Here is a 72,089-nt window from a genome sequence, read left to right as displayed (position 1 = left end):
TCCGCCCGTTAGGCAGATAGCTCTCGAGCGCTTTGGCATAATTAATCCCACCAACCTTTTCTGCTCCAGAGTTCGAGAGATATTTTTAACTAAAATTATTGAAATGGAAATATAAACTAGCGAATTAATAAAAATTATTCTATTGTCTTCTATTGTGCTTTATTTGTGACTGAGCATCGCTCATGTGAGATTCCCTGGGTGTTCCTTTTTACTCAAAATTTGTGTAATGTGATATGTTACTGATAATTAAGTCTAAAACAAAAAAGTGATAAAACATATGAAGCCTTAATTTACTTTAATTTTACCGTACCTATATAAAAAAGAGATGATAGTATAAGGGGAAAATGAAGAAGACTAAACTACTGTTTGGATGAGAAATTCACTGCCATAAAACTTCAGATAATTTTTTAAATATTTTTTTAGCTTCTCATGGTGTTAGTCGGTAATGTCAAAATTTTGTCATCCATTTTTAAGCTACTTCCCGATAAGCTATGGAGTTCACATTTTATACACAAAGTGAACACAAATGACAATTCAGTTTAGTGAATAACTTTTGCAAAATTTATTTTAGAATGTTTTTTTCTTTTTTTTTATTTAATGATGAAATGGTGTTTTTGCACTAAATTTCATTTATCAAACAAACCAAATGTCTCAGACTTAATAGTTTGAACTATCAGCTAGAACAAAAACAAATGCTTTAATGGAAATTTTTATGTAATTTTTCTTGGACGATTTTCGAAACTCTCTCGGTATTTTAGACTATTTAATGTTAATTATGTTAATATTTTAACATATGAAAATGATTTTTTAATTTTTACAAATTATACAGCCAAATCTTTGCCCTCTTTTAAAATAAGAATGAAAAATGTGAATTAAGCTATTTTTTACATTGCTTTTTAAAACATACTACACTATATAAAGCAGTAAAAGAAGTGTCAGTACTTAATCAGCATCTCTTGTAAACAAAATAAGGCTTATTAAGTCATATTATTTTTCTTCCTCTCCTATAGATTTCTTTGGAAACTGATTTTTTTTTGTTTGTTTATTAATCCCATCCTTCTTGCTGCAACGAATGACTTAAAAAAACATTTAAGCATACAATCTTATTCTACTATTTCATAAATGCTATTTCTTCCCCCCTTTTTATGGATCTGTTTTGCATTTACAATTCATTTCATTTTATTAACCTCAAAAGCAGCAGTATAGATAAGACTTCTTATTTCAACCAAATCTGCGCGTATTTTCCACAATCTGAATTCATATTCTTCTAAGATACTTACCGAAAGGCCTATTAACGAACGTTAAACAGTTTAAAATATTAAAACAAGGTTTTTAGTATATTATCCAGAATATTTATTATGTGGCATAGATTACCCCAAAACACGTATAAAATTTATATATTACCACATTGAGTATTGTAGCTCAAGATACTGTTCGTCATCCGAGACGTCTTTTGTTCATGTAATTTGTACTTGAACGGAGGTTTACATCATCCGAGGTTCTACCATAATTTATATGTTCTAGAATTTAATAAACTTGAGCTAGCAAAACTGCCGGATATTTTGCAAGGAATATCTTCTTCTTAAACAATATTTAACTTCAAAGTATACCAGTATAGCAAAGCGCCAGTTAAAGATTCTCTAGAATAAATTCGGAGTGACTAAACAAATCCCTACGACAACTGCCAACGATTCCGGACAATTCTGGCCTTCTGCGGTAACGATGGCCTTACAGACCTGGTGTTTAATAATAGTGCATATTTCTAGTATAAGAAATTTGGCCATTTTCAGATAGGCTTTCCTACGGGACTGCACATGAAAGGTTTAAAGCAATGTTTAATGCCGTACATCCTTAGCCAAGTTAAGTAATTAAAAGAAATTATATATATAAATTATAGAATAATTAAATGGCTTTCTAGTGAACCCATTTGATTATTCTATAAGATGTTAGTCTTATGAGGTGGTTGTTTTTGAAATTTTATGTTCAACACCAATATTTATTTCTGTTCTCAGAAGCAATAACTTACGATAATATTTTCTTGAAACTAGTGACTATGAGTTAGTGCATTATGGTGCTTTCTCATGACGCCAAATTTCCTAGTTTCCGCCTGAAGTATTTGACTGAAGGAAGTATTTGACTTAGAAGAATATGAATCCTGAAGTAGGAGAAGCAAATATGGAATCCTCTGTATATACGTAGAGTTCAACTTTCCATGAACACTTTACTTCTCCTTTAGGATAAGTAAAATAAGAATTTTTTCATAATCAAAGCTATATTGGAAAAACTTCATATATTAATTTCGTTGACATAATCAAATGAGTTTCGTCAAAATGAATCTAAACTTAATCCAGTTACAATTTGCAATTGTCAAAATGTTATTGGAATCCGACAAACCATAATCAAATTTCCTCACTGCACGAAAGTAATTAAATCAGTTCAGATTACGTTATACGCAGCTTCAAAAAGCAACACAATAACATCTTTCCTCCATTAATTCGTTTTATTTTTTTATTTCTAGAATTATTTTAATTATTTACATAACATTTACATGTTATTACTTACATAAAAATTGAAAGAAATGTGCATGCACATACTAGCTACGTTGATAGAATTGTAATTAAATTATAATTTAAACAACAGAAATAAACATAGTCTAAAAAAAGGGAGACAGAAGAAAAAAGAAGAAGGAAAAAAATAAAGGTTTGTCTTACTCCGTAAAAAATTAATCTAATTGAATTAATAAAAATAGGAATCATTTCTGTTTGTTATCTGGAAAATATATTGAACGGAAAAATTTATGGAAAACAGGAGTTAAACATTTCTGAACAATTTTAAAATTTCTGAAATTAAGCAATACGAACTACTGTTCCTTTAACGATGTTTAATTTTCATGTAGCGTTGATTCGGTTATTGGTTATTTATATATGCCTCCGCATTCATTGAGAACTAAATATTTTTCATTTTCTATCCGATAATTCAGGACCAAATAATTCGGGACCAAAATTTTATCAATTAGGTTATTTTCATCCTCCCATCTAATCTGACCTAAACCGGTCCACTTCCTTCGAAACCAAAATTTGGTCACTCAGAACCTGCTCCGTGTGGACTGGACCGCATAGGAGCGGATGAGGTAAAATAGGGAAGATGAGCTAAGTGTCAAAATTTTGACCCCGAAAGATGTGGACAGAAATGGGCTGAGATGGGACAGAAATGGGTGGACAGATCGGGCTGAGCAAATATGGTAAGTGACAGCATTTTGGTTCCGAGGAATGTCAACCGCAGCATCGTCGGCCCGACCAGAAGAGAATATATCCTAAATAACAAGAATTGCGTCTTAAAGAGTTCGGTCCATAGCAGCGTTAAGCAACGTCCGAATAAGCAATGTTGGGTTCTTCCCGCAGCTGAAGGTCCATTAACGTTAAGTGGCGTAGAAAAGTTACATATGGCGAAGAAACAGAGCAAAGAGGAAGTAGGGGTACTTGCTTCTGAGCACATTGTAAATTAGTGATGTCATGGAAGAGTAAATTTTATAGTGTATCAACCACAGTGTAGTTCACATCCTTTGCAATCAAAATTTTATAACTTAGCATATTTTCTCCGTCTGAATTATTAGGTTTCGGTGCACATTTCTAAGGACAAAATGTTGTGATTGAACATATTTTCTCCGTCTGGCCGGGCCTTGTTCGCATACTTGGGTACGACACGAATAAATTTCTCTCTTATTTTATTTTGCCAGTTTGGCCCATTGCTGTTCGGACTATGTTCTTTGGAACCAATATTTGTTACTTTTAATATTTTTCCCGTCCGTTCTCGTCCAGGCCTGTTACCAGAGCTCGAGATGAAAATTTTGTCTCTTAGTAAATGTTTCCTGTTCGATTCTGCTCAGTTCAGACGGAGAAAATATTCTAAGTGACAAAAATTTGATTCTGAGATATTTGAAAGGATGCACCGGACCAGAACAGTCTAAGAAAATATACTGAAATGCAACATTTTTGTCTTCAGGAATGGGAACCGGAATCGCCCAACCCTAACCGACGAAGAAAATAAGCTAAATCATAAATGTTATTCCGGTCCGGTCCGGTTCGGTCCGCTCCACATCCTTTGGGACTAAAAGTTGGAAAATTTACATATTTTCTTAGTCTGTTTCAGTCCGGTCAATTTCTTTCGAATCAAAATTTTGCCACTTAATTTATTTTCGCGGTCTTGACTAGACTAGATGAAGGAAACGTACTAAATGACAGGACTCTAGTCTAAAAAAATGTGGACTAACAAGTACCAAAATTTGGGTTCTCAAGTGCGTGAACTACTGAAAACAGCATTGAGCCTGATCAGGGAAAGATATGTTTAGTAAGAAAAGTTTGGTCTGGAAGGTTGTGCACAGCACCAGACGAAGAAAATTTAGTCGGAGAGAGAGAATTTTGAACTCAAGGAGTTGAATAGGATCGGGCAAGATACAATCCGATCCCATGAAACGGAGAATGTAGGCTATGTGACAAAATGTAGATCTCGAAGTAATATATGCTAAGTGTCAAAATTTATGCCCCAAGGGGGTGGATCAGGCTAGAAGGAGAAAATGTACTAAGTAGCAGTTAACACTTGAGTTGTCTTCCCGCCTAGCTGTTTAACAATGTCCTTTTGAAATACGAATGCAATACAGTAGGGATCACGTACTAACTGCCAGAACACAACACACGGGCAAGCGCTCAGGCAGAGTTTATCATATCTACAGGGTGTCTGAAAAGTGAAGAAGTATTTTTAAGGAAGAAATATATAATACTGAAATGTACTTTTAAAGGATACAGAACATAACATAAGCTTATTCTTTATTATTTATTTTTCAGATAACTGAAGATGTCTCCACTTCTTAACAAGGAAGTGTGCTAAATTCTCAGCAATGTACGAAGTTTGGAATTCCGAAGTGAATGTCAAGCGCTGGTATAGGGCTGAGAAAGGGAGAAATGCTACAGAGAGCCCTACAACAATTAAAAGCTACCACCTTAAATTAATAACAGCAGGTTCAGTATCGAATTTTCCATGTTCCAGTCGATAATCAACTTCACACTTTCAAGAAAATATTACCCTAGGATAGGTTATGTTTGAAAAAGGTCGATTCGTCAGGCATCCAGAGAAAACGGTTCACGTCATACGGTTCACTATACATTAAAGAAAGATATAAAATTTCTTCCTTGGAAGCTCTATTACGTCCAACAGACAGCACATAAGTGTGCAAGACTCATCTCAGAGTTTTGGATGAGCTTGAAAGAATTAGCTCTGTTCTAAACGCAGTACTCCTTGATTTGTTCAGAAAAACCGCTGATTACACAGAAGTTTACAGTTTTACATGTTAGTGCTGGTGTATACCTTGGATTATAAAGAATTATCTTTTAATGGTAATAATGTAGTAAGGCATACAAGACAAACTTCATACTATTTTTACAGTCACACTGCCTACTACGGTTTTTAAAATGGGTAGTGACTTTTCAGGCACCTTGTAAATAAAAGTTAGAGAGTCAGTCTAATTTTGCTGCTTCGAGATTTACATTAGAAAATTTTATTAGAACTCAGCACGAATAAGATTTCACATAGAATGGAATTAAAGGCATCAATTTCCCATCTAAGAATACAGAAGTGCTATTTATATCTTACGTTCAAGATTTCTTACAGGATATACACAAATTGCATTTACATTAAGCAAATTCAATAGACTCACACATATACATCTATGTGAGGTACATTTTGTTACATTTGTTGGAAATATAACAATAAATAGTTGCACTATTACCTTCAAAATGTATCTAACGTATTGTGCATTATATATACATGTACTTACAAAAGCTACATGTGACAATAAGTAGTGATATACACATTGTTTGTTACATTACTGTATAGTGCAATAACAAAAACCTCTGTAACATTTGATGGTACTTCAGTTCTTACGTGTGTATATGTATATGCAATGACATATGAAAGTGCGATTAGCATATTCAAACGAATGCATACAAGAGGTATTATGCACTCAGGTGGTATGTGCTAATTTACGGTAAACATTGCACTTCAATAAGCGCATATAATATACATTTACCTTATTACATTCAAAAACTGCATGTAGGCATATAATAAATGCACACATGTAATAATGGTATTCACACGTATTCAGAACACATTACATTATACACTGTTAATAACTTATACTATTGCTTTAATATTTATTCAAAAAAGACACAAATATTATTCTCACTATTACTCTCTAAAGGTATATTTAGTAAGAGCATGTAAGAATACTTACAACAAGTGCTATAGTGTTAAGTGGCAAATATTTGACTCGAAAGAATGAACCCCCCGATCGGACCTGCATTCGCAGACAAAATATGCTAAATGAGAAAAAAATATTTTTGTCATTCCTTCAGGAACAAAATTGTTTCACTTAGCATATTTACTCCTTTCGATCCGGTCCGCGTCCTACCAAATCACAATTTCTTCATTTAATGTATTTTCTATACATTCTAATGTATTATCTATGCCTTAATATTTAGCTGTATCAGATCTTCCGGATAAATACACTAAGCAAATTTTATTCGCGAAGGATGTGGGCGTTATCAGACTGAACGAAGAATATATGCTAAGTGACAAAATTCTGCCTGTGAAGAATATGGACTAGGATGACAGAACTAGGCCAAACCAGACCAGACAAGTTCAAACGGAGAAAACATACTAAGTGACAAAAGTTTGGTTCCAAAGGATGTGCATTGAATTAGGATGAATAATTATGTTTATATAGCAATATTAAAAATTTATGTGGAATTAGAAGTATTACAGGTGAGTATTTTATTTAGACGAATTCATCTTTCGTTCGATGAATAAATTCAATCTTTAATTTAAAATCTGTTTGCACTAAGCTATTTCGAATAAAATAATGTGGTGAGACGCAAAAATATATTTTTAAACGATCTGCAAACTTTGAACATTCTTGTAATTAGCAATTGCCCTTTCCGGTAAGCATGGAACAGGATTGGATGGATCATAGTTCTATATAGTTTAATTTTTCACTTGAAAAATGATTTGAGTAACATCCATGTATATAAACGAAGTTGCTGTATGATTTTACTGCCTTTATACACACATTTTTAAGTCATCACTCCTGGTGTAATTAATTATTATCCCAAGCTATAGACCTTTCTGACTAGTGGAATTCCAGGCATGTAATCAGTAGAATCAATCAATCACCTAAATTTTTAAGTTACCATATGATTATTATAAAATCCACTTTTCTTTGTAATAAATAAATTACGATAATCCTCTTAAATTAGTAGATAGCAAAAGTTTATATGAGAAATAAATTATGTTTATATTAGTATTTGATGATTAAATTTCTGTTTCTACGTCTCATATTTTATTTCTCACTAATTAAGAAATCAGATTTGTATTTCAGGTAAAATTTGTAAGTATGTTTTGCTCTATGGTCTGGGACATTTACAGCTTTTATAAAAGGAGCTTTAGACCTCAACAAAACTTCATTTTCTGAGGCCTCCTGAGGCCAGTGACAAATATGAAAATGACAATTTTAGATGAGTTTTCAAACTTGCATGGGTTTAAATCTTTAATCCTTTTCAAGATATTGGGTTTGCTCTCTTTCTTGTGCTGAATAACATTAAGGTTTCTTATATTATTGTATTTTTCCTGTAACATTGCTAATATCAAATTCAAAAATCTCAAGTTCTCTTTCGATTTAATATGAAAAGTACAATTGTATTTTTGTTAAAATTTCTTAAACCAAATATTAAAGAAACATTTACTAAAGCTGAGAGTTAGGAAGGAGAAATTTTGCATAAAGTAACTGTGGGCATTTTTTGCACATCATGAGGTTTTCGAATGCTAAAATTTAAATTATACCTTCGAATACATTATGTTTAATTTCGCTTATTAGCAAAAATGCTACGAGACACAGTTATCTTTATGGAATAATTTTTCCTGTATTTTTATTGCTACATAAATTCCGAGTCTCACCGGCAGTCGAGCGGTAAAGCCTTTGACGCAGCTACTTAGATTCAAATCTGAATAGTTGGTTGCATTGACATTTTCGTGGTTTTTCTCATGTGTAACAGCCATTAGGAAGGAAATGCTCCAAGAAATCATCTCTTATCTTAGGCAAATAACCCTCATGTAATTTGCTATGCTCAAACATACCATGAATTTCATTTAGCAGTTTAGATGAATTTATCGTCATTTGATGTTATCACGTTCTTTGAGGTATAATTGAGCATGTATATTATAATATATAAATTGATTTTATACGCATTTTCTGAATACCTATGAAACGTTTTCCTGCTTCAAAAGTCTGATAAATTTTATCTTTTTTTAATTTAAACGAGAACGCGATTTTTATTTTTATCACATATTATCACATTTTTTATGGGGCTGGGTACTCTTCCCCGCCCGAGTAACCTGACAGGCTACTCTAACAGTCAAAACGGTAACAACGATCTTCAACTATTCCTCTGTAATTCGAAGCAAAACCCGAGGAACAGTTCTTCGAGCCAAAATTGTAGTTATCTTACGAATAATGCCCGAATACTATGTGTCGGAGGCATAATGTGTTAGTTATCTTCGGAATTACACAACAAATGGGAAGTCATTCCAATCAAAATCATGTCTCTAATCCGGCAAATATTTCTTAATATAGCAGCATTTTGGACCTGCAATCCGATTGGGATCACCTTTCTCAGTGGTCGAGGACTTGAAAGCAAATTCACTGCTTGGCATTAAGTGATACTATACTAATACTATTGAAGCAAACGCCTGTCTCTGTTCTCCCAAATAAGGAACTAAACGCTCGTCTGCTGCTACAATCTGCTTCTCCCTTTCCTCTTGACATCAAGTGTAAGACGCTCATCTTCCTTACGATTCCGCATCAAAATATCTAACAAAACGCTGGACAAATTTGACGCTTTCGTCTTCTGCAACCTCCGGGTAAAACTCAGGAATCGATCCCCTGTTAATATTGGCTCATTTAGAATATTAAAAATTTACTTTTACCCAACCATTTATTCGTAGGCTCTTCCCCTTTAGCAAACGCACACAGAGTCAAGAATTCCGGCGAAAACGAAATTTGGGGGAAATACTTAAGTCTCTTACTTGCTTCCGAACTAATAATTTTTATTCAACTCCAGCAAAGCCTCTAGCATTCCACTTCTAGAAACCTAAAACTGAACTTTCCTTTATACAAAAGGAATAACCCATTTTAATTGAATGGAAATGAAAAATTTTATTTTGTTACACGTTCCAGCTAGCATCAATTTTCGTAAAAGTGACCCTGACAAAGCAGCCAACCGTAATTCTACAATATTAGCAATCCAAGCGTAATTCTACGCTCTTGCTTTCTACGATTTGGCCTAGCTGGACTGGAGTCTGTCTGTTCCTCCTTTCTTACTGCAAAATTATCTAAAATGTAAGCTTTTTGGAATTGGCACAATTAATGGGCCAACTTGTTTGTGGCCGCAACATGTTTGCTGAAATAAAAAAATGAATATTTAATCTGCCTTCGCCTCCAATTTCCGATTCATTGCAGATCAACACTTCTGTGCGATCAAAATTTCTGCTAGTCGTTATTTCTAAGTTTGTTTTTATTACATACATACATACATACATACATATATATATATATATATATATATTTAAAATTTTATAATATTTTAGATAATCCTTTCACATTTGGTATACCTGCAACCAAACGGCATTAATGACTCTGACTGCCGCAACGAAAGGGTCCGGGTTCGAATCCCGGAGAAGACGTGGAAGTAATTTGTCCGTTCCTCCATAGGAGGAAACGGTGCCACCTATTAGGTGCCTCTCTAATAAAGAAACCACCGCTTGCGATCTTAGTACCAACGCCTCTAAACTGCTAAAGCCCGCCATTCAACAAAAAAAAAAAAAAAAAAAAAAAAAAAAAAAAATGATACCTACTTAAAGACATTTAGCGAAAACGCATTGCCTCTAAGTTCATTTCTATTCTGAATTTTGAACTAAAGCAAATGTTGTCGGTATACTTCCAAGTACATTTGCCATGTTGATTTGAAGTTTTGCTTTTTATGTATAGTAGATCGTTCTACACCCATAGCAATCTTATTCACTTCCAACTGTTGTTCGTTTGTACTCATGAGTGGAGAATCTTGAAAGTTACTTCTTACAACCCTGAAAGCGGAAGCTTCGACAACCTTCAGATGAAGTAGATATTTACTGCCAGTTAGTTATGAATAACATTCCATGTATAATGTTTCAAAGGTAACATATCTCCATATCATATATTCATGGAAACAATTATTCATTGTTAAACAGTGTTCAATAATAGCTGTACATAAGGAGCAAATTAATATTCTTGAAATTAGCATTAAGTAATTTGAATATATATTTCGGATTATGGTTGGGCGTTCATGCGCTACTGGGGCGACTAGTTTGTAGTAACGGAAGTTTGTTGCGTTTAGCTCAGTTTGTATTTAAACCGTACACTAAACTAAAAACACCTTTTTTAAAAAATCTAGAATACTAACAATAAAATAACGATAATTGACACTTTGATTATGAATGGATAGAAGAGGATATTTAAAGTTAAGTTATTGTCCTCATTATTGAGAGGATTTTGCTTGCGGCAAGAGTTTGGTTTGGTTTGGTTTATTTGATTATGGCAAAGCACGGTAGGGCTATCTGCCTAAGGGGAGGGATGCGTTCATGGAGGACTTTCTAAGGAAAACTTACTCGTATACACGTTACACATGGGGAAAACCACGAAAACCGCTTGCGGCAAAAGTATCTTTAGTCGAAAGTCTTAGAGCGTTTTGAGTACCTGCGCTATTTGGAAAACTTTGCCAGACTGAATTAGCCGCCTTTTTTTTCTTTTCTGTTGTGTTTTCACGTCGTCGAACTCGTTATATTCGAAGACGGTATCTGGATTGGTCGTTCGGCCTCCTGAATTTGAGAGGCCTTAATGACAGACACATTGCAGATCGCAAAAATTCCCTGACACTGCCCTTGAAGTTATAGTTCTTGTAATATTACGTGGCGGCACTACTGAATACTTTGTCGCTTCTGCAATGTCAGAGCATGTCAGATCTCGTAACAGTTCGAAGATTGCGAATTTGTGAGGAAACCCGCACACATGAATTTCTTACCTTTGTGTGCTCCGCCGCCTAGGTAACACAGTTCACAAGAATGGTAATGTCATTAAATTTTGGTCTGTTTCTCCCAGTATTTCGCTCAAGAGACTTTCAGAATATTGAGTTGTGCATTACGAAGATGTACTATTACTAGTTAGAAACTTTCTTAAGAGAAAAAGGACTAACTGGTAAATTTAAATTTTTGTGCGAAATATTGTCTTATTTCTTAAATTTAATTTCAAATTCTTTTAATTAATTTCCTTCACACTAAAAGATAAGGAATTTAGGAAGCTAAATATTTAATTTTAAATTTTTCTATTGCTTCCAAGTTTTCCAATAAAAACAACCTTCCTTTTCTAAATTATGCAGGAAGTTTAAGGGATCAAAATAAAATTTAAAAAAAAAAAATCAGCTATGTGTCAAACAGAAGTTTTACGTTTCGAATCCAAAATATAGGATTCGCTATATTTTCATCATTAGTTCTTAGATTAAAGCTGGTCGAAGCAGAAAAGCAAATAAGAAAACTTCAATGTTGTTTTGACTTTCACGCAACTGCAGGAAATCGATCACTTTTTTTCGGCGCGGGCAAAGAGTTGTGTATCTTTGAGCGGGAATGCAATAATACAAATTATTGGATTTCAAGTTGGTGTGTTCTCTAAAAACATCGACCGGCTGGTAAACAGCGCCAACTGGCGTATTGATCTTTGGAGTTAAAAGCAATCATCTACGTTTTACATGAGGAGCAGAAAAATCATGCAGGGCTTGAGGTTACGATACATTGCCAAGCTTGTTACTGATCAACACACGGCCGGTTTTAAAGACATAAAAACAACTTATGATTGTTATGATAGGTAGTCTTCTGTATTAAAGATTAGCAAATAAAATGAAAGAAGAATGTAAAATCAAAACGATGTATCTCATATAATAAGTATATCTCATACAGACGATGTATCTCGTAAGTGCAATCACAATTCTGTAAAAGATTAAAATTAGCTAAAATCTCAGACATTTAAAATCAGTTTTATTTGTACAATACCGTTGTATAAATCAATGATTTTTTTTTAAATACCATTTATACAATACACAATAAATGTATTAGAAATAAACATATTTTTTGAAGACATTATAATTTGATTTTATTACAAGTATTAAATTTTTCACATTTATAAGCAGTTTTACAAAGTTAATCGTTAATTATAGGTCTTAAAAGGACTTTTTGCCCTTCCGAAAACGAAAAATACTTATGTGGCGCTCTGAGACATGTAGCCATAAAATGATCCGAAAATATGCCAGAGCAAGAATTTATCAAATTATTAAAAGTAAAGGAAGTTTAACAGTAAGTACGATAGAACGCGAAAAGATCGCCCCCCATACATATTCAATATTGAAAATGAACACATTATTCACGGATACCGCAGGTAAGGAGTTATTTATTATCCTATAATGCAGCAATAAATCCACCCTAATCGCTATAATCAGTGAATAAGTATAAAATCATCAGAGACCAATCCTGAAATAAGCCATATTGAATCACATCTTTACGCTGTCTGGGAATTGTCAGTACTTGATTGGAAAATTCACATTCTTCAATTTATTTAAGACTTGTTTTCTCCAAAGTTCTAGCCATTATACTGATGGATTTGCAGTTTGATGAATGTTTGGATATTTTTAAGACTCAAGAAGCAGCTAGACAGTTTTACAAGACTTGTCACCTAGACGGAAAAGTGGTTAGTGACGCTGACTGCTGATCCGAAGGCGCTAGTTTTAAATCCCCAAGAAGGTCTGGATGGTTGTCAATGTATAGTATGTGGGGAGCACTCAAAATATATGGCGAGCCGAATTTCCCTCGAATGGCTCGTGTGTTAGGAGAAGAGGGATGGGAGACTCTCAAAGCAGTCCTCCCGGGAGAGTTTCCTACAAAATTGGGACGGCGAGCTCTCACCTATGTGGTGCTCAAGACCCATGTCAACAACAGGCGGAGCTTTGTACTCCTCGTCACGATAAAATTCGTAGAATTGTTCTAGCGAGGTGAGACAAGTAAGCTTAGCAACAAAAATACAAAACAAAAGACTTTGCTACAATGTTTCCTCTCAGGTCCAATTTGCGCAGTCGTAAATGTTATGGTATCTTCGGTTCTTAAGAGTATGCTTCTTCTTAATAGGCTGGAAATCAATATAATTTTGTAACATTACAAATAAATTTGAATCGCTACTACGAAATTGAAACTTTGATTTGCTAAGAATGGTATAATTAAATACAGGCGGTAACTTAAATACTGAGAGTGTACGCTAAATCTACAAGAATGGGCATTATTGTTGCAAATAAAATGTCGTACGTGGCTCATTCTAGATTACTGGTATATACTGGAATAAAGTTTATGTATATATGTAATTTTTATATATGTGTTCATTAAGAAACACTCTGTGCACGATATTACCGCTACTACGTTTATTTAACTGCAAAGCTGAAATTCGTACATTACACGAAGAAAGGTTTTTTCATCGCTTTATTGATTGAATCAGACTGGTCATAGTTTTAGGCAGGAATTGAAAATAAACTAGAAGAAGGTATACCTTTGGTGCAGAAGGACGATGTGTATTACGCAGGCGTCTAGCGGAACGTTTAGGATGGAATATTGCCTCTAAAGTAACGAAGCATTAACTGTTCACGCTTTCTTCGGTATCGAATCATTCATGATTTTGGACTTGTTCCTCTCAATTTCCTTACAAGATTATTATGTACTTTCAAGGCAGATATTATAAATATTCTTGCTTTAACTCATGATAACAAATGAATACATACTAGTGGCCTCTTATAGATAATAGCATTATTATCGAGATTAAATATTCCTTGCTTCTAATGTTTAATATAAAAGTGTTACCATTGAGTCAAAATAGAAAATCTGCAACATTATTTCTCATACCAGTTCATTTCTAATGCTTCGATTTAGAAAGTTCTGGTTACCAGTGAGCTTTTCTCTACAAATGAAATACATTGATTTTCAAAGAAAATTAATGTTTGTGAAAAATGAAGTGTAGAATTTTATTATTTTTGCTTCCTTGTACGAGGTAAAGGAGGTATTGTAATCATGAAAAATTCCGGGTACCATATTTTAACGAAAATACCCATATTGATCGCTATCAAATGAAATTTAACGATGTTTTTGCGTGACATCTATACGTAAGGACAGAATTAAAGGACTCTTTTTATATATAAATCGTATTCCATACGACTTATAAAACAGATTTAAAAGGGATCCAGAAGAGATTTTTTCGTGGCGTTTGTACGTACGTATGTATGTATCTCGCGTAACTCAAAAACGAATAGCCTCAGAACATTGAAACATTTTATGAGGGACTGCAATAACATGCAGATGTGCACCTCCATTTTTGGTGTTGCATTCTGCAGCACCAAAATTATATATATATATATATTTGTATAATTTTATATTATTAATATATATATATATATATATATACACTCTGTTACTCGGGTAAAGTGAGCTCAGTTCTTTTTAGTCTTATTTGTTTGTAAATTATGTATTTTTTTTCTTTAAAATCATTTAATTACGCTGTTCTTATCTTCCGGTTAAGAATTTTTTGCCTTTAGTTAATCTGCATGTTATAGTTGTAGAATTATCAACAGTTTAAATGTTGTTTAAGTGTGGCAAGGCTAATTTTTTTTACCAAAGCAGCCATATCTGTTTACATTTGAACCTTGGCAGAATAGTGGATTGTCAATCTAGAGAGACTAAGCTTCGCAACAACAATGTAACGTCTTTTGCTTGTTTTTGCGTGGAAACTCTAATTTTAATTGTAAAAATAGTTTTTTTAAAAATTTTAACTGTATTTGGTGTTTTATGCTTTTCTACATCTTTCAAATTTTAATGAAAGTATTTTGAGCTTTTATTATTTTTGCCTTGCCGTGAAGTGAGAACTGAATTAATTGAATGAGAAATATCTCTGTAATACAATTAGAGGAAATAAGTATCTCATACACTCTTAGACAAAAAAAAAAAAAAAAAAAAAAAAAAAAAAAAAAAAAAAAAAAATTGATGCTTCAAGAAGGAGTTATCCGAATGGGACGAAAATCGGTAGAAGTGATGTACATGTACAGAAAAACAAATGATTACAGTTTCAGAAAAATTGAATGATTGATTGAAGTGATAGAGCTTCACAAAGTGAAAAAGTCAGTAACGCGTTTGTCCACCTCCGGCCCTTATGCAAGCAGTTATTCGGCTTGGCATCGATTGAGAGAGGTTGCGGATGTCCTCCTGAGGGATATCGTGCCAAGTTCTGTCCAACTGGCGCGTTAGATCGTCAGCATCCCGATCTGGTTGGAGGGCCCTGCCCCATAATGTTCCAAACGTGCTCAAAGGGAGAGAGATCCGGCGACCTTGCTGGCCAAGGTAATGTTCGCCAAGCACTAAGGCAAGAAGTAGAAACATGTGCAGTGTGGGGGCGGGCATTATCTTGCTGAAATGTAAGTCCAGGGTGGCGTGACATGAAGGGCAACGCAACGGGCCTTAGAACTTCATCGACGTATCGCTGTGCTGTAAAGTTGCGACGGATAACAACCAAAGGGGTCCTACTATGAAATGAAATGGCACCCCAGACCACTCCTGTTTGTCGGCCTGTCTGCCGGAAGCAGTCAGTTTGGTATCACACCGCTGTCCGGGGCGTCACCAGACTCGCCTTCGCTGGTCATCGGGGCTCAGTTCAAAGCGGGACTCATCCCTGAAGACTATTCTACTCCAGTCAGTGACATTCCAGTGCGAATGATCAGACACCACTTCAAACGGGCTTGAGGTTGTACAGAGGTCAATGATAGTCGGCGCAAGGGGCGCCACGACCTCAGCCCTCTTTCTGTGAGCCGTTTATGAATGGTCCTTGCGGTCACTGAAGCACTAGTTTCACGTACAATCGATGATAAAGATGCATCTGGGGCTCTGACTGCCGCTCTGACGATTGCTCGGTCTTCACGTTCTGTCGTTTCTCTAGGCCTACCACTTCCTTTTTGACGCTGTGTGCGGCCATGGTTCACCCACTCCTTCCAACATCGTCTAATAATGGCATCGCTTCTGCTCAAATATCGAGCTATTCGCCGATAAGACCTACCGGCTTCTTTGAGCCCAACTGCACGACCTCTCTCAAATTATGCCATCTGCGCATATCCTTTGCGCAGACCTGTATGCAAGGCATAGTTACTGTCTACCAGAGTACACGGAATGAAATTCGTGAAGCATTTATGACCTGTAGTCGTAATTTCTCTTAAATATCCTGCCAGTTGCACAGATCAGATGCGTTATAGCGACAACCGTTCATTCATTGGCAGCCAAAATGTAAAATTTTGCATTTACCGTCGAAACCTGTATGCATATCAATTTGTGTCCAATTTTCTTTATATCCTCTCGGTGTAACTTTTTTTTTTTTTTTTTTTTTTTTTTTTTTTTTTTGTCTCTGAGTGTACTTTTAGGTTTTGACACTTGCGGTCAATTTTTTCGTGAAGGCTAAATATTATTCGTAATTGACAAATTTCTTTTTAATAAAAATGATGCACTTAGTGGCAAAACTAATTAATTAAATGCACAATTAATCACATTTAAAAATCCCGGACATCTGCATCTTATTACTTTGTAGCAATGGGTTCATAACAGGTGTATTTATATTTGGTGACTCCGGACATGATTTTATTTATTTGAAATTGCGCTTCATCCTGGACAAACCTTGGAAAGAAATTATAAATCTCGAAATGTTCGGCTGAATTCTGTATATCTGGTAGCAGTAACGAAGTGTGTTTAAAAATTTTTAGACCGATTTCGATAAGGCAAATAATTTTAAATTAAATTTTCTGGCCAAAAACATTTTATCTGAAGTAAGAACTATTGTCAGCTACTGTTGAATTTATTTTCCTTTCCAAATATCGTATGTAAAAAAGCTGTCGATTCAAAGGTATGTTTTTCCTCTTTTCGAAGAGAAAGATTCCGTTTCCATAATTCAAAAACATTGTGAAATGCGTAGTAATAAAATCTTAAAGTGCAAAATAAGTAAAGAAAATTTTTTTCAGTAATAACGCTTACATAAAAAGAAAACTCCATACGAATACCCGAAAAAGTTGTACTGTTTCTGATTGTTCTGATGGTCTGATGTTCGTATGTTTGCTAGCTAAATCATTGCTACTAAGAGAAAATCTGCCGAAGCAGAAATCAGTTGCAAAGTCTTTAAATACATCTGTAGCAACGATAAATAAGATAAAGAAGCCAAGATTGCAACTCAAAAAACTAAAAAATATAATCTTGATCAGCTTTTGTCGTGATATATCGCTCAATGTGGGGCAATTGGTAGAACAATGTATGAAAACTATTTAACAGGAGATAAAAGGAAATACATTGTGACCTTTGATGGATATACCTAAATAACCTAAATAACTGGGTATACATAAATAACTGCAACAAAAAGGTCTATTTATCAACGAAAACGAAGAGAAAAAAATGTACAAACTTAGTTCTGTCAATGGCAAAGAAAATTTCGGCAATGGGTTTATGATTGTAGCAGAGTTCTCTTGCATTGGCAAATTAAAAACAAGACGAGTGGAACAAATAATTAAATATCAAACTCAGCGTACTATCAAAATAACGTTTAGGTTCGATATTTACGGAAGAAATTCCATTTCTGTATCCAGTGGCTTTCAAAGAGTACTTCTACGAAGACTCCTGACATTTCATCTATAGACTATAATTAGTTTGGATTTTTGAAAAGAGCTCTCTCTATGTGCAAACCTGCCACGCTTGATTGACTCTGAAAAGTAAGATATGAAACTCCATACCCCTGAAAATTTTACAAACATCCCTACTGTCATGAAAATTACGATGCAGACTTATACTCCAGAATAAAGGCTATCATATCAAATATTAAAAAAAAAATACGTTTTAGAGATTTATAAAGCTGCCTCGAAATCGGTTTAAAAATGAGTAATTGTGCGTCTTTGTAATAAATACTTATCTAGTTTGGTTTCTTACTGGCTGGATTAATTTATTATTTTGATTTATGTTTATTATTTTGATTTATGTTTTGATTTATGTTTATTATGTATGGAATAAATTTTACACCGAAGTATATGTGAATTCGAAAGCTTCAGCAGTTAAAGTTTTTGTTTCACGTCTCTGTTAGCGATCAGAAAGATTGACATTTGCAACTTCTATTTCGAGTTCGGAAAAATCAGTGATCGTCTGAGCAGCAAATGTTTTAATAAAAATGTCTTACTATGTCAAAGCGACAGTTTGGAGATGACATCTGCGAAACGTCACGAGGTTGTATTCATTTCATTCGAAGGCGACATCTGGTGGAAGATCACGAGTAGATAGTCCGTTGTTGGGTCGGCGAAAAAACAAAAATTTCTCTTGTCTTTATTCTTCTCATCCAATTGTTTTGTTACATAAGAAATAAAAGTTTATTTTGTTATGATATATTTCTATGAAGATTGTCTGCTAAGAAAAGAAAATATAACGCTACATACAATATATAAATATACAAATACTTCAATAAATATACAATACTTCAAATGAAAGAAAGAAAGAATACAAGAGCATGTGCATTTAACAGTGAAATAAAAGATCTCTGTAGCTGTCATTTAATTTAAATAAATGTATTTGACTACTATGTTAGCTGTAACTGTACTTCTACTCTATTTGCTTTCCAGAAATTGCTAGAATTGTCCCGAGCGGACGATTTAGCCAGACAGAGATCATCCCAGCTCAGTTGTTTAGTTAGCTGCTGCTATTTATTGTTGATCGGATTAGCTTTGCGCTGTGGATTGCGTTCAATTTAACCTTTTAGTAGTTTAAAATATAGCTACTAATTATATTGCATAATGCTGTGACATTGTATGAATACCTTTGAGGAAAAACCCAGCCTTCTGCTACATTTCTTCTGATAAGAATAAATTTTATTAAACTTTTATCGGACTTGTATTTTAATCAATCTATTACAAGCCCGTACGCACGCAACAATATTTTATCCATATTTAAATGTAGATGAAAAATAACATTTTCGTAGAAAAGAGAAAATGGAAGTTTAAACGGTCGCGCCGAAAGAATTTATTAAGGTTTTTCACGTTCTCGCTGTGCTCACAGTCTACCAGTCTGCTCTTGCATTCACACCTGCCAAAACTCCCTTTTTTCTATTTCTATTTCTTTTCTTTCTTATTTTTTTCTCTTTTTTTTTTTTTTTTTTCGTCTTTTGTCTTTTTAGCTTTATCATTAAATAACAATTTCTTGGCTTTTACGCTATATACAATTTTACAGCAAAATCGCAAGCATTTTAAAAGCTGCATAGTAGTATATGTTTGTTTTTTCTACATAAAATCTACATACATCTATACAAAATCTACATACATCTATACAAAATCTACATACATCTAAAACATACATCAATGTAGTGTCAAGTGTTGGCATAAATTTTTTTCTATATTTTTCTTCTGTTTTTTTCTCAGCTTAACATATCAGTGTTAAGCTTTTTTTAGTAAGATGGTACTTTTTTGTACGTTTTTATCATTAACGTTTAGTATTTTAAATTTATTTACTCAATATCGCGTTCTTGGCCCACCAGCGGCCGAGTGGTAAAAGTCGCTGAACACTGGTAGTTCGGTCCGGGGTTCGAGTCCCGGCGAACGGACTGGCTGCATGAGCGTTTTCGTGGTTTCTCCCATGTGTAACGTGTATACGAGCCAGTTTCCCTTAAAAGGGCCTCCACGGGGCATCCTTCCCTTTCCGTGTAGTGCCCAAGGGCGGAGCACGTAATAAGCAAAAAAATATCACTTTCTTCGCCCTTAGGTTGCATAAAATTCAATTAAACTGCAAATTCAAAAATATTTAAAAACAGAGAATCTTTAGAACTTCGGTAGACTGACTTCCTTGCGCTCTGGAGATAAAAAAGGTTTACCTTTGATTTTGTTAATCAGAAATTCATTAAAGTTTTACAAAATATGAAATAAATAAATAATTAAAACTATATGACGTCATTCTGTAAGAATACTGAATATTTTTAATTAGATAGGTCATGATCTAAATGCATTTTTATTATTTAAATCAATCCGATTCAAAACTATGAAAGAAATATTCTTAGGAAGTGCATCTATTGCTTTCAAATTGCTTAGTCTGTTCATCAAAGACAAACTGATTTAGTTTGAAAGATAAATATCCTACATTTTGCCGAACTGCAACAGACACGAATGAAAAGTGAAAAGATATATTTCTAATGATTCGATCGACAAAAATTGTATTTCAAGACTAATAGCCATTTTGAGTTAAGAAACACGAATTTTCATTAAAAAGTATTAATTCTTCTGCAAGCTTTTCTATCTTTTGGTACAGCGGAAAATATGGAAACATAGCGCAGAATATGCATGTAGACAAAAATTAGAAAAAAACTTACATTTTACAACTTAAATATGAAGTGAAATTTAACATATGAAATAGCATTATTGCCAGTTAAAAAAACTTCTGAATGTTAATTTTATATTTTAATATATTTTACTAACATAATATGACTCAGACTCTAATGATGTTTTTCTCTCTTTTCCTTTTTCCATAATAAAAAAAAACAAAAACAAAATGCCAATATTACGAAGTCCACCTCCTTAAGAAAACGGTTACTGATAGTAAGCAGCATTTCTAACAGCCTAAATAAGTATCGGCACTAAACGTCATTTCGTCGAGCCAATTACTTTCACAGACAAAAACAAACTTAAACTATTTGAATGTCTTAGAAATGTTATGTTATTGCAGGAAATTTTGATAATTTGTTTACCTTTGAATTATTAAGCCAAATCGTTGAACGTTTCTGTTGCTCATTCCACAACTTCTTACATTTTTGTTAATTGCTAGCATAAAAAGGTCTGTCTCCGCATATATCATCATCGGAATTGTTTCGGTATTTTCCTAAAAAGGTTGTTTAAATAACAGATGCGCTTTTCGTATGATAGGCAAAAGCACTTAAGTGAATACATGTCTCTAAATATACCAAAATTTTAGATTTTAGTAATATTTTTCCTTAATTGTACACAACAATTATGGAAAATGAAGCAGGCATTCTAAAATCATATATGTAAACCTTTAAGTATCAAAGGGTACATACATAAAGTGTCAGAATATTAAATGCGTTAAACAATAAGCAAAATTGTTAAAGCTTAAAAATTTACTAAGCACGGTTGTTATGAGCTTAAAAAATTTACTGACCAAGCAATGAGCACAGAATCAAAGGAAAACGTTTTAAATGCCACTAATAAATCGTATGAAGAAAATTAATTTGTTTTGAAGAAAAAGTGAAAATGCAGCAGATATTAATTACAAGCATGATAAAAATTTCATTTGGCTATATATTTAAAGCACACGATCAAACAAAGGAAAATAAATATCGATTGTATTTCATTTAGATTTATCTTTTTATCAGTATCGCGTTTCATCCCTGTGATAAATGAAGTGTTTATTCAGAAAAGCATGTTTAATTAAAACCCTGGAAGGTATAAGAACCACCAGAATAAATTAATTAGAACTGCCTTGGTGACAAATTGATTCTTTTCTCTTAAACCATAAAAACAATGACAAGTAGTCTTAACGTAATATATATTTTTAAAATAGAAAAATATGAATTAAATTTATGTTTTTTTCCGAATATTTCCTCACCTCTTTTAAACGGATATCTAAAATATATTTACTTATATACAAATTTAAAAATGATGATTTGGTAATTTATTTACCCATTATTTAAAAAAAACTATTAGATTTCTAAATATTTCTTTCTTGTTTTGAGCACCATTAAATTAAATTAAAATGTTAAATAATAGCTAATTAACGTAACTTATTCATTACTATTGTTCAGAAATAAAATAAGTTAGGACTCAATAGATATATGTTTCTTCTGAGTCACAAAATATAGAAAGGCAAGTCTCTCTCCCTCAAGTTCCCTCTTCTGTACCCTTCTATATGAGCTGCCTCTATCTGAGTTGCGATTTAATGAATATTAAAACAAAGGCAAATAATTATTATGAAGTGTTTGTGCATTATTCTCAAATCCCTCTGTTACTCTGATAAGCCATTTTTTATAATGTAAAGTTCTTTTGTACAAGATTAATAGCAGATTTCAGTATTAACTGTTTGAATGTCTATCAATCTGCATAGACGATGCTGTAATAGTATGATGTACTACAAAAAAAAAAAAAAAAAAAAAAAAAAAAGGAAGATAGGATGAGAAAAAACTTCTCATCCTATCTAAGCTATTTTATAGCTTAGATAGGATGAGAAGATCAGATGATCGTGTCTAACTCCAAAATAAGAAATTAAAATGCTGGTGCAATCCGAGAATTCAATCGGAAGATACGAATCTTAAAATGTAATTCATATGCAATAACTTTCAGTAACTATTTACCGTTAAAACGAGCCTCCTCTTCACTCACCTCTGTGTTAATTAAAGGTATTACATTTATTCACGTTTCATTGCTGTATGGCTCACTCAAATTTCTTAATACAAAGCATGATCAGTAACAGGAGACTGTCAACAGCAAACAGCATTATCAAATACGTAACAAAAAGAGCATTAGTTAATTACGTTTTCAAGTTCTACTTCTCTTTCTTGCAAACCTCTGTCTTTAGAAGAAAATCAGTATTTCTTAGAAATGCGAGAAGCGTAGAAAAAGCATTAAGGATTTTTAAAAAAATAAATAAAACCTCTCGTATGGACTTTAAAAATAGATCTTCTAGGATTGAATGAGGAAAGTTTGTTTAGGAGAGAAGTGTTTGTCTTATAGATCAATAATTCTCTATCATTAAATTAAAAAAAAAACATACAATTCTTAAGGTCTGACTATGTTCTCTAATCATCAATTTTGATGAATTTTTCAAAAGTGCTTTTACTTTATTTTAAAGCTTATACTACACTAAGATTTCAAAACTACTTTTTTTTGTCTCTCCAGTCATTAGAAGCAGTATAGTGACAGAAGGGAATCGTTTCTTTTTCTTGTCCTACGCTGTGAACCGAAAGTTTCTGTATACGAAACCAGACGTTGATGTCTAAAGGATTACTCTAAATAATTGTAAAATGAGAAATTTTCATTTGAATACTTTTGATGATGTTCGAAAGATGATTTTTAAAATTTTTATCTGCTTTTATGTGCTAAGAAGCAAGATAGGTTTTGCAATTTAAGTTTGATATCTGGCAGCATTTTCTTTTCCTTCTGTTTGTGCTTGCATTTCATCAAACCTATTTTTTGAAAAAACTTTATTTTTTCAACCTTTCTGTTTTGAAAAAATCTGTAACTTAAAATATTACTAAAGTAATTTTATGAAACTTCCTCAAATATTCTATGAGTTAAAGACCACGTGAATTAAATGAACTAAACGTTTAAGTTTATGTACGTATTTAAAAGTTTTCAGACAATTTTGTAAATGAAAAGACAGAAATTTCTCAAAAAATAGCTAGTATATGTACTCAAACAAAAATATTTAATAGATATTTTGTTACATCACTTAGATTTTAGTCCATTTATTCCTTACTCTGTAATAAATATAAAGGTCAAAAATCAAAGTAAAATATTGGTAAATATTTTTATGAGGATGTTCTAGTAGACCCACCCAAAATATAAGAAGCAAAACAGAAATTTGATAATACGTTTATTGCCTGTTTCTATCATTTTAAGTAGTATTCATCTAAATAACACCAATAATAGATTTATTTATACTATATTCCAAATTATGGGTGTTGAACGTAGTCCGATATTTTTTTCTCATGATACTGAATGTTCATAAAGATCAAGTCAAGGCTGCATTAAAATTTGTCATTAAAGAACACGAATCATCTTACGCTGAAAAATGCGATATATTCTTTTTTATAGCTTTACCTCTGCAATCTAAAATATTCGAATTTTAAATTATAAGAAACTTTAAAATTATACGAAATGTTTCTTGAATTGGTTTTAAAAAATACTTTAAATTATGTACTTTACATGAAATCTTTTATTATTTTATATATATACATAAAATTCCGAATATTATATTCAATACTTAGTTAAATTCAAATCATATTTATGTAAGTATTATATAAAAATTAACAGTTATGTTATAATTATTAATATTTTAATAACTATAATAATAATTTAAAATTACATACTTCATTTAAGTATTTAATTATGTTTACTAATTAAAATTTCCATACATTAAAATTACAAATGTTTCTTTAGTTTGCAAATAAATTCCTTTGAAGACTTCCACTTTCATCAGCAATAAAATATTCCAAACGATTTTCTAAGCCTCATTTCCTAATTTTTCAGACCTTCAATAGTGGAACTGAAATTGTTGTTTCTTTCTTTATGATCCACTTATTTTAATTTCCTCTGTCTACATTTACTATTTTTGTATTACTCAAACATTTTACATTTAGTTCTTACACGAAATGTGATTTTTATTTTAGAAATATCGCAAAGCTTTCCGAATAAAGTAGAGGATTCAAAGTCGCAAAGAAACGAAAGTGTTTTCACTGCGTTTATTTTAAATATACTGATGTTAGTTATGTTTAACTGTTAAAAATGCCAGAATTCATATAAGACAGATATTACAAAATTGCCTCATTACAAGTGGAATGAAACTTTAACTTAAGTAATGCCTTTGCACTGAAATGTATTCGATGAAACACCAAAAATATTTATACTTTATGTAAAAGAATGTATTTAAGTCAATTGTTTAATAAGCATGCACGTGTGTTTTATAAACGTGCTATTTAAATATATTTGCAAATATTCAGCTGCCTTTCTAGCTTTTAGGCTTCCTAGAGAGTTAAAAATAATGGATAAAAATGCATTACGTCAATGAATTGTTAAATAAAACAATGAACTGAAAATAAGAGTAAAACTACAATACAAAATATATCCATAATTCAAATATGATTGGCCGTACATATTTATATCTGAAACAATGCTGCTTTCTTTGCCTGTAAATTTATTTACTCAGTATGTTTCATGTCTGTTTTATAAAAGGCTATTTGAAAGCTTTCGAGATTTTTCAGTCCCATTTTCAGCTTTTAACATTTTTTATAGAATTAAATTTCTGATGGTACTTATGTATTATCGCAGCGACCTTAGTAGGATTCGTCAAATTTTTAAGAATGTGCCCAGCAAGCATTGAATATAAAAATTCTTCAGGCAACCATGTTCATAACAGATCTTCAGTCAATAAATATTGCCATTCCATTTTCTGTATTCCAAAATCTAACTGTTTTTATAGACTGTATCTAACTGTATCTATAGTTTATATGTACTTTTTGATATGATACTTTTTATCTCAATCTTTATATTAAATCTCTGCTACTTATTTATTGTCGCAACCACCTTAGTAGACTTCGCCAATTTTTTTCTGAATGTGCTAAGCAGGCAAGTATATTTATTTTACTGTATAGAATACATAAGAATTCTTCAGGCAACCATGTTCATGACAATTCTTTAGTCAATAAATATTGTCGTTTTCGTATGTGCTCTAATTACTTTATTCTAAAGTCCAAACATTTTTATAGACAAATATACTTTTCGATATGATACTTTTTGTATCACAATTAATTTTAAAATATGCGTTTATGGAATTTAACAGAATGAAAGAAACTCCTGTAAAATTTCTGCAGAGATAGAGTATTTTCTGTAGAATTGCTAAAGGGCGCAATTATACTGGATTCATTGTTAAAATGATGGCCATGAAATTGCCACAAGAATAATAGAAATAAAAACCAGCTTTTAAATAGAACCTATTTACAAGCTGGTTTTTATTTCTATTGTATTCTATACAGTTGATAGATTTTCGAGCTTAGGCAGTAAAATAAAGATGACCCAGTTATTCTGTAAAATATAAATATAATATTTATGAATACAATAAATAAATTTTTGAAATTGAATTGAAATGTCATCGTTCTTTTTCATCCGTAAAATATGGCCGGATTGCGTCCAGGTGGTTCCATTGATACTTTGGTATCCTACTAGTAAATAATTAAGTGTACGGTTTTGATGCAAACCCGTATATTCAAATGAGAGACCAGAACATTTATAAAACATTGTGTTATTACTAAAATATTTACTCCGTATTCGAATTAATTATATGTTGTTTTAGAGTACATTCGAGTAATATCTGAAACCTAACAGTAAATAACGATGTTATGAGAAAGAAGTATTCTAGAGAATTCACCTCAAACTGGTGGTCTGCTCATGCGGGCCCCGAAGCAATTTAATGTGTTCTCAAGCACATTTTCCGTAAATTAATTAGCATTATAAAGACAAGAATATGAATAAAATGGTTAAGATTTTAATGGCTTCGAATACAATTTTACACTTTACGTGAAAGCATACGTTGTATTTGTTTAATCATAAATAAACTTCAAAACGTATTGAACATGTCTATGAAACTAAACTTCGTTTAATGTTGAATTAGCTTTTAAATCATACAAAATGTTCTTTTCTCTATTTTGTAAATCTTAAATAAAGTAATGCTCCATTTTGCAGATTGTTTCACATTTGCGTGAATTTAAAAAGGCTGTTTTTTAAAAACATTTATGGACTTCCCACCCTCGAAATAAATATATTCTGAGGCTAAGGCATTTCTATATTTTCTTATTTATTTGCATTTCTTTCTTCACGCGTTTTCACATGCATTTTTACTGCAACGTCTCATGCAAAAAAATGAACAAGGAAAAGGAAATTCCGCAAACGCGATTCGAGGCAGATCCGGGCTACGAAACATTTCCTACCAGGGGAGTTTTTCTGAAAAGTTTATAGAAAAATTGAGTAAACAAGATCTTCGCAGCATCGTAAGGAGTCGATAACGTGAAAGGCATATGAGTTGGCGCTTTAGTTGCCCCGGAGTACTGCTTTGCATTTCATAAATATAACTTATTCCTGCACCATTCAGCTTTGAAGTCAGTCTGCTTGCTATGAAAATTTATGTTATTCTGAGTTCAATATAAATAAACTGACTGAATGCATTTTCAACACCTTTTCTTCAAAATTTCCGGATTTTTCTTTGATGTTGAAATTTTATATACATATCCGAAAATTATTCATAACCTTGTTAAAAACTAATCCTATTTTCTTTATTTTTATCTATTTAAGATTATTAGTTATTCAGTCTCACTACAAGCAGTATGAGTTGTTTTTCCTATATATTAGGAGTTTTTAATTCAAAGTAAGTTTTCATTTTAAGGTAAATCTTATAACTGTTTTCAGTAAATTTACGTACAGTTCAAAATAAAACTAATACAAGGACCTTCAAAACAATATTTTACGATAACGCAGGTTTGACTTATGATTTACGATAACGCAGGTTTGACTTATTCCACATGCAAAAAATGACGTCTGTCATTTTTTGCATGTGGAATATATTGAAAAACTTTCTGTAGATCTGAAACTGTTTAATAAATTAGCGAAAAAAAATTGGTCAGTATGTAAGTGTCAGAACAACGGAGCCAAAGAGCCATGCATCAATAAAACATAAATTACATGAAAATGTTATCATTTTTTAACATTTAATGCCTCCAAATTTACACAAATCTATTACAGAAAACATGTATTTTTTATTTTTATTTTTATTTATTTATTTATTTATTTATTTTTTTTTTTTGTGTATATATACCATTTACAGTTTTTGGTATTATCAGAAATAATATTCTTTTTATAGACAAACAGATAATGTAAATCTTCGAACAAAATTTTCAAACTTAAGAATATCCAACTATTACGCTTAGATGAACTCCAATTAATTACGCTTAGATAACTAAGAACTCCAATTAATTACGTTTAGATGGATTCAGAAGATTTTGGCTTCAAATATAAACATTATTTGGCAATAAATTTCTCTTTAAGATCTGTAAATAATTAATTAATATACTTAATGATTTTTTTTCTTTTGACCGCATGCTGAAATGGTTTAAAATTGAGTATGGTTCTGTGATTAAATTGTTCACTAAAGAAGGTCTTAATCCAGAAGCAATATGCTTCAAACATGTGCATGCGGACTATTCTCCTCATTATTCTTCAGGGCCCACCAGCGGCCGAGCGTTAAAGTCGCTGAACACTGGTAGTTCGGTCCGAGGTTCGAATCCCCCGAATGGCCTGGCTGCATGGGCGTTTTCGTGGTTTTCCCCATGTGTAACATGTATACGAGCCAGTTTCCCTTAGAAAGTCCTCCACGAAGGCATCCCTTCCCTTAGGCAGATAGCCCTCGTGTGCTTTGCCATAATTAAATACACCAACACCAACATTATTCTTCAATGATAAAGTGAATAAAACCATTACGCACGGTCGAGAATCCTCAAAAGATGATTCTCGTGAAGCTCGACCGTTAGAAGAACTGAAATCGGAAAATATTGTTCGTGTCCTAAAGAAAGCATTGTGTGACAGGAGACAAAAGACAAGGAGGTATCAGCAAGATTGGATCTACTTGAAACAACATTTTTATGTATTTCGGGAGAACGTATTCACATGAAACATGTCTCTGAATGATGGGTATGCCAACTGCATTCGGCAGTTCAAAGACATCTATGAGGACTTAATGTTGAGCTTGGCCCTATGGAAATTTACTCAGGCTGACAGACATTAAGTATAGCTGGCCTTGACTATACCTTTGTTATGAAGCTCATGTAATAACGAAAAATTATATTTTAGTTTAATTATCTCTGTTCGTCAGAGTATTACCAGGAGGGTATATCTTTACTTTAACTTCTTCCTTTCATATGTTTCATGTTCTTCGCTCGAATGCAAATTTAATTGGCTGTGTGTTTAAGCTGAAGTTCCTGGATCTTGAGAAGAGCTTTTTTCCGGCATGCGAGCTGCATAGTTAGATTCTGCCAGCTCTAGTTAAATATAACTATCTCAGCTTTTTGTTTTCTTTTGCCATCAATACCTTTGATGACATTTCAACACTGCTCATTAAACGATGTGTCAATGTATATAGCAATCGCATAAAAAATAAACTATTAAAATGTTTTATCTTTTTTTAGATATATATGAAGCCAGAAATATTTGGATCTGTCTCCGCGTATTCTCTTTCTCATGATTCTCTCAGCAGCATTTTATCTTCTTACTTTATCTTAAAAATGAGGCATATAATGTGCACAAAGCAACAAAATGTGCATTATCAATAATTATGCAACCAGTTAAGATTTTGGATTGGCAGTTGATTATTAGTAATTGCATTTTATGTTATGTTCTAAAGCTACGTTCAAAAGTAGTGCTACGTTTAAAAGTAGTATTACGTTCAAATGTAGTATTACGTTCAAATGTAGTATTACGTTCAAATGTAGTATTACGTTCAAATGTAGTATTACGTTCAAATGTAGTATTAAGTTCATTAGTACTACATTCAAAAGTAGTATTACGTTCAAATGTAGTATTAAGTTCATTAGTACTACGTTCAAAAGTATAAACACATGATAAATAGTTAATGTGAAATGGAAGAAAAGAACAGCGATTAATTGGCGTAAATTTTCAGCAATACCTTAAGGTGTTTTCTGTTTCCGTTCCCAGTGCTTTCGTGGTGTAATTGGAAGCACACTCGAAGCGTATCGAGAGATCCCGGGTTCCAGTCCCGTGGAGGGTACTGCATTTTTTTATGTCTCTGTCATCAAAATAACCTATTGACTCTATAACCATATCAATTTCAAGGTGAGCTTGATGAAAATCTGCAAATTTTTTTTACCCTCTGAACAGCTAGGGGTTTCGCTAAGTAAGCTCAAATTTCCCAAAACTACTATGAGAACAATTTTTTTTTTAAATTTTAATGTAAAAACTCTCCTGAATTTCATGCCTGAATTTGTGTACTTTTGATATATTACCTTAATTTCTTTGACATAATTTAATATGCACATATATATACTTTCTTACAGATATCACAAAAACTATTCTAGGCCGTATATACACGGCCTTGCCGCTTAGAGGGAATATTTTGATTTGAAGGAGAAAATTTATGTCAGTTTCCCCTTGAAAGCGATAATGCTTCATTAAAATCCGAAGTTAATGAAAATGCTTGCTTAGCTAGCTATATGGTTTGGTTTATGTGATTAGGAAAAAGCGTACAAGAGATGGGCCAGCTTAAGGCCTGCCTAAGGGAATGCAGACTTCATTCACTCTTCACATCATGTAAAAAACGAAAGTTCATGCCTGCCCGTTTGATAGAATTTGTACTCATTTTAATTATCAATTTCAAGCTGTTTTAACTGCAAAATTGCTAATGAGCATCTAATTTACTGAATTACTCCTCACTACTATTAAAAAGTAGCTTTATTGCAAGTAAGATTTGTTTATAAAGATGATGAAAGAAATAAAATAAAAAGTATTTTTTCTTACAATTCATCATATTTAGTAAAACTCTAAAATGAGATTTCTATTTGCTTATATTATGAGAATAAAGGAAAGCATTTTCCTTTTTTCTTGCCATCAAAATATATCGCTGATTTGCTGTATAGAACTGAAACATAAGGAACTATTATCATTATCGTATCTTCAGTACACCTAGTAGTTTTCGATTTGCTGACCGGTAGAAAAAATATCTCTTCATTAAGTTTGATCATAGTCTTAATGACCTTATCAAAGTTTCATATAATTGTTTCAGACAGTTAAGTATTAAGTCATACAATTATCTGGAACACATTTTGAGCAAATTATGATATTCAGCAAATATGACGATATTTTCCTAAAAATTGATTAAAAGGTGTAAACCTTTTTTTTTTTTTTTTTTTTTTTTTTTTTTTTGGCAGGAGGAGGACATCCGAAGAGTTATTTGCCTTAAACTTTAAATTGGGATCTATGTGCAGCTTAAAAACAAGTCCCCTTTATCTGAGAGAGAAAATACAGGAACATTTCTAGATAACCTGCAGAAAAATTCTGGAAACAATTTTAAAATGTAGAAATTGTACAAAAGGCTATACGACTGCAAAAATGAATTATTGCTCTATCCGAATTTTTATATTTGCGTGTAACAGTACTTTGGAACAGACAGTATCCTGACATGCATCTTTTCTGAAATCTGTAGATAGTAGTTAAACGTCAGAGCAAGAGGATTGGACCGAACTGCATTACCCAAGGTCGGTAGACAAAAAAGGCTATGCTTTTCCTGACGCTCATGGTTCAGTGACATTACTTGACTTACACAAGTGGGAGAAATGAAGACACAAATAAAGTAGAGAATAGTTGCTTTTGAACAGGCTATGAATTAGTGATGTCACACTCAAAGATTTCTGGACGAAAAGAGCAAACCTTGTAAATACAGTCATCTTGGTACTATCTAGCTTATTGCAAAGTGCTCGAAAATTGTTATCTGCGTAAAGAAAGGAATGTCTTTCTGAGAAGTGCTTAAGGGAATACCTTCCTGACGTCTGTTTAAGGGAAAATTACCAGTATTCACTTTTGGAAATTTGTTAGTATTCAGATAGCCGTTTGTTGGGATTTAAACCCAGGTAGAACTGTCAGTGTTTAGCAGTTCTATTGTTCTGCTACTGGTGGGCAAGCTCATATCAGAAGAAAAAAGATCTAAACTGTAGCCGAGAACACAAGGATTTCAGCAAATAGCAAAGCTCTTGTTTGTTGCTAAACGCGGCGTTAAGATTCAGTTTAAATGCTAATTTTTTAGGTATTTGTATAGAAAAGGAACTTTAAGTACTTCTAATCACATCTTGGAATGGGATCATTATACTTGTGAATGTATTTGGGTAATAGGAAGCTCTGTTAAATAAATGCACGCCTGCCTCTGCATGCACTGATGGAAAGCAAAGTGACTGCCGACGTGCGCGATGAAGTCTTAAAACTGCACTTAACGTTCTTAAGTGATTGCTTTTGTGTCTGACTGTTTTGTGTTTATGGACGTTAATACATGTCCGTACAAAGATAAACTTATAAAGGTGTTTCTCGAAAGCGAGGATATTCGCAGAATAAAACGGCTACTAGAAAATGAAATTCTGTGTTTAAATCCGACAGACATTCTCTGCGATGCGTTAGAAATAGCATGCATGAAACTTGTATCCTTTAACAATTCGTAATGACTTAGAAACTCTTTAACGGCTAAATAACTCACAGCTAGAAAAATGAGTTCATACTTTTAATTTCAAACATAAAATCTTAAGATTTGCATTAGGAGTATTCATGAACACTTACTATCATTACATTCAAAATACTACGTTATTGCATTCAAAATCTTATACAAATTCATTGCATTCAAAATCTTATACAAGTTCATTGCATTCAAAACTCAATTCAAAATTTATTCACTCGTTATTCAGTTACATGAATATGAATTTTGCATCTAAATTTCGTGTGCTTTTTAAATTTGTTCTTGATTAAGAGATTATTCATACAAGTGATTTTTAAATTTATTCTTGATTAAGACATTATTCATACAGGTGTTATTTGCTGTGTATCCAAATTTAACTTTCCATTCACAAAAGGAACTCCAAGGAATAATTGTAGACATAAAATTGGACACTAAGTTGGTTAACAGAAATGGTATGCTTAATGTATTTCAAAATTGCGAGAGAGGGTAAGTTGAAAATCATAAAACGCTAATGTTTTTGTGTCGGAACGCGCTGCTACTGAAGCTTTAAGATCTGCGTTAACGTTCGAGGCTTCCTTTAAGGTGTTTATACAACATCTTCGTTAATTTTTCCAGCTAATTAGTACTGATTTTGTCTTTGTGACTCTTAATTGATCTTAATCTCCAACTAGTAAGGACTAATTATACTATATAAATATTTTAATTGGTTCGGGAAAGCTCTTTTCTTTTTTTCCTTAAGCAGTAAAATGGGACTACTCAGGCCAGAAGCACGCTGTTGTCAGGATGTAGGCATTGCTAGGATAAAATTACTATTTCGAAATTTGCGTCTAAGTACATCTGAACGGAGAGTTCTTTCCGTGTACCAGGGAATCTCTAAAAATGGAGCAATTACTGTTGAAGAAGCTTCCTTCTTAGCAAGCTGCCTTTGAAGCTGAGCGATTATTAGCTCCTGGTCTGTTAAAATATTATGGATATAGGATTGTAAATTCTTTTATTTGGTTTAGTCTATTGAGTTTAGTTTATTTCCCTCTTCTTGTAGACTTCTAAGGCAAGGATGTTGTCTGTGATTTTCTTAACATCGTCAAGTCTTGTTACAGCAAAAGGACTGACTTCAGGATTGTAAGAAGCAATATCTAGAGATAACAGACGTTAAAGATGAAAAGGTTTATTTTGATAGAGAAGCTGTTTTCCAGTACATTCATCACCTTGAAAAATATTTAGAGTTTTAAGTTTCAAGATAATTTAAATAACGTTAAACCGTTATACAAATTCAAAAGCAGATATACATATGAATTCTAGTATAACACAGTACAAACAAGAAAATTTGAATAACATATTAAATATACAAATATAAATCGCAGAATCCATTAAACAGAAGGAATAAGGAAGCAATACAATAATATTTTATGATCAAAGATTTATATTATTCTTAGCAAGTAATTCTTGGAAAAATTACTTTAATGCTGTTCTTTCCGTGTACAGTATCTCCTCGCTGGGCAATTATTTAACAAGCAAAGACACATAGTTATGAAATTTTAGAGAGCTTATATAGTTCCAGGGAAGGGTTCATTTACAAATTTTATTAAGTATGGTATTAAACTGTTGGAAGTTAAAAATAAATAAAATACAGAAATCGAAAGTGAACGGAGGACTAATTTGGATTGATGTTATGGAAGATAATATTCATTATAATTGAAATGAAGCATGTGAGTGCATGAAGCTATCAAAGTGGTTAAAATGTTTTGTAGACTGCAGTACAACAAGCGCAATTCATATATTATAAATATATTTATAAATGTCATATAATACTTAATATAATAAATTATAAAAGTCATATAACATTTAATATTTATAAATGTCATGGAGGAAGAAGGCGAGACCCTAACCGCTTGGAACTGTATTCCTATGGAAAGTACTATTAAGAGCAGTAACTGACGAATTGAACAATACATATTATTTTCAAACACATAATCTGCGATAAGTTATCTTCGCTGATGCGCGATGAAGAACTATATGTTAAGCATTTAAATATAGTTGTTAGGCATTTAAAAATAATGCGAAAGCGTAGCTGTTAGGCTATTTGGCAAGATACAAAATACATTTCCACTCACTTTTAAGAACATGTCTCGGTACTAAAGTGTAAAAAAGCACATCGGGTAAGTTTTAGCATTGTTCAGCATTGAAGTTTTACACTGATGCTTTAAAGTTGATAACGTGCTAAATTTGCTAACGTTCTGTCATAACAAATATAATATTTCTTTTTTACATAAGGCTTAACTAATCCACAATCGGTTAATATGCTCCATGTTAACCTAGAGTTAACTATATGCTCTTAAGTACGAAGCGTCTCCAGAAATTACAATCGATAAAAAGTGATTTCCAGCATTTATAAAAACATTACTTATTCATTTGTCATTCACCAGACACAAGTGTAGAAACGAGGCTTCGTAATAATCTAGCCATAAAATTTAGTTTAAAGTATTAAATGAAAATCAATTAGTGAAGAACTTGCTAACTTGTGATTACTTGGCGCAAACAGTGGCAAAAAACTTCGGCAATGACAAATGAATCTTTTTATATAATGCAGTGTTCATTTAAATAAATAATCCATGTCTATAAAAATATTCAGAAAAAATTTTTACTTTCTGGACTATTCAATTGTAAATAAAGCTTCAGACCCTGCTTCTGCAGTTATCGATATAAGAAACATTTCAGCTGCACTCTTACATTGCTCCAATTATCATTTCTCTGTCTCTAATGCAGGATCGATTACAACTGGGAAGGGAAATGGAGTATCATAGCATAGCTGGCGAAATTTGTGTTTCAAAATCTCTACGTTCGAGACAATATAAAATTGCTAAGTATTCTTTACAAACATTAAAAAAAAGAAAAAAAAGAAAAAAAAAAGAAAAAAAAAGATATATTCAGTATCGAATAGTTTGAAGTTTTGCTAATCATGAAGTTATAAAACTGAAGGACGTTCCTCAGAAGTGTTAAGGAAATAAATTTCTATGAAACTCCCTTCCATTAAAGTGAGAAGAATAACTACTTCATGCTTCTAAACGGAAAAGAAAACTTTGCAGACTAGGAAGTTTTGCTTCGAAGGTTTAAAATGACAGAAAGTACACAGTGTATGTGTCTAATGTAGGGCAAGTTTTCACTGTGATAGTTATATCTACGATTTGATAGCAATCAATAAAACCTTTTTTTAGAAAAATACTAGCAAAAAAGATATAAATACATCCTCTAAAGAAAGCATAAGGAATAAAGGTCAAAACCATTAAATATCATGTATGTGTCCCACTTACGTTATGCTAGTAATATAAAAATCATAAGCCGGTGACATTTCAACTGTGCTCATATGAATGCAGTTTTTCGTATACAGTTCTTTTCGTGCAACAAGTCTACGTTGTTTATTTTCTGAGATCATAATTAGAAATACTTATGTGTGTTTGATATTTCTGAACCAGTCATACGCACTACAGTGCAACGAAACTTTAGTAAAAAAATGACAAAATTGCACTATTTAATTATTAAATTATTATATATTATTAAATTTTCTATTTAAGTAATTAAAAAGAAATTTTGAATATGAAATGTTTCACAAAACAGAACATTATATCTGTCATGACTCAGGATTTCAAACAAACTGAAACTCACAAAACTTATAGGTCAAAATCAAATGGGAGTTCCGACTTGAGTAAGTTTATATTTCGTTCGAATATATATTCGTGAATGAAATATAAACTTCCTCATACTTGATGAAAAATATCAAGTCAAGTAAAAATTGCAACTTGCGTAAGTTCACATCTTGCTCATTCCATGTAAGCAGAATTTTCCGCTTTATAAGGTATTTCTCCCGCCTTCCTAGCATGCTTTCGTGGTGTGGTGTTCTGCACGCTGGGCGCGTATTCCAGAAGTCCGTGGTTCGATTCCCAGCAAAGGTGTTGCTCATTTTCCATCTCTCCTGCTCGAAATATCTAATAGCTCTACGACGTTATTATCAGGAACGAGTGTGTCATGTAACGAATTTCTCCTTCATTAACTCACGTCGTCGAGATGTAAATGACAGCACGTCTGGCTAGTAATCAAAAGCTCTACAGTATGAATCCTGGTCATTATTGACGTTTTGCACGCTTCTCGCTCAGAAAATTCTAAATCTCTCTACAAATGGCACACGAACAAAAATGTGGTGGAGATAACTCTGGATTTACTGATAAGGCCCCCTAATCCAAAGTCACTTTGAAGTTTCGAGGAGAATGTAAGGAATTTATCCGTCCTTAGGGTCGGCATTCGTATTATTATTGGAAATATACCAATTTAATAGTTGGGATCTCCGTAGTTCGAATCCCAGGGAGAGCACTGTTGTTTTTTATGTTTCTATATCGAAATAAAACTATTAATTCTACAACCAAAGGAAACTAAACGAAACTGTGTAGTGCTGATAAGTGGGTTAATTATATGAATAGAAAAAATTACATCTCTTACTAAGAAGAACTGTCGTAGCTCACATATTGTTCAGTTCATGTGTAGCTCACATATTGTTCAGTTGTGTAGCTCACATATGTTCAGATGCTTCAGTTCTTAAGAACGAAATTAATACTGATCTACAGTAATAATATATAGATATGGACCAAACCGCTCTTTTACAGGATAGGGTCAGAACCGTTCGTTCATTGAACTGAATCTGTTCTTTTTTATGGCTCATCGCTCACTAACAATAAACTTGATGGAAAACATCTGGTATTAGGAGTGAATCGAGCGGTTGTCGAAGGTGGAACGAAGAGCCGAAAGAATTGAACAAGCACTGGCATCGGGAACGATTAGCAAGGTAAGACAAACAGCGAAAAGAATAGAACAAGCAATGGAATCGGAAGAATTGACTCAAACGCTAAATCTGTGAACATTTTGTTAATGTACTTAATGATATTTCCTAAAATCTCTTTTCTACGTAGAATTAACAACAAAATCCTGTAATAAAAAAAAACTTCAAACAGTTGAGAAATGATAAAAATTAAACTCACTTTTAAGATGGGAGGATAAACAGTCTTTTTTCCCCATAAATCGGAATACACACTTTCCTAGAACGATTCCATAAGAGCTTTCGACTTGTGATCTCTAAAAGAACTCCGCTTATTTTCCGCGAATCAGGCGTTCGCTCGCTTGATAAACTGAAGTAGTTCATGGATGAACAGCACATCTGTACTCCCGGCATGCTTCCAACAAGAGCTTTTAGTGAACTGTAGAAGGGCTACCACTCTCTTTTCTGGAATCAGTATTCGCTCTGTAAAAAATTGGTTCTTTGAATCAGTTCTAAAATGAATCATTCAACTCTAATATTTTAAGTTATTAACAGCAAGAAAGAAAATTAATTAGATATCCATTTTATATTTTTGAATCTGGTAAACGTTAGAGGAACTGGTACTGTTTTTAGGGATGGCAGTAAGCTGAAAGATGAAATCTTAAATCATCTTTTGTGGTATTTTTATGTAGTCTCATTTCAGTAACATTTTAAATTTATGGACGACCTTCAAATCAAAACGTGCAGATACGATATTACAGAGAGAAAATAGTACCGTGTTTTTAAAATATAATGTTATTTCCGAAAGCATTTATATCAGTAATATATTATGAAGCATTCTGCTGAAAGTATGGTGTTGGTGTTTGACAGAAGATATTTTTCTGCAATTTTACGCTTCCGCGAAATAAGGCATGAGTACTTTTTTCCACGTCATTGCATCCATATATATGATAGTTTAGGTATTGATGGTGTTATGATCGTATTTAACAATGCTTTGAAACTAGTAGTAAGTTTCCAGATTCATATATTCGTCCAAATTCAAAATAATTACACGTTGCAAAGGTTTATGTAGGTGGATTTCCAAAGCTCTAAGAATGCTGATAAAAATTCAACACTTGCGCCACAATTTCACAGAAAAACAATTCAAAACAAAACAAAGCGAAATTTATGAAGTAAAATATTTTGAGGCTAGTAAAATATAAAATAAAAGTTCATAAAGACAAGGCTTTTTATTTTTTATTTTCCTGAAAATTGAAAAAAACAATATAGTGTTTGACGAATTTTCAAAATTTATAGTGGATTCATTCTGTTAGAATTATGATTTTTAAACTTTGAATGCAAACTTGATTTTCAGTTAATGGTTATATGATCAGTATTTATGTTCTGATATCCATAGTACACCAAAGCAATTAAAATTGTAGCTGGTTCAAAAAAAAACTTTTCTTTATTATTACGTACGATATCCTCTAATGATAGCATAATAACTTTTTGCTTTGTTTTTTTTTACCCTTGAATTATCTGTTTAATATTGATCATTTTATTTTATCGAACTAAAAATGTATAAAAGGTGTTAATGCTTTTGTAAATTGAATAGGCTTAACTATATGTCAACTAGAGTAAATAATTAATTAAAAAATATTTTCATAGTGACATAGATAAGTACTTTAGCACTACCAACAAATTTTGAACAAAGTAGATACAGAATTTTCTTAAAACAATGTTGTAAATATTTTTACTACATCAAATATAAAAATTATTGTTAGGTGCATACGGGCTTGTACTGGATTGAATACACACAGAACTGATGAGAGTTTGATGAAATTAATTTTGCCAAAAGGAGTTTTCAATTAAGGAACTCTTCGCACAGAAGTATCCTTACAGCTGTTCTCAGTATGATAGAGCACAATCAGTAGTCATCAATCAAATTACTAGGAGCATTTGAACAAATACTCTCAACATTCTGAAACAAGCAGTGAACTAAACTAAAAATTGATGCTCTCCTCGGCCTTATACAGCTTTCTCCCTTCCGACGAGAAATTTTCAGTACCTTCGATTTCTCGGATCAACTGGAAGGCACACACAGTTAAAGTTTCATAGGGATCGGACCAAAATGAAGCCATAAGTTTGGCAACGTTTGAAGATTCTCCTCCAAACTTATCTCCAAAGACATCACCAGTTTGGCGAGAGCAGCAATTTACGTTAATGTTAAATGGATTAACCCCTGGAACCCTGTTTTTCCGGCGACGCTTGGCCCTTGTGAGGTCTTTCATGCCACATTATACAATAGATACTACAATTTCCATATCATTTCACTAAAATTATTCACATATACAGAAAGTTCATAACACTATGTGGGAATTTATTTCATTTCACTAACAGCTTGGTTAAAGCAACTTTCCTTTCAATCTCGTTTTCGCCCACGCTTTGAGGTAAGAATGCTAATTAGCTATCGTGCGTGTGTTCAAACGAGGTAGAAGGAAGTGCTTTTTAAGGGAAGTTCCTGGAAGGTAATTTTGGAGCGTGTTATGCCTGCTTGAAGGCCACGTTGCTATTTTGAATTACTAGCTATTTGATTCTGTGGCGTTGACTGCTTCTAGACATTGAGGTTATTTCTGCCGGCTTCTATGAGTCACAGCCTTTGTGATCCGTTGGTTGAAATTTGTTACATTTTGTTTTAAGTTCAACGTTACCTGTTTTAATTAAGCCAGAAGTGTGGGATTTTTGCACGCCCAAATGGAGCCATCTGTGCAACTACACTTGATTGAATAAAGGGTTGTTTACAGTCTTCTTCTGACATTTCGGTTGTACTAAAGAGCTGATGATAATTTCTCATGCAGTCTTTTAGAACTCGTTAGTTTATGCTACCCAAGAGAAAAAAATCTATAACTGTGTTAATAACACATTTGTCATTGATTTCATAAAATGCGCAACAAAATGGAATCATCAGTATGTAGTTTTAAGGGTTATAGGAAAAAGCCCACAGGAAAAAAGCCCACAGGAATAATGCTCACAGGTAAAAGTGCTCACATTAAAAAAGCCCACAGAGAAATATGCCCACATAGAAAAATACTCACAAGGAAAAATGATCACTTAGAAATATGCTCACACAGAAAAAAGCTCACATAGATATATGCTCATATGGAAATAAGCCCACTGATAAATAAAGAACGTAGAAATATCCTTACATTAATCAATCGATTTGAACATCGTACTCCTACTTGAATTTTTTTTTAAATTATTTAATCATTTGAAAAAAATTATTGGACAAATGCTCATATTAACCTTTTCAGGGACGGTATATAAAAGTGTCAAAAACTATAGTTAAAATTTTGCATGTGCTGTAATATTTTATAGCACTCACCCCTGTACGACTTTTTCCCCTTGTAACTGCCAATAGTTTAATTTTGTTTTTTATTTACTCTAATTTTGCATGCTTTTGATGTGTGTATAGAGAAATTGATGTTTGAAGGTAGCTATTTAAGTTTGGAGCCAAAAAAGTTCTTAAAGACCACAGTTTCCAATTAAAGTCTGGAATCATTATGAAGCAGCCATCGAAAAATCTCCTAAAACCATAAATTATTGCGAAAGCTTTGATAAAATACTAAATTCATTATTTAATTGTAGCCATCCTAGTATGTGGTTTTTCTTTGAGGGACTGAAAAAAGATTTAGCCTGTCAACGTTTATTACTAGCTATTGTAAATACAGGGCGTACTGAAATAAAAAAAGAAACTATGAAAACTTACATTTGGTAATCGCGAATCATTTAAGAAACTATGATGAAATCGACGGTAAAATTAGATATTTACAGATATTAGCTAATATTCAGTAAGATTGTAGAAACATTAAGTATTTTGGAAACAGGAGATGTGAAAAATGAGCAAAGCCTTCGGCGGGAATCGAAGCACTGACCTAGGCATGCTAGGAAGGCGGAAGAAGTACCTTATGTACTCTCACCTTTTAAAGGGCGACTGGTGTTTTTAGAGGATACAATCGCCAAATTCTGGGTGAGGAGAATCATCATCCAAAACCCTTTTAGTTCGGACGCCACTATAGAGACATTAGGTATTTTGGAAACAGGAGATGTGAAAAATGAGCAAAGCCTCCTCCGGAAATCGAACCACGTACCTCTGGAATACGCGCCCAGCGTGCAGACCACCACACCACGAAGGCATGCTAAGAAGGCGGGAAAAATACCTTATAAGTTTATGTGAAATATGCATGATTTATATAAAATAAGGTATTTTACGTAATTTAAATAAAATAATTATTTCTATTTGCTTATTCTTCTAAATGTTCATATTATAAAATGTGTAACATATACTTACTATTATTTTTATTTTTAACAATTAAAATTGTAATAATTTTTCGCTGTATATTCTGTTTATTTTTCTTCCTTCCTCCTCTCTTTTTTCCTAATTCAAAACGGCCCATTTGTTAATGTTATATAGCAACTAAATCTACACATAAGTTATACAATTTTTGATGTGTATATATATATATATATGTAATATGATCTTAAATTCACTTAGTGCGAAATCAGTGACAATCAATGATAATGATTACTTGCATTTAATTTAATTACTTGCTTTTAATGACTTTCTTTTTACGATTGAAATTTTGTTATACATGATTTAATTCAAGTCCCCGTTAAACATTTTTAACAATTTACATTCAAGTTACTTTAAAACATTTTTCGAAATTGAACTTGTATGGATTCACTCTTTTAAGATAATTCTACTAAAATTAATCTTAGAAGATAATATATTCAATATTCTTTAGTAAATAAATCATAGTGTTTTTGGTAATTTAAATAATTTTCTTTGAAAAATTCAAGTAGGTGTACGATATTCAAATCGATTAATTATTGTTTGATTAATGTAAAGATATTTCTACGTATTTTATTTATTACTGATCTTATTTCCATGTGAGCATATATCTATGCGAGCTTTTATCTTTGTGAGCATATTTCTAAGCGAGCATTTTTCCATGTGAGCTTTTTCCTATGTGGGCATACTTCTGTATGGGCTTTTTTCCTGTAAACATTTATACCTGTGAGCATTATTCTGTGAGCATTTTTCTGTAGGCATTTTTCCGGTCACCAGTTTTAAGGTATTTATTTATTTTTAATGCTCAAAATCTAAATATGTTTATATTAATGTCCAGCAGGTGTTGAATATATATATATATATATTAAAATGTATTTTAAAAGCATTAAATTAAAAATTAATACTTGGCGTAACTTGCATTTCTCTGTAAACTGACATAAAAGAGAACAGGGCAAAAATAAATCTCATCTTTCTCATCAAACTCATTAAAGAGGTGTAATTGCTAGGGAAGCTTAAACTATAATAATAAAAGATATTTAAGGATGTAACGCCTAGAATATGCTCAATTTAGAAACCGCTGCATGCATGTATCTCTGTATCCACACTACGCCTAGAAAAGATTCAAAGTATCTTGGAAACAACGACAGGAAAGCAGAGTCAGGAGAAAATTCTTCCTTGGTAAGCATATTCTGAGAAATTCCTTCCTCTTATCAGTCTTTCCATCATCATGAACACGAGGGGGAGGGTGGAATCTCTGACACCTGGAGACCCACCGCACCGCAGTACCCCAACAAGAGAAGGTCCACTTCCGAATTCATTCACCGCGAAGACACAGTTCCCAGGGAATATAATGGAAAATGCAAACTCATAAGAGAATTTGAATTGCCTTCGCTTCTTCCTCTTCAGACAAAAGGTACTCTCGATTATATCTCGCGTTGCGTCTCGGTCCGAGAAAGTAGGTACTTCCAGAGACGAGAAGAGAAGAGTTGGTTCATCCTTTCTCTTATGCAAAGTTCTCTTATATGTTTCCATTATGTTCAAAGCATGGAGAAAATGTTGGAAGAAAAGTATTCGAATGCAAAGTGTTCTGTTCCAGTAAAGAGCTTTCTAAAGGTTACAATATTGCAAGTCGTAAGATATTCGTCTTCTCCCCGCCCCCCAAAATCAGTTTATGTCTTTTTACAGAAGAGTTATTTATGCAGTGCATTATCTCTTCTACTTCTGGTAGTTTATCGAGTTTGTTGTTATGTTTGCTGGAATAGGTTACGAAATTATGCTATTTAAAAACCAAATTTAGCATTTTTTATGGATTAAATTGTGAACTGCTTTAATGGATTACATATGACTGCTTTTAAATAAACAGATCTATCGATGTTAATATGACTGACTGTCGCGTAATAATGCAAATCTTTTATCATAAGCTTTTGCCTGCCAAAAACATAAGATCAGCACTGATAATGAATGATATTATTATTTTCCAGCACTTTTGCGTAATAAATCATTTATTTCAATGTTTGCTTTAGTGGAAATAATTTTTTTCTTAAATTATATAATAGAGAAATTAATTTATGTATCATTATTTATAATTAATTACAAATAGTAATTCTTAGGAATTCCTAATTTATTCTGAATTTCCCGTAGAACAACCATATAATTTTTGAAATAATTAAAATTAAAAATATTTTTTCTGTAATTATTTAATGATATCGTAAACTTAAATTTATTAATATGCAGTAAAAATGAATTGTTTAATAATAGAATACAGATGACTGTATATATATATATATATATATATAATGAAGAGAAAATAATTAAATCAAAATCAGATCACGAGAAATGAGCTACTTTCCAATAGGAATAATAATTCCTAATAATATACATCGCCTTAATTTGAAATTTCTCAACTTTGGTTTATATATGCCTTCTACAGAAAGATGCCAGATAAAGAAAAAGAAACTGCACGAAAATTTTCCCTATACATACACACACATATATATATATATATATATATATTACATATCCCTATACACATATATATATATATTACATATCCCTATACAATATATACATATATATATCCCTATACATATATATATATATATATATATATATATATCACAACGGAATAGGAAACTAAAAAAAGACAAACTTCTCTAAGTAAGTCTGGTAAATATGAGGGAAACAAACTAAAATAATAATATCATTATAATAAGCAATTGGACTTTAAGAATAATACTTCAAGAACAAAAGCAATTGAGATAATGCGATCTCTACTTCCCAAATTTCAAACTTCCTTGACAAATACTGTGATTGAAATATGTATCTGTAGGTTGATGTTTTAAATACGTCCTAGGGAGAAAGAATCTTCTGTAAGAAATATGTTTCCTTCTGTAAGAAATATAAAAGAATACTTAATAGAATACTGTTTTTGTTTTATATAAAAAGCAAGTTGAGATTATAGAGAATTGTATTTTATCTGTAATACTTTAATAAGTCATTACGAAAAATATCATGTAATTTTTTTATTTATTACGTTCGCTTTTGTCTTGTTTAATTAAGTATTAAAACTTGTAAGGTATATTTATTTTTCTAAAACATTTAATTCGGAAAATTGTTTTTCATTTGCTTATCAGATTACTTACATTTAAAATTGTTTTAATTCTAATTTTGATTTATGAATGTTATTAAATAGTTTTATTGTAATTTTATTTTTTGTGTTTTCATTGATTTTAATTAAATAATTAGTTCTTAAAGTTTTTAATTTGCTGTAGGAAAGACTTCATTAGTGAAAATGTAAGTATGAGTATACACGTTCCTAGATGGGACACAGTATGTTGTATGTAGTCTTAAAAGGAGGACTATACCTAGAATGGAACTTTTAAATAAAACCCACATACGATCTAAAGACAGATAAATTATTTTTAATTACAAACATTAATTTAACAACAATTTTAAAAATATTGAAAATATTGTTCTGTTCCTAACTTCCAGTTAATAAAATAACTAACTCTAACTTGACGATAAACAGCAAAATGCCGCAGTATTGGTGATGGCATTTATAGTCAACACCTGCTAACTTGCTTTCTGCTGTGTTTGAACTACTCTCATGTCCATAAATTAAGGATAATGCAAAATCAGGCAAAAGAAGACTTAAGAGCAAAACAAATTTGACTTATTTGTAAAGTTTATTTATTAAACAAAAGGTAAAGAGCAAAAAAAGATGCTATATGTTTGATATTATTAAAAAAATTAGCGATTTTTTCTCCCTGGAGCAAATTACAAAAAAAAAAAAAAAAAAAAAAAAAAAAAAAAAAAAAAAAAAACTATTTACAAAAAAACAATATTACATGGTTGGTATGATTTTTAATACATTGTATGTCTCCCAGACGGTGCAATACAGTCCGTACAACGCCTAGGTATGCTGAGTATCAAATTATTGATCTTATCTTGGGGATATTACACCACTCAAAAAGCAATGCTCTCCGAAGTTCCGGTAGACATGTAGGAGAAGGTTGACGGGCTGCAACTCGTCGGCCAAACATGTCCCACACGTGCTCTACTGGATTCAAGTCCGGTGATAATGCTGGCCAGTCCATACGGGTGATATCCCCCGATTGAAGGCATTCGCTTACGATGTTTGCACGGTGAGGAAGGGCGTTGTCATCCATAAACACAAATTGTGCGCCTATGGCGCCCCGAAACGAACGTACATGTTGTTCCAGAATGACGTCCCTATAGATCTGGCTTGTCATGGTTCAATTTGAACATGCAGGTCAGTTCTACAACCCAGAATAATTCCACCCCAAACGAGCAATTCTGCGCCACCGTAACGGTGTCGTTCAATGATGTTTTCTTGGTGGCAACGGGTACCTGGAGCTCTCCATATGAAAGTCCGGCGAAAATCAGACTGCAAGCTAAACCTGGACTCGTCGGAAAACATCACACAAGCCCACTGTTGTAGTGTCCACTATGCATGCTCTTTACTCCAGGCTAACTGCAGGCGACAGTGAGTTGCAGTAAGTGGAACGCATCTGACAGGTCTACGAGCATATAGACCAATCTGTCCTAAGCGTCTGTACACGGTCTGGCTTGAAATTGTAGTACCAGTGGCTGAAGAGAGCTGACGAGACAGGTCTGAGGCTGTACTCCGCCTGTTTCTTTTGGCAGTAACTGCCAAATACCGGTCCTCATTCGGCGTTGTAACTGTGGGGCGACCTGTGCTGTAACGTCTACTCACATTACCATTATCTTGGAATCTTTGCCAAAGCCTGGAAATGATACTCTAATACTGATATTAATAGGATACTCTGGGCAATTCCAAGTTCGTCTGATACTTCCAGTTTGGTACGCCCACATTCCAGACTGCCGATAATTCTACTACGTAAAAAATCATCCAAATGCGTCCTTTGTGTCATAACTATTCGGTTATTGCACTGAAATGCATATAAAGCGTCTGCGAACAATTTTACTTCTTTGCCTGTATTCCTTATATATCACTCTCTTACACTCTCGTCATTGTGACGTACCATCGGTGTCATCTGGTTACTTCCTGAAATTTGCATATGATTCTTGAAGATATGTGTAGTGGTTTTACAGGTGATATATTTATTTGAGAGTTCGGTTTCCGCGTTACTCCGAATTATCCTTAATTTATGGACATGAGTGTATTTGAGCAATTCTAACGCGTTATTATTATTCTAACGTATTATTACGTACAAAAGCTAGGGGGTATGTATCATATGTTGTACATCAGGAACAAGACACTACAATCAGAATTTTTTAAGTATTAAGCAAGATTGAAGTAATTAATTTAATCTTAGTTTTTAATCACACAATACATACAATTCTTGAATTAAAGATGAAGATTAAGTTTTAGGTACATTTTAGTAGTATTATTACAATAACATTATTTTTTATTTTCGTTAAATGCCTTGAAACAATTTCTAGTAGGTATAAAGCATAGAACATCTTGCTGTCTGTACATTGTACATTTGTTAAGGCCAAGCACTTCTCATTCCTGCCCCCACTTTGATGAGTCCTATCCCCAACCGTTTCAGGCATGTGCCTAGCTTCTTTGTTAAGAGATGCTTGATGTGGAATGCAAGTCGTAACTCTGCGTTTCGGAGAGGGCTCATCATTTTCATCTTCGGCTAGTGAAGGAGTGGCTTCTTTAATAAGCCATGGATGAGTGTACTTGCAATACTGAGTTCTAAACGCAAAATAGTCCAGAATGTCCTTCTTAGGTCCTCCTAATTCTGTCATACTATTTCTGTACGCGAGACATGCACACGACATGGTAAAGTCGATCATATGTAGAATGACTCGTACTGTCCATTTTTTGGTTCGGTGCTTCATTCTGCAGAAACTAACGGTATGGTCCAGATGATCCATCCCGCCGATGCAATCGTTGTAATTTTTTACAATGTGAGGACAATCAACCTCTAGGTGTGACTTGTCCTTTTTCACCACCTTTCGCATTTTGTGATGGGAGGTTTCCCATGCGCACTGGACATCAGCAAAACACCTTTATAGTCGAACCATTTCACAAGGGAAATTTTTTGATCCACCTTCACAACTTGATATATTGACCCTCAGCCTTCTCGTCTCATTTCTGAATTTGACTTTAGTTGTCAAATATTTCACTGAAAAAAAATACTTATTAAATAAAAGGTCATAAGGGAAAATTGGGTAAAAATGGAAAGCAAACACCTCAACTAAAGATTTTAACTCAAGAAATACTTCTATCAATCTTCAAATCCTACATTTACGCTCAAGTCTCTTATTTTGGACAGTCCAGTCTTATATTTTTCCAATTGGCAAACCAGGCAATGTTTGTACCAGAAATATATAGGAAATGCGTATGCTTTCATTTCAGCTATGCTAGAGTAAATCCATAAGGAATGTCTGGAATTATCTTCGCTGTTCTTTTCCTGAGTTACATTTATTTTAAAATCCGGAATACATAACTTTTCCATATCCTCTAATTAGTTAGAATTTAAGCTGATTTATCATGATTTTGCTTAGAATTTTGGTGGTATTTCAAATTTAATCAGGTCTCCCAGTCATTCCCCCACTGAGTAAGAATTTGATTTTTTTTACCATTTGTTTTCTGTTAATTTGCAAAAATATCGAAATGATATGTCTAAATTCGTTTGATTGGTTTTTATTTTACGGCAATGTTCCTTATTGAATTTTGTTCTACTGTTCTTTGGCATTTTATCCACTGTAGTATCATTTGCATTTCATTCTTATGGCTTTTGCATATTTCGCTTTCTGCTTGAATAATGGTTAATTTTGTTTTACACGCTTTTAGAGTTAACTTTGCTTGCCATAATAGATGTGCAAACTTAGTTAGATGTACGCGCCTAGCATGCAGACCACTATAAGAAGGCACGCTAAGAAGGTGGGAGAAATACCTTATACACTCATTGCTACTAATACTTTTTTTTTGTCTTTTTAACTTTATTATTAAGAAACATTTTCTTCGCATTTACGCCATACACAATTCAACAGAAAATTAACAAATATTTTAAAAATAACACAGCAGTATTTAGAATTTTCGATGCAGCATTAAGTTCTGGCATATATTCTTCTGTTTTTGTTTTGTTTTGTTTTTCCCCCTCAGTTCTTCATATCAATGTTCAGTTTTCTCACTAAGATGGCTTTACAAAACTTTTTGTGTTTTTTTATTATTAACATTTCCCCTGTTTGCTTTATTTATGGAGCTTACGCCTCATAAAATTGGATTCAACAGTAAAATTGCAAAATATTTGAAAACAGCATATCTCTAGAATATCCGGTAGACAATCTTGCTCGCTCTACATTAAAATGCTTTTTTTTTCTTAACGTTTTGCCACTGTTCGCTATTAAATCAATGAGCTTGATAATAAAAATTTGTTAATTTGCAAAATATGAAATTGGTAATAAAAAAATTGAAATTCAAAATTCGGGTTTCCAGATGCCCATGTTCTGGTGGAAGACTAAGTTATTCAAAATTTAATATCCCTAGGTACCGTTGTGTTTTTCACAATGCGAGAAACTTACATGCATTCATGCAAATTCCTGATTTCTTAATTTCTTTAAATATAATGTAATGCGATAATATTTGGGGTAACAATTTAAACAATTTATAGTGATTCAACTCAAAATGACGTTTTGAGATTAATATACCATTCGGGACTAGGGACTAGCGTTTCTTTTGGGCTAATTAGAAACATTCTTAGCTTTGTGGTATGTTATATTTTATTACATGAAAATACAGTTTTTATCAAAACACCAGTGCCGTATTTGACGCATAAATTTTCAAAACACAGATAAATTATTCTTGCCTCAGTGTTCCTTTTATAATATATAACCTTTCTAGAACTTTAATATTCATCATACTCCCAAACCATTACTTACGTTGGTTGCTTGACAGTTTTCTGAATATGCCTTTTCTGAAAGATATTTTCTGACCACCTACAAACACACTGTAGTGTTTCATCGTTAACAGAGAAGATCAGTTCATCACAAAATAGTACCTGAAGAAAATTGATCACATTTCTCTCACATTTTAAATAATAAAAATATTCATGCTTACTTGAAAAAAATTTAAATAAGACTAAAAATAAAGGAGAAAAAAGGAATTTCAATAATAACCAATCAGCTATAGTAAAATATCAATGAATATTTTTTGTAATATATCTTTCTTTAAAATTTTTGACCTAAATATATCTGCTTTTAGTTATAGTAGACTAATTTCAGCCCTTTCTCTAGGTTTACAAGCTTATCATCTTTTATCAAGTAACGTTGTTCTTGATAAGTAGCATTGTTAAGTATTTATATCGTTACTGAGTAATGCTATTCTGTTCACTGTTTCAGTTATTATTTCCAAGATAACAGAAGTTAATTTTTTTTTTAAGTCAGCTGAAAGCATAACGAAAGAATATCCTCAATCTGACTAACACTGAATTTTTAAGCAACTTTTCTTTGACTAACCTATTTTCTTTTCAAGATTTCGAAAAACTGCAATTTTTTAAGAAGAAAGATCCCCTTTTTTGTATAAGGTATACAAGAAAAATTAGAAATGAATAAGAGTGAAAATAATAAATAAAAACTTTTAAATAAAATTTCACTAAAATAATAACTTAGAAAAACGTAAATGAAATAGACTTTATCACAACTTCAAATAAAATAAAAATCATTTGTAAACAATAAAATTAGAATTAAAAACTGTGACAAGTAGAATGTTATATTAAAAACCACAAGTGACGATATTCGACTATTATAAAATATTATAACGATTAACTAAATGTTGACATTACTCAATTAAGAAATATAACAAGAAAATGTTAATTATAAAAGAATTTTTTATTCAAATTTAAAATAACGTTAAGCATACAATTTACGAAATACTTTATATCCAAATTTGATCTATTTTGCTTCAAATTTGATAGTTCTTTGCTTGAATCTAATAGTTTGTCCATGTTTGTGGTTTGGAAGCTTTAATTAACGGTAATAATATATAAGTATATAATGACAAAATTATTATTAAATATGTCAATGAAGTAGATCGATGGTGAAATACATCAAACAGAGTTGAATGTATGCCTTTTGATTCTGATGCAACAGGTTATCGGAGAATAGTCTATCGGAAAATGCCCGTATATCTTAAAGACATTTTGGAATTTTGTACGCTATCCTTACCAAGAATCATCAAATTCGCTGAAAATCAAGTTTTTCTCTCACATTGAACAAATTCAACATTGCATAGCTTTCTTTAATGTTCAGAATTATTATCTCATCTTTAAGCTGACATATTGATTACCCTTCTTAAAAGGATGCAGAAACTTAATGATCGGTGAATATATATCAAAGGCCATTTTGATCATCTTGTAACTTGATGAGTATTTGATGACTCCCGAAAGTTACATAAAACATGTTCCCAAGGATTTCAAGCCTGCCCCGCCAAAACCAGTTATTGAACCAAATGGAGGATTATTTCATTGATAAAATGTTTTCGCTTAGGAAAAAATTAAATTTTGGTTTCAGATGTTTAAATGAAACGAAGCTAGAATTATTTTTATATGCTAAGACAAATGGCGACGTCTCACTTTTGAAATGTGAGTTTTGAGTAAATCAGATCAGGCCTTAATGTAAATTGGAAAGATAATAAATAATATTTCAAAAGACGAACATGATTTAATTTTAAAATTTAAGTTTAATCGATTACGACAAAATTCAGGAGGACTATCTAAGGACAGTATGCATTCTGGGTAGAGTGTATAAGGAAAATGGGTTTATGTTACACATAGGAAAAAATAAGAAACCATTCTGGTTGTTGAGATTCGAACCTGAACAAAACTAGTCGTGTTTGGGGGCTTTTCTTCATATTCGGCGACTTTTGTAGCTTTAAAATTAAAGTTTTGGTGGATGAGAATCGTAAGCAAAGAAGCACTGAGAATTTGAATCAAAAGTTAATGCTGAAAACCTTGAATAAAAATTTAATACTTTTTGAAACATTGTAAGACACGTTTCCCTCCACTACCGTGTGCCTTCGTAGTGTAATTGGAAATTACGTCCAGTAAGCAATCCGAAAGACCGGAGTTCGAATCCCGGAAAGGGCACTGCATATTGCTCACGTCTTTTCTCCGAAATAAACCTAATGTCTCTACAATTGGAGCCGAAATTAAAGCTTTGTGGACGATTAATTTCCTTAATACAGGTGGAGTCCATAAGTTAGTTTCATCCTCCTCATCGCATGCTTTTGCTTGTATTTGTAAAGCACGTCCGGCTAGCAATCAGAGGCCTTAGTTCCCGGCGAGGCTACTGCCCGTTTTCACGTCTTTCCTCAGAAATAAAACTAACAACTCTACAGTATTAAAGATTAAATCAAAGTCTTTCAGGCTACAGGCAATTAAAGTAATTTAGTTGTAAATCACTATTTTTTTGTGAATAATGAATACCGAAAATTAAAATAGTTAGCAATTTTGATTTAAAGATGTAACAAAAAATATCAAGGACTCGATTTATTTATATCTACCATGCTAATTAAAAATCGAAAATCGTGTCTAGGAAATTCCTTTGAACTTTAATCATTTTTATTTAATTAAAATATCGTCAAGAAGTTAGGTAGGAATACTTTGGAATTTTGTTTTCAGAATCCTGGAATCATAGCTATCGAAACAAAATTAAACGACCTTCTTAATGTCAGCATTTTCTATTTAATATTTCGATTGCCGACTAATTTAATATTTCGAATATAATTTAATATTTCGATTGCCGTCTATGAGAATTCGATGAAAAGAGCTTACTGTTGCTTAAATAGAATTACTATAATTTCAATAAACTGTGAAAAAATTTCAGAAGAAATTATTGAGGAATTCCGCACCCACAAATAGGCAAAGTAAAGAATATTTAAATTGACATAGACTTTACATAGTATTGTATCTATTCCCAGTGTGATTAAGATATGTTAATTTTCTTTAGACAACAGAAATATCCTGCTAATTTTTTTAATTTTGTTTTCGGCAATATACTCTGGCCTTTTTTAGAAACGTTTCTTACGTATGTCATTGACATTCTAAATTCATATAATGTTACCTACATAAAATCTAGGCCAGTCTAATTATGTTTCAGTATCTTTCTGCTCGATGTAAAGCATAATTAAATCTAATTTTATTTTACTTCGGTGCATGTCTTGTTCGTAAACTCTAAATGTATAATTTATTTAAAAATTAAAAGAAATCATAACTGCTTTGCGTTTACTGATTAAAATGTTTTGATACATGTAAATTAACTGACAAAAGTATTAAAACATGCATAAAAATTTAAAAATTGGAATTTTGCCTTTTTGCATGACAGATGAATTTATTAAATTTATGTTTTCTTTGAAGTCTTCTAAAGTCTAGGGCTCCTCTGCTACTTGTCACGATCGGATTGCACATAATATTTGTTGATATGGATTAACTACGTTCACGCAATTGGAATGCTAGTAAATTATGAGTCTTACTAAATTAAGGCATTTTCCCTTTTTCAGGTTCCAAATCTCCAAAATAAAGTGAATAATTTATCTTTTAAGAATAATTATGAAAATATTACTTAAAGAAAACTTAGAGCAGGATAATCTTCCAGCATTCCACTGCAGGATGGAAAAACAAAAGCTCTTTGCTCTGTTTGCTTTACTTGTTACTCACTTAGCCATAGCTGTTATTCATTTCATTTAGCGTCACCCAGCAGGCACGTGTGAATTAAGGATATCACGGACTTGAGTAACATTGCCTCCCATGAAGTACCATGAAGATCCAAATGTCTGCCCTAGAGGCTTGTGAGAAATTATTACAAGAAATATATAAAAATAAACCATTGAATTGTAACAAGGTCATGGCTAATCTCCTTGAATATATTGATATTAAATATCAGCTAGATATTAATGACTTGGGAAAGAAGCTGAAATGACTTGAGTATACATTGATGCTCTAAAATACAAGACAACACTGGGTCTGGTATATACAGTAAACTCTTTTCCCAAAGTACTCCTGTGGGACACTTTACGAATATCGAATTTTGTATATTGTATATCGAATTTTGATGCAGAGATCTTGGCAATCTCACTAGTTCTGGAAAATCTCGAGGTAAAGATTGATTGCTTCTCTAAAGCAGTTATTCTACTCGATTCCAAAGCAGCCATCCAGGCTGTAGTTATAAATCATGACACAGATACCCAGATATCTCAGAAATAAGACAAACCTTGAACTTTCTTCATAAATACAACAAAACAATCGTTTTTCAATGGATCCCTTCACATCTAGAAATCGATGGTAAGGAAAAGGCAGACTCACTAGCCAAAGAGAAGGAACACTTAAGACACAAGACAGCAAACCACTTCCTCCAGAGTCACTTTAAAAGCATAATTTTGGAAAATTAATGGATATTCTTAAATCTAACCTGGCATCAAAATCAACAGGCAAATACTTCGCTAACATTCAAGACAAATGGAAAGCTTTTGGTCAAAAAATCCGTAAAGAGGCTATGGAAAACTTCAGACTGCGAAAAGGCCACGATTGCACGGCACATAATCTTAATAAATTTGGCATCTTTTCATCTAGTATATAAACAATTTGTAATTCGGGCATCATGAATGAAGAGCATCTTCTTACATGCCCAGAACTATATAAAGAGTCTCAGAAACCTGGTGAGATAAGCAAGCTGTACTGGAATGCCGGAACGTTCATGGATTTTTATTATTTATTTTAGAAATATATCTCTTATGTTACTTTCCTTTTTGTTTAAACTTTTAAAATTTTACGTTTGTTACCATGTTCATTTTTTCTGGTTCTTACTTTAAATTTTGTTCTTTTTTATTATATATCATTGTTCTTGCGTGATACTTGAGCTGTTTTATATGTTTGAGTTGATCATTCCAATAAAGCCGTATGTAACAACAACAACATTATTTAAAGATTCCGGATGTTTGCTCAGTGCAAAATGTGGTACATATTTTAAAATTATTGTCATAAATGTACTTTATATTCCATCTTGAAATTTCTACTTCGGCAACGAAATATAATGTTTTTTTTTTAAATTTAAACCAAAATAATTGTATACATAAAGAATGTGTTGATCATTCTGGTAATCGAAATTTATCATTGGAACAAAGGCAGCAAATTTCTCTCTAATTTCAAACAGTCTTGAATATAAATTCCGGTGTTCTCTATATGTCTAAATCCAATATATATCGTTAACCCTATTAAACTAGTTGGTAATTTCATTTGGTTAAATAGCAAGGAGTAATAATTTTGTCATACATGAAAATACAATCTGATGCATTTGCATTTCTGTTTACTTAAACATGAATATGAAGAGATTGTATGGTGATTTGAATTAACGCTGTATATTTCTGATTCAGTACTGTAGATTTCTGATTCAGTACAATTTTCAACATTCAGTACTCTAGTCCGTATATCTTGATTTCATGTCTTTTCCGTCGGATAACTTTACTTTAGCACTAGAACTTAAAGCAGTTATATAACACTAGAATTTAAGCACTTAAATAATATTGCTACGTTTTTCTTTACGTTAAGGTTTCGTGGATTTGGAGTGAATAACGAGAACACGTGATGAAGCATCAAAACACACTTTATTGGGCAGTATTCTTCAAGACAGCTCCAGAAACACTTTTTACCCAAGGTCTACTACAAACAAGCTGGAACAATCAGCGACGCAGCCTTCAGGTTATCAGGCTATAACGGTAGAGACAGCTTCACGACAAAACACCAGAACACAGCTCTCGGTCGTTCTTGGAACTCCACGTACTCTCGAGACTCACCACGCTACAACTCACGATGCACTCGACGATACACTAGAGTACAGTTTCCGACTTCTCGGTTCAGTCTTTCCCGGAGCTCAACACACTCGAAGATCAAACTTGACGATGCACTAACTCGCGATACTCTAAGAGACTCTCTCGATGCACTAGACGACCAACTCGGTGCTAGGAACTCACTGACTGACTATCAACTGAATGGACTCCACACGGACTAACTCTCCGCGTACCAGCAGAGTTTATATAGCTTTGGCTTGTGTTCAAGAACATTCTGGACTAAATCAGTAAGAATTCGTTCCAGAAGGTTCTCCATCTGTCTACGGCATATCGCCAATATTGCCGCCAAATTGGCGACTTCTCACCAAATGTGACAACCCTGCCTTCCCTTGCAATTTTCTGGCAACCCTAAACCTATTTTCGGGGAAGCTATCTTACCGCGGCAGGACATTTCGTAACAATATTATGCAATACATTTCATTAACAAATAAGCTTATAACATCTAAAGATTTCAAACGTACTTAACTCAAGCTGCTGGCTTGCGTGTAACTGCTACTAGTAGGAATTGCTGAACTAGTTACATGCTATTGTCTGTCCAGTGTGGATACTAGATAAAATTCAAAAGATAAAAATTTAGTATACAGTTTTTTTTTTCCTCTCATCTTATGAGATTTATGGTTGAAATAATACAAAACAATTCATTTAACTTCTCGATGATAGCAAATCTCTGTTCATCAGCAATACATTTGTTGGCTTACAGATTCAACAGACTCTATGCGAAGTTATAACATTATCTGAGTAGGACAGAAGAACACGAATAATTTCCAACATTTATCAAACGTGACAGCTTGATTGATGAAATGGGGTTATAAACCTGGATAACTGTGAAAAAAGGCCAAATTGAACAGAATTTCTCTTAAAAATAAATTCTTAAACATTACCTGATATTAATGTCTAAGTTGTGCGAATAAAAAATTAAATTTTGGAAAAGAAAATAAATTTTGCCAAAGAAAGGTCAAGTAGTGTGAAACGTGAAATTAATGGTTATGTTCGAACTGCCGAGCAGGTGATATCAAAATAAAATTAAACATGAGGAAGATAACAAGTTCAAATTTTGTGCTTGTAAATGAATAGGAACGAAGTTTTTCGTGTAAAATAACGCAAGTACTAATACAATATATAAAAGGAACGCTACTACGTTTTAAGCATACAGATAGACAGTGAAAAGTTGTGGGTAATGAGAAAATGATCCATGTTTAGCTTTTGATACAGAGAAAAATTATGCAATTTGGTTTTTAGGATGAGCATCGATTTTTTACAATTTATAAAGTCGTTATGATCATAATTTGATAGCAGAATTATCAATTTTTCTCTGTATTTTGCAGACGTTATGAGCCAGATGGTAATAATGTGTCCGTAACTAGACTACTTTCAATTCCTCTGAATGCAGGAAAGAGAAATTGTAATCTGCTGCGGCACATAATGTTGGCCTGTTAGCATTCGCTTTATACTATTTTTACACGTATAAGTCCAAACTGGGCAGACATAACACAGCATAGGACGCAAGGTGTATTTAGATAAGTAACGTATTGTTGATAGACAGAAGAAAAGTGAGAATGTGCCGCGTTCGAAACTCCTATTCGAATGAGCTGCTCTTTAGACAAGCAGCAAGAATTGTACTTAAAATCATCTGTTATAATTTTTGCTATGTCGCTTATCCTAAAATTTGCGTAATCCTCTGAACTGAGCTATTACGTAACGTAAGTTAAGGATTGCTTAAAAGGAAGAAATCAGCGTAAAGCTAACTGAAAGAGGAATTTAAATGTCACGAGCTCTTTGATTCTGGGGATGTTAAGCCATTGTTCATAAGATAGCAGTTTTATTAATTTTTCTAAGAATTTTATGTTTTTGCTACTACTTTCTAAATCTCTTTAATTTATAAAATTTCGCTTGTATAAAGGAAGAAAAATGTTAGTCATCTCATTGGATATTGATATTACTGAAACTAAATTGAATGTACACACTCGAATATCCAAATTTCATTTATGATTCAAAATTTCAGGCAATGAATCATTTAAAAGAAATTATAGTTTAAATAAACAAAATCTTACTTGCAGCACTAAAGACTGAGCTTACCCAACTCAAAGGAAACTATGAAATGTTACAAAATTTATGCACTTAAAATTTATTGCAATGAACATTTTAAAAAATCTAGTGTAAGAAACTAGAATTTTGCTTACGGCACTAATAGCTTCTAGCATCCATATAAATGTAAATCATATTATTATTTTCAATAATTAATGAATGATAAAAATAAATCAAATGCTATCAGATGTATTAATGTACATTCAGACAATTTATTTGCTTAAATATTTCCATGTAAAAGTTACTGCGTCTATTTAAAAATGCATATAATGTATAATTATAAGTATTTATATATTATAATTATTCATTATTTATCAAACGTGAAATTATTTATCAAATTTTTTATTTATCATTATTTATCATAATTTGATTTATTAATTATTATTTTTAATATCATTATTTGTCATAATTTGAATTTGACATTATTTATCAAACATTTATCAAACGTGACAGCTTGATTGATGAAATGGGGTTATAAACCTGGGTAACTGTGAAAAAAGGCCAAATTAAACAGAATTTCTCTTAAAAATAAATTCTTAAACATTACCTGATATTAATGTCTAAGTTGTGCGAATAAAAAATTAAATTTTGGAAAAGAAAATAAATTTTGCCAAAGAAAGGTCAAGTGGTGTGAAACGTGAAAATTATGAATAATTATTATTCATAATACATAAACTTTAACATAATTATTCTGTTCATAATAAAAATTTCTGTACGTTTTTCGGTTTCTCTTATACTCTTAAGAACACAGAATGTCTCTTTTTTTTTAGATCTTTTTTTCCGTTTCTTAGAGAAACATATCTTTAACGTCAGAAGTTTTTAAGTTGAGGAAAACTAAAATATAAGTCTTAAATTACATCCATTAAAAAAATTTCAAATTTTGCTTCGAGTTACACACAGGCTAATTTTTACACTCTTGCTTATGTATGCTACATCCCTTAATCTTAATAGCTCTACCGTAAGTTGATATCAAGATATTTTTAATGAATACTTAACTAAAACCTCCACGTTCTGCTCAGAGTACCTCCCACATATTACTTTCTCTTCCCTTCCCTCTTCAGAATTCCAGTAAAAACATATCATCAAAGAGTCACTCTCATTCCCTTAACTATTCCTCTACTAATCATCGGTACCGGGCGACGTCAAAACTCTATGCTGATGGCGCTCGTTAAACTACATAATAGGCAACTTCCAACAGAAGAGCAATCACATGCATAGGGTGGCAAGCAACCATTACAGAAGACAAAACGCCATTAGTGGAGTCGGTTTATCGCTTAAGTACTGCCGTTGGAAGCATCCACCGCCACTTTCAAACCTAAGAGTCGTGAGTCTGTCTAATGCAGTTATGACACGGTATGTTTAATCTATCCAGGTCGAGAGACAGCAACTGTCATGATGAACCAAATTTAAATTTTCAAGTATATGCACCGAAATGATACTTTTAATGGACTGCGATTCTGAATGATGCTTTCCGTCTCAGACACGAAATATATACGTTACTGATTTACGTTACTCTATAATTTAATACCTGGAAATAAACTATTTTCTAAAGCTGTCATTGTGTTAACCCTTTGCAGTCGGAGCCTTCTCGCTGCTGACTTACTGCCTGTCATTTATTCTCAAAAATGAAGAATTACAGGGTTGTGAAATAACATAATAAAATTTATCAAAAAATTTTAAAAATTGTGCAAGTCTGAATTTATACAGTTGTATGTTTCAACATGAACTACGTTCAATTTCTAGGTCTACTTCTTTTAATTTATTGTCTCAAACTGGATTATTTCAGTTTTCATTGTACCCTACAAAAAGTATAAACAAATCTGCATTACATATATAAACCAATCCTTGTGTGTTTCTTCAGAAAATATTTTATACCAACGTAATTCTTAACTTTGGATTCACCGTAAATAAGCGTCATATGCACTCTCCCGACAGTGGCTGATACGTTTTTGTATGTTTCAGTATACAAATCATATTTTGATTTGACTTTTTATGCCATTTCATCAGAAAAATGCATTTTAAAAAATTATTTGGGGGGGGTAGCTCGCTAAAGAGTACATTAATCACTAATAAACTTTAATTTCCGCTTCAGGGGAACATCCGAGTAGCATGCTAAACTTACGAAATCCCCTCAGACAGGAAAACAGAGTGTCCAGGGTTAATATGTCGTTATTTTAAGAATTTTTGGATTATTTACAGTTAATGCAGGTATTATTTACCTTAATAATATGAATCCTGAGTAAATTTACTGTTACTCGTGCGCTATCTCGTGATATCAACGAGTCCATGTGATAATCGGTGGTTCGAATCTTGACGTGGGCGCAAGTGATTTTGTTTAAGATAATTGTTTCAAAACGATCAGTGCCATCTAGTAGCCGTATACAGTAACATTCAAACTAAAATATAATTATGATAATTCTTCACAACCTACAGTAGTTAGGTGGGTCTCATGCCTTCGCACCAGTTGTCTCTTAAATGAGAGAGAGTGTAAGGAATTATCTCTGTCACTCGCACACTTATGTGGTGTAAATGGTTATCACTTCCAGATTGAAACTTGAAAATTCATTGTTTGAATAAGTAGAGGATACAGTTTGATTTTTATGTTTCTTGAACCGGAAAGTGAAATTAGGCTTTACAAATGTGGGTATAATCTAAGTAATTATTTAAAGCGTAATATACAATTTACGTAGATAATACAATAATTACATAGTTATATAAATAGTAAAACAGTTTGTCAATATTGAAATTCCTGAAAGTTTAATCTGACAGCATAATGTAACATTTAACGTTCACTGATAGTTAAAACTTTAGCCTTCTTTATGCTCCGTTCAAGAACCACCTCAATCCAGAGATTTATGATGATTTTAAGGCAAGCGGTATAGTTTAATCTCAGAGGAAGACTTATAAACGGAGTGACGTCTTATAGCACCGTTTGTAATTCTTCCTCTCAATTTAACCTATACCGTTGTTGCCACTGCTTACACTTAGCTGTTGCTCTCGCTGTTTATTTACGTATTTGAAAGAAAGCCGCTGATCAAATTAAAGATGAACGCCGTACATTCAACATAGCTGGACTTACATGAACTATATCAATGGATATATTTCTGTTAAATGCTTGTTGTTTGTTCTGTGTTGCCTTCTAGGTGTCGTTTTAAGAACAGTAGTACATTATCATTAAAAAAAGCCAAGGCTCACGTTGTAGGAAATTTAATTTATATTTTAAATGGGGGGGCTCATACACGTTAAACTTCTTATCAGCTTCGAATTATGTGACTGTTGCAAGAATTGAGATATTTTATTTATTTTAAAAGCAATTACTTCCAACATTTTACAGCTGACTACATAATATAACTGCTTTGGAAACTAATAATTAGAAAGTTTGTGTTGCCACAAATATTTTTGTAATTTAATCCGCTTTGTGACAAAATGTTTCGTCATTTTTCCACCTTGCGCGCATGATATTTTAAAAATGGCTAATGGTACATACTTGAAATTGGATGGAATTCTTTATAGGGGCACTATTTTCTAACTGAACCAAAAATCTGATGAATATTTTAATATTAAAAAAAATTATGCACGAAAATATTACAGATTTTTTAATAAAATACATTTTATAAACTCAAATCCAAATAAAATAAAAATTTAACATGAAATTCTCAGTTTTTTTGCTTTACAGTAGTTTCCAAATGTTATAGAAGCTATATATAAACTATGGAATTAAATAATGCAACAGAATGTTTTAAAATGTGCGCGCAAGATGAAAACATAACGAAAACTTTTGTCACAAAGCGGATTAAATTATAAAAATATTTGTGGCAACACAAACTTTCTAATTACGATTTCAAAAAGCAGCTATATTATGTAGTCAACCACAAAAAGTTGGAACTAATTGCTTTTAAAATAAATAAGTTATCCCAATTCTTGGAACAGTCACGTATTCGAAGATCATAAGATGTTTAAGGTGTATGAGCCCTCTTAAATGTTAATCTCTGATCCTGTGAAAGACAACCAGGTGACATAAAGCCCCATTCTTATCTTTCAATAAAGTAACACCAACTTGAGCGAAGGTTTAAAGGATAAAATGGTTTGCTTAAGATTAATGTCGTTAAAGGCTAAAATAGTTGCTTTCAGGTTAAAATCGTTTGTGTGTTATCCTGAAGAACTAAAGGTTTTTTAGCTTAATTAGCAGCCTGCAAAATTTTAGCATTTTACTAGATAATAAATATTGTATTTGTGTTTTTTTACGTAGAAAGTTTATTATTTCCTGATGAACCTGATGAATTTACGAAGGCTTATGTAGCTTTTAGGATAACAGAAGATTCCGCTGTTCCCAAAATTTATAGAACATAAGATTTGCAGAGAAATTTTTAAGAATTTAAAGTATGAAATTTACAAGACAAGCTTACAAGACAACCTATAGCTTTTGGCTTAGGAAAGTAAGCAAGCACGGCCAACACAAGTTGAAGCTGAGTCAAATAAATTCATAAACTGAGAGAAAAATTTATAGAGTAGATCAACGGTTTCTCTCTCTCTCTTATATCCAAGAGCTCTGTTCTTATATATCGTAACTAATTTGCAGCCTAACGGCAGCCGACAAAAGCAGAAGTTATAGGCTAAATAATAAGATTTATGTTCCCTAAATTTACTAAACTTAAGAGTTTACAACATTACTGCATGTCTTGCTATTTGAGCAACCATGTGTAGATTTCACCATTAGTTTAAATGTGGACCTTAAGTTTCAATATCATTTTTTATAATGCCCGAAGGTGCTTAATAGTTAACACTTAATATTTTGATAGATTGTCTGCTGTTTTATTGCTTTCGTTATCTGAAGTTCCAAACAACTCTGTCGCTAAAATCTTTGAAACAAGCCATATGCTTACATTTGATACTTAGTTCAACATCTATCCTAAATTACAATCATGTCTTCATTAAACTCATAAAAGTATATAAATTTTGAGCAAATCTCTACATAAATTCATCAATTATAGGTAAGTGGGTATTTTGAGTAAGGTAAAACACCAGTAAAAAATAATTACCTTGAGGAAAATGTCTTCGTGGAAAATTCAGGGAAATATTTATGTTAAACATTTGAAGAAAATTAGGAAGCTCTTCTATTATTATTCAGCTATGAATCAAACTGAAAACATAGCTATGTGTTTATGCATACGCAACGGTTGGCGGACACACTTTGGGCAAAAAAAATATTTAAACTATTCTGAATAGATATAGGGAGAAAAATATCGTTCTTGCTAAGAATAAGTTTTAAATTACCGCATAAAGAAGGAACAGTTAATTAATTTTGCATTTCTATATTCTTATAACTTTTGATAGTTCTTTTATGAAACATTTGCTCAGTTTGTCTTGCAAGTATGGCTTAGCAAACAATCTGCATATGTTGACTAAAAATTCTTAGAAACTTTCGAAATAAAATATATGGCCTTTACAGCTTAAAAAATTACAAAATGTGCAATATTTCCATTAAATGTTCGGTATTATGTATTTGAATATCACTTTAAGGGATTTCTTTTCGCCCCTATTATCTTGTAGAAAAAGTTTGCTGAAGAATAGTATCCAAATATTTAGCCTATTTAAGTGACAAAAATTACATTTCGTATTACCTTTTTTTTGCCAAAATCTAATTAGGAATTTTTAAGCTACAATTAATTTTGCTTCCGCACATTTAATCTTCTTTCAAGCGATTGAATGAACGGAAACAAACCTAATTATCTCTTGAAATATTCTTTTCCTGCTCTTCTTCTTTCTCAATCAGCCATTTCGATTTGTAGCTTGTGATCTCTATTTTCTTTGAGGGAGGGAATATAAATTGCATTAAAACTCTAATCACCAATGTGACAATAACGCAGAATAACGAAACATGTTCCAGGCTTAGAGAATAAAATTTATAACTACTATTAAAGATGTTTTTAAAATTTATGTAATAAGTCACTTCTTTCTAACACAAAGTTTTTATAAATATTCAAAGGTATCAATTGTCTCTGATAAACCCATCCAACATTTAATCTAACCCATAGTAAACCTTAGAATAACCTTAGAAAAACATAGCATTGAGTTTTAAGGTTAATGTGATATTGGTTTGAAATATTTCTCATAATTAACTGAATTATAAAAGATTTTATACAATATCTATTACACAATGCAAATAATCCTGCTTTAAATTATTCTTTGATTTATTTAATGTACTTATTTTACGTAATAATATAACTGTTTATTACTGTATAACAATCTACATTTTTTATAATTCGTGTATTATTTTAATGCCCGTATCATAAGAAACTGTATAAAAGAGGGTTTTATTACTTTAATTTTCTAAAATTGTCTTTGCATAACTTTAATCGAATATAAATTATTCGAGAATTTGTCCACGCTTTAAGACAATATTTCTTAGCAGCCGATATTTCGTTTTTTTGCCCTCGACCTAGCGTGGCAATATGTTTGAGTTTCCTTGACAAATGTTTATTTAATTGACATCCATCTTGTTGCCTAAATGCTTGTTTAATTTACATCCTTCATATTTCGCCAGGTGGTTCGCTCATTCTAGATTTTGTTTAGATTTGAGTAGCAAGAAGTTTTACTATAAAGTTAAATGATTTGCGCAATGTGATAATTTTGTTATTCACTCCGATGCTGCCTATTGTGAATTTAGAGTGATATAATTTGATATTAAGGTATAAATTTGTTTTGTAAGTCAAATATATGTCACTGTCGTGGGCTTAGCTGAATCTTGTAGCCTATGTTAGAATAAATTAGAGTTTTGAGGTAAACAGTCTTGAGGAAGCTTACACTTTCAGTCAGATCCAGGTGACAGGTGTTGCGTAAATGTCACTGCACAGTTGGTGAGGTAGAATAAATTAACAGTTGATGTGCATTTGCGTCTGTTTGAAGGATTTAAGTTTTCTAGTACTGAGAACTCACACACGGAATCAATGTAACACCTTAAGCATATCTGTAAGGTAGATTAGTTGAATTCCAGATAAAGTGCAACATCGTATGCGAAATTATGATCACCATTCAGTATCATACCCCATTAAAATTATTTCACTCTATAACTTACATACCTCATTATATTATATGAGTTGATTTTATTGATATGAGTTGATTTTATTGACAGCGTTTATTTCTGTCAGCATGCATGATGGTTCGCTAACTTATTTGCCCAGTAATCCGATAGCAGAAAGAAATTGACTCGAAAATGCTCTGAAAAATATTCATAATTAGAAAACAACGTTGCACTAAATTCTTCCTATAAAGACACTTACGCTTTCACAGAATATATTCAACGGACATTTTCATCGATTTTCGGGGGAATCTGATTCTCTTTTAATGTCATAAATTCTCAACAACCTAATGGCCTCGTCATGTCCTAAGACAACTCATGGTGTAGTGGTACTTAATCCGTTTGGTAACTTGGTAATCGATGCAGGCTTTCGTATCACTGCCGGTTTCGAATTCCGGAAAAATGATTGGATATTTACGTGTATAGTGTCTGTGAAGCAGGGGAGCACTTAAAATACTGGGGAGGCAGAAGTATTTAGGAAGAGATTTCCTGATAGAGAAAGCAGGCTGAGATATTGTTGGATATGTTCTATGGAGTGCTCTGAATAGGAATTCGTACGGATTTTTCTTTCCCACTCATTCCATTACGGCCTAATTGGATGCCCCCCTATATTATACTGTGGGCAACGTTCTTGGTAATAAGAAGTGTGCCTATTTGGCTATACCAAGCGTGACTGCCGCACGCAGAGGGCACTACATAAGGCATACTAAAGGAATATGGATACTGTCTGTTCCTAGCGATTTCATTAACTTCCATTTGGAATAACAACAGACCAAGGTTTTCCTCAACTTCAAGATGAAAAAAAATTTCGATCTGTTTTCCATAGTAATAGTCCATAGTAATTTCTAGCCCAATATTTCGCTGCATTTTCTGAACTTTCTAAAAATGTTTTCCCTAAATTTGAAAAATGTGAATATCTGACAAATTTAGTTCTGCTTCAATCCTATGAAAGCTATGAAAGATTTCAGTGCATAAAATTTCTTTCCGAAATAAAAAGACTTTCTCTCTCTCTCTCTGTCTCTCTCTTTCTCTCTCTCTATATATATATATATAACAAAAAATAAAATTCTTTGAAAAACATGCAAGAATATGAAATAATTATACATAAACTTTTCAGCAATGTAAAATAAAATTAAGAAAATATTTACACAAGCTTAATGCAACATACTTCAAGATGAGCAAATTATTGTATCCTTTGAATATGTTTTAAAATAAGTATAGTCGAAATGCTTTATACCCATAACATAGCAAGCTCAGAAGTACTTAAATATATTTAATCAATGACTACAATTTATCACAAAAACTATTGTTCTGCACATTTTAAATTCAGATTTTTGAAATCTGATTAAACGTATATGCATCCAATATATTCGAATTTAGAGAAATATTAAAATAACAAATAAAACAGGCAAAATCCAAAATTGAGAAAGATGAAAAATGTTTTATAACTTAATAAAAAACAGAAATATATCAGGTGCAAAAAACGGAAAAATATAAAAAATCGCATTTGTATCAATCACTTATCCTTAATGCGTTTTTAATCAGTATAGCATCAATCACACGCTGGTGTCTTTGTATTAAACTTCTCCTTAGGGACCTTTCGTCTTATTTTGTGACATCAGTTCCCAGTATCTCGAAGAATTCTATCATTTCTTTGAAAATCACAATCATAAAAAAAAGAATTTATTTTCATAATGTCACTCGAGTATTTTAAAACATGAATCTTCCTGAATTTTAAGGAAAAACATGTTTGCCTCTTTTAATAGGAAACAGATTTATTCATATTACATACAACTTTAATTTAATTCTCAATTACATCAAAGTTTCTCAAACTTTTTTTTTTTTATCCGGGACCCATTTTATAAATTAGAATGTTCTGCAGTCAACTTAATCTTTTCGAAAGCAATTTTTAGCGGACGTTACCACCAATACTTATAATTTAAAAATACAATTAATTAGAGTTCGTTTAATTTTATATTAGTACTAATTCATTAAGTTAACAGAAGAAAGGTTTGTTGGTTTTTAATAATTCAAGGATATAAGGGCTTGATTAATCTTTACATAATTAATTAAAAAGCAAATAATTGTTGTTATTCTTATTAATGATGAAGCAGGTGATCTTCTTGCACAGCTGTTCTGCGTTTGGATGTATGCTAGTAAGCTTAAGTCTGTGATCGATACATGCATCAAGTCGAATTCTGTTCTTTGCTTTTAATTGCATTAGTGATGAAAACCCATTCTTACACAGTTACGTAGAAATAAACTGAATTACAGTATAAAAAAACAGCTGCACAGTCCCCTCTGTATACCGTTTCCACTGGCAATGAAATCCACAAATTAACCATACCTTCTACTTGTAATTCAATTTTAAGTTTGGTGTCAGAGAGTTCCGTTAATTGTTCTCTTTTGTTCACTTATAATTTATTTTCAAAATCGCAATGGAAATTATCAAGATCCCATGAAAATTCGTTTCATTTACTTGTTAGGAAAAGTTAAATGACCTCAGAATTTCGAAATAAGAACGAACATAAGTACTTTCATAATCCTTTTCAATAACGATATAAATTTCTACTCAAAATACTCTAATCTGGAAATGGTGAAAAATTTACTCTATTCTTCATAATTAACTCACAAATCAAGTTTAATCTCAAGCACTTTTAATTGCTGATGGGCATTGAGAATTGTCAAAGAATTATCTTGTAGACAGAGATTTAGTTTATTTAGTTTCGAGAATACATAGAGTTTTGGAAAAAATATACCAGTCTACTTAATCACGTGTCATCAGCCAGATATGACGTAAAATTTTGGATGTCCGCCGAAAACACTGCGGCAAATAAATTGCACACGATTGCAACGATTAGATAATTCTTAAGATGATATAAATTTTGTGCATTCTGAGCTAAAAATGAACGAAATGTAACGCTGTTAAACAAACTTAGGATCAGAGTGTCGCTATGGTAAACAAATATAGTGAATTTTAAAGAGTTCATTTATTCTATTGTGGTTTATGCGATATCGACGTAGATTTAATTCAATCCAATAAGTTTAAATTAAATGCAAGAAAAAATGTACATAATTTAATATTCCGTACAAGGAAGTCATTTAGTGCACACATCAGATTTTTTTATAAAGTTTTAGTAGTAAATTTTCATACAAAATGCAGTCTAAAAAAGATTAGAAAAAGGAAGATGGGTAACTGCATGTGGTGACTTCTATTAAAATTGCTTTGTTGGCAACCGCCGTTGATTCCCCTAGCGCATGTGCATGATAAGCAAGTTCTGCGATGCGTAAGACGTTTTCTTAGTAGTTAGCCAACGTCAATGATGAGTATCGCATGTAAGCGAGAAGTGCTAAGCGCTATGTAATCATGTATCTTACTTACCATGTAAGTTACTCATTGTGTTACTCATGCTTCTACTCTGTTGTTCTATATCTTTGTACCATAAATAAATATTTGCCATGTAAATGGAAGTCATCATTTGCTTATGAGCACAGGTCATGCTTAACTGCATAGCACAACCGCCTTTGATAAATTCTTTCGACAACCCAAGCTGAGCCGACCTGAAATGAAAATGACGACGACAAATACAGTGTCAATTGAAAAGCTAAACAAGGACAAATTCGACACTTAACAAGTTGCAAGTGGAAACAATACTGATTAAAAATGATCATTGGGACTAAAACTCTGAAACCAAAACCTGGTGATGAAGAAAAACTACTGACCAAATGACTATTGAATAGAAAACTACTGACCAAAAAAGCACGAACGGATATAATCTTATCAATCTCACCCAGTGAACTTCCACAAGTAAAGACCTGTGTAACATCTCATGAACTATGGACTAAATTGCATTCCATTTACGAATCGAAAGGACCAGCTAGAAAGGGCACAATAAAATAATTGCTTTTTACAAAATTGAGTGATTCTAAACAAATGACTGACCAAATTACTATTGAATAGAAAACTACTGACCAAAAAAGCACGAACGGATATAATCTTATCAATCTCACCCAGTGAACTTCCACAAGTAAAGACCTGTGTAACATCTCATGAACTATGGACTAAATTGCATTCCATTTACGAATCGAAAGGACCAGCTAGAAAGGGCACAATAAAAAAATTGCTTTTTACAAAATTGAGTGATTCTAAACAAATGACTGACCATCTAAATGATTTTGTCATTCTTGTGGACAAACTGAAAGAAATGGAAATCAACATTGCGGATGATTTGCTTACAATATTGCTTTTATAGAGCATACCGGACTCTTATGAAAGCTTTCGAATTGCCATCGAATCTCGTGATGCTGAAACGCCTTCTCCAGAAATGCTGAAAATTAAACTGCTGGAAGAAGCTAACTCTCGCAGTTTAAAAATATCATGTGAAAACGCTTGGTGAGATGTATCATCTTTAGCAAAGAATCGCAACAATTCAGGCTCATATGAAACAAACTGGCCGGCTTTTCGTCCATCATAAATAAGTTACATTTTCAGAAATTTAACGTTAGGCAGAGAAGCAAATCTAGAGCGACGTAGATTTTGAATAAAACTACGTGATTTTATTGGCGATTAGGTACATTATTCTTTTAGAGAAATAAAACAAAGATCGAAAATGCTCAAAAGAAGTAAGAAAATTTTACCTCAGAAAATAATTTTTTGCAAATGCCTGATCATGTTGGAAATCGATAGGAGGCTAATTTAAATTATACGACAATCTAAGGCTGTTCAGTTTTAAACTTTACGTTGGCGTGTTTTCCCTTTTTATGCTTCAAATAAATTTTAACATTTTTCTGATTTCTATCTACAGTCGGTATATGGGCACAATTTATTTTCATTTAATTTCAGGATATTTACATTCATAAAAACACTCGTAAGAAACTTGACTACTTTCTCATTGCTCTGCAACTCTCTTTCTAACTGTCTTACTTCTGTCTGTGGTAAATTTTCCTTCATTTAGCTTTTAGAATTGAATAAACAGACAGAGTTATTAAGAAAAATAAATTTATTTTAAAAACTCATCTCACATTTTCTTAAAAAAAAAAAAAAAAAAAAAAAATTAATCACTGTAACTTGTGAAGAAAGGTATTCGTAATACAGTAAAATTCTACTCACTAGAGCTTAACCGAACCTAAATGAACTAAAATATAATTATAATTTCTATATATGAAGAAATATAATTTTGAATGTTTCAATCACTTCTTTGTTCCAAACTGGCTTTTTTCAGTGTTTCATCATTGGCAATTGGCATAGAGCAAATTGACACAAAGTTCAAGATGAATATCTGCCTAAGGGAAGGGCTGTCTTTTTGGAGGACATTTTAAGTTAAAATCGCTAATATACCTCTTATATATAGGAAAAGTACATGTTTGTACTGGTGTACAGGGTATTGGTACTGTAGAGGGATAAATTGTTTACTTGTACAATTTATTTGAATTGTAGCACAGTTAACCACTTTTATTTTGATTATATGTCTATTAGTTATTTATTATATATGCCTAATTTCGTTTAATAACCCCATAAAAATGTTTGTAAGAGTATTGCAACAATATATATTTATGTATTTGCAGCGAAGAGTTAGTGGCTAATCATAAAAGTACTGCTCCATTTTAAATTATCTATAACCCTGAATTAAATTATCTATAACCCTGAAGACGATAGCTCCATTTTAACCAAAAGGATAGTAGACTACCCGTGTCTTGACTCTTTCAGTTAAACAACTGAACACTCATAATAAAATTCATATATATACAAAACATGTTTCTAAACGTGTGAATGAATAAGCACCATTCCCAAGTAGACCAATAGAGTAAAATAAGGTGTCAATAAAATCATATATGGCAAAAATTATGTAATAATGTTTTATACAGTGCCCTGTTAAAACTGGTGTTGACTTTTGAATTAATATAAGATGATCAGTGCTTTTAAGGAAGAATAAATAGATCTCTGAATAGAAGAAATTGCCAGAAAAAACAATTGTTACGCACAGGAGTTTAAAAGCAAAGTAACTTTAGTCCTTATATATAAAAATTGTTTAAAGTTACCAATGATTCAAACCATAACTGCACATTTTACACAGAAAATTGCCTACTAGTGGCCGCGCAACTAAAGCTGCAGAACATCGTTGCAAGGAGTATCTTTTATAATCAGGGAAACGATATAGTTTAGTACTCATAGATTTTGCATCTTAGATGTCTATTGATTTCTTTGGCAACAAAGATCCCTCTTCTTCGGGAGCAAATATATTTTTGAGGAAAAAATGAGAGTATTGCAATCATTTTATAACTAAAGGAACGGACAGAGTGAAATGAAAAGAAAAATTTCTCCATCTGTACAGAGAAATAAAGTGGATCTTCCCGTGGAATGAATGGGCGAACAATATGGAGTTTTGCATTTCTCTTTCTACATGAATTATAAATAGAAGACATTTTACATAGGAATTCCTCCTTGAAAGGAATCCATCCCTTAGGCAGATAGACAAAATTTTTAATGAAACTTATGGAAACAGACTGCTCATATTTTTTAAAATAACATACAAAATTTATATACTTTAGTATGGATACATTTAAAGCAGAAATTGTTTGCTAGTATAGACACAAGGAAATGCTTTCAAAAGTAAACAGTCTCAAAGAAAATAAATGCCTTTTTTCCATACATACATTGATCTACAAACTACAAAAGCATTATTTTCTTAGAAATCTTAAAGGTATATACTTAGTACTTACATTCATAACCTGATATCTTACGTGGATTTTGTTTACTGATATAGATGTACATTTTATTTATAAATCATTCCTGAAATGGAGTTTCCATAACTTATGGACCATCTCTGCATTCTACTCAGGCATGACCTTAGTTGTATCTGCACTGTAAATGAGATAACTCCTGGAGGTATAGATACCAGCTGTGATCAGCACAGCTAATCGATATTCCGGCAAGCCCTCAGGTCTTCTTCAATACTTCCTAACCATTATTAAGCCATCGATCTTTTGTGTTTCATGTTATTTGGAAAGTATTTGAATTGGCACGTAGGTGAGAATTGGAATGCGCATATCGAAGGAATTCATTTAAAGTAATTTAAATGCTGAAATAGATTAGAAAAATGTGCTAGTTATATTATTTGCAATTCTTTTTTTTTCTTTTTTTAGTCTACTAAATTTAATAATCATTGAAGCAGAATTCTACTTAAACTCTTCAGAGAGTTAAAGTTTTCGTAAATTGATATAAATTTGTTAAACGCTCAAGCTGTCTTATCACAGCATATGCATATTTTAAACATTTAGAAGAGCCTGTTTTAAAATGCGTAGTTCAGACCAAGATATTTTAAACAATTTTAAAATCCTAGTTAGTACATCAGTAGAAATTATTTTAGTTTTTCATCATGCTAAATTTACGTAAAATATGCAAAATGTACACTACACATTTTGCCAGCTATAAATTTAGAAACAAATTCCTGGTCACAAAGAAACGTGCATTACACTTTTTTACTGCTTAATAAATGCAATCTATAGTTTTACAGTCTAGTATACTGTATTTGCTCTTTTAGCACTAATTCGAGATTTTTACCATAAGAACAAACACAAATTTTTAAGGATAATGTAATTGTTATGTAAGACTATATTTTTCTCTTTCATAAAAAATACGTTATTTTTCAATTATGAATAAATCATTAAGAGACATACGCGCTATAAAGTTTTTATTTATGGATATTACGACTGATGATTCAAATCA

At 32.2% G+C, this 72,089-nt stretch overlaps 1 long non-coding RNA gene across 1 annotated transcript; it reads right to left on the bottom strand.

The window, feature by feature from the left end:
* Window positions 1-32,290: 32,290 nt before the first annotated feature.
* LOC146995486 (uncharacterized) lies at window positions 32,291-49,363 on the bottom strand. The gene is made up of 3 exons (XR_015043225.1): window positions 49,242-49,363; window positions 37,236-37,495; window positions 32,291-33,344 (listed from the first exon to the last, which is right to left on the bottom strand). It is a non-coding gene; the product is annotated as an uncharacterized LOC146995486 (long non-coding RNA).
* Between the last annotated feature and the right edge of the window lie 22,726 nt (window positions 49,364-72,089).

The sequence above is a fragment of the Stegodyphus dumicola genome, chromosome 9 (assembly GCF_044657685.1).
Source record: "Stegodyphus dumicola isolate Sdum_Otavi_A_Nest chromosome 9, ASM4465768v1".
Taxonomy (NCBI): domain Eukaryota; kingdom Metazoa; phylum Arthropoda; class Arachnida; order Araneae; family Eresidae; genus Stegodyphus; species Stegodyphus dumicola.
Note: the sequence above shows the minus strand (reverse complement) of the source record. Positions and strands in the feature narration are given on the sequence as shown.